We start from the raw sequence: 72,089 nt of genomic DNA, 5'->3' as shown, positions 1-72,089 counted from the left end.
ATGCAGAGTAAAATATTTCATTGGAGCATGAGGTCCAGTTACTGAGTTAATTAAAGAGTTTGCATGTTCGTCTTACTAACCAAAGACATGCTGTTAAGCTGGCAGTATCATGTACTGACTAAGGCACTGGACACTCCAAGATTGCTGATTCAGTCCCTCTTATTGACACGCTGTGTGACTATGAGCACATCACGTAGCTGTAGAAAATGCATGTAAATGCCTGTAAACATACCTTGACAGGGTGTTTGCTATAGAAAGGCACTATATAAAATCAAGGTTATGTGTTTGCTTAGGATGATTAACAAATCTAAACTTGTCCTATCTAGGTATAGTAAGTATGGTCTTCAGACCACCAGTTTTCTCTTCCCAAGTAGTTGCCTATCCTGGCTCTGACATTTTGGTTCCCCCTGACCTGGTATGTAAAATAAATGAATGAGGATTGTTAATTATAGTATTTAACAGATTATTCTTCTTTCATTCATTTTCCAAATCAGCTTATTCCAGTTGCTGGTCCTGGTTGCATTAGGTGTGAAGAAGGAGCCAAGCAATGGACAGGATACCAGGGCACACTCACACACTCATTTGTGAGCCAGTTTAAAGACATCAGTTAACTCATACTCAAGTGTTTGGTATGATGACATAAGACTGAGTACTCTGAGAGCAGAAAACAAAATGGTGGAGTTAAAAGAAACTCCATACAGACAATGACTAGGCAGGGATTTGAACTCAGCACTTTTGGAGCTGTGCAGTGATACCACATAGGAATATCCTGAACACTTCAGGTACATTTTGTGGTTTAACTGTATGTAATGAGTCTTTTATATTATCATCATGATGTTTGTGTTCCCTCTTTATATCAGGAGAATGAAGTCCCTGGGAACAAAAAAACATGGGATGAATGTGCAAACTTCACACATTCAGTGATCAAGCCACCGCTCTTCTGTGAGTTGGCAACACAAACTGTTGCTTAATGGTGCCACTCCAGAACAGATACTAAAGTATTAAAATCTTTTAGAGTAAGTATCATGATATTTGCCCAGTGGCTGTTCCCTTAGGAAGTAACTTGAACCATTGCAATACGTAAGGAAAGTTTAATTGTTAAGTGACAGACATCTGACCAGAATAAAAAATGTAGATTTCTAGTAAAAAAATGAAGTTTTGAGGTAAGTTAGTTCTACTCAAGGCACAGGAGAGTGACGACATGTATCAATGAATTTCATTCTACTCTACTCACTTGGCATGATGATAGTGCGTCTATAAGCCCGTGTTAATCAGAATAAGTGGCGACCTGCATTTACACATGGGATATACAAAGACAACAAAGGTCATTTTGATACAGAGATCTTCATCGATGTAAAGCCACCAACCAGCAGAAGAAAGAAATGAATAAGGTTTGGTAGCAATTGGGAGGAGATATTCAACTTGGAATGAATTTTGGAGAGAAACGGGTTGTTATTCCTTAAAGCAGCACCATGCTTTTTCTTGAGCAACAACATTTACAGATCGCAGATTTCCACGCCTATTAGTTTTGCTTTGAATAATATTAGTCCAGCAAAGAAAGACAAAGCTGGCCGACTGGGGCCATTCTCTGGTGCACCTGTGTATCCAAACCAAACAGACATCATAATGGAACTGATTGAAAAGACAAGAACAACAAAGACAAGATTAGGGAAAACCATCTCCATTTCTTTAAACGTTCTGCTCACTCTGGTTTTGGGTTTCGTGTATTTCATTTAAGGCAAACTGAAACTTTATCACCTGTATGAAAGACAAAAGATAACAGAAAACAACTGTGAAGAGTGCACTAGCACTCCTAGAAATGATCACACATTACTTCTACAATCAGGATTTCCTTTATAAAGTATGCTAAAATAATCACATTCATATAAAAGACTGGAGGCTTTCAATCTGACAACCATATTTGATTATTGAAAACAACAACTGATCACTTTTGAGGGACAACATAACAACAAAATGGAAAATAATAAAATACTAAAAGAAGTAACAAAAACATCCCCTCATCATCAAACTCTGCATTTTTGGTTTCTTTAATATTTTTAAAGTAAGCATTGCGTTTTTGTGTGCTTTTAATATTCAAAGATCAGGGTATAACACAAAACTAAAACTCTACCTAGCCCAAATGTGGCATCAATTAAAATAAAAGAACATCCATTTACTGAACCCACTTAAACCAGGTCGGGGGCGCAGGTTTCAGAATCAGTCATGGCAGCACTGAGCACAAGGCAGGACCCAACAGGAAGGAGCGTCTGTGCATCAAAAGGGGTACATTCGGGTTTGCCAGCCTGTTTAGCTTCCATGTCTTTGAGAGGGAAATTGGAACAGCAGGAGGAGAATGTGAATATTCAACACACACATTGCTGCTTCAGAGGCTTGCGACATGTAAGTCAGCAGCACTAAGTACTGCACCACTTTGCTGCTTGTTGATGATTTGAAAAAGGCCATAATTTTTAGAATTCCTTACTTGGTGCAGGTTGAGCATAATAACATGCAAGTGGACTAAGCCAGCAACCATATCTCTGCATTTCAGAACAGGTAATGCACTTGAAGCTAAGCATGTTAGGCCTGGCCGGTACTTGTATGGGAGACCATCTAGAAAAAGCATTGGTTGCTGCTGGAAGTGATGTTGGTGAGGCCAGCAGGGGACGCTTACTTTATGGTCTGTACGTGAATCTCAATGTCTCAGTGCAGTGACAGGGACAGTGGGCTGTACAAATGACACAGTCCATCCAAAAGTCCTGACTCTCTCTATTCATAAAAGATCCCTGGGCATCTTTCAAAAGAGTCCTGGCTAAATTGCTCGCCATGGCCTGGTCATTCTGCCCCCCTAATTATCCCCAGTCTCTAACTTGCTGACCACCCCTCTCACCACTCCACCACCTAATAGCTAATGTGTGGTAACCTTGTCCAGGTGGATGCTACATATTGATGGTGGTTGAAGTGGTTCCCCACTACCTCAGTAAAGTGCTTTGGTTAGGTTTTAAAAGTACTATACAAATGTCATTAATTCATTCTTAAATGTTGGAACATTGGTAATTTAAGTCCCAGAAACAAGTTTCTGTTCTGTTTTGATTATCATATTGGTGACAACCACGGGCGCCATCTGAATCCATTTATTCCCAGACTGAATAAATTGTACTGCATATCACTCAACTCTTCTATGATTAGCAGTCAAGGCAGATTTAACACAAAACCAGAAGAAACAAGTGGAGAAATTTTTTAGCAGTTTTACATTTAAATATATTATTTACTGAGGTGATGATTGCATCCAAACTCCTTTACAAATCATCTACAGACCGTGTTTGTGTAATGGTTATGGCCCTCGACTTTAAACCCCAAGGTGGCCAGTTCAGTTCCTTCCTTTGCCACATTGAAATTCACTTAATCTGAATGTGCTGTAAATGTAGGAAATGCAAGTAAACCAATATAATGTATCTTGACTTTACAATTTACCTTGGATAAAGATGTCAGCCAGTTATGTACAGTATATATATATATATATATAGATTTAAGTGACTGTGTCATACTTCACGGTTCAGAGACTTAGTTTACAGTACAAGCTGACTCTCACTCACCTGGGAACTTTGCTTACACAGTAGACATTTAGTCTAAGCTGGCGTCGGATCAAATGACACTGACACCACAATAGTCTTTTGAGGTTCTGTTCCACTCGTTTGAGAAGAGCACTCAATGCAGATGGCAACCGATTGCACATAAAATGCCTGCGGATGTGAAGATACAGCCAGTGTAAATATGCCTGTAGTGAGCTCGCTTCTAAATCTCTTTACAAAAGCAGCTAAAAGAATTACACTTAAAAGTAATCAGATGGTGGTTTGATAATAAGCAAAAAGTAAACACAAAGAGTGAATAAAAACAGTTCTTAAAAAGGGCTTATGCAGATAAAAGCAAACATACTCAGAGTCCAGCAGCCTACACAGATTATTAAAATGAAGTGCATTTTTGAATACAGTACAGAAGAGGTGCTTCTACTGGTGGGATGAAACTGGAGGAGAGCATTTTGCCAATGGTTCCTAATTAAACGTGTTCTGGCAGAACAATGCAGTAGATCCTTAGATACAGACTTCCTGTGGAGATGGTATAGTATAGCTTAATGTCTTTGTTTGACAATTAGCAAAAAGATAATGCGGTCCTTTCTGTGCTGATTAGAACCTGCAGGGTCGGATGGGCACTAGGAGGCTACATTACAGTACTGAAAAACAGTATTCTATGTGCCTTTAGCTGACATTTTGAGCAAAGCAATAGTTTTTTTTGTTCTTTATATTTAATATATTTATATATATCCAACGGGTGGATACATTGATGAGGGCCAGTGGAATGCTGAGCCAGGACTATCACTTCAAGAGTGGCCATTCAATTTAACAAGACGTCAGGCTCAGTTATGGGACACATTCTCAACCTGCTAGTGGAGATAGTGGAGGAGGAGAGAATGGAGATGAAACTGAGTGTCATTATGAACAATGCTGTACATCACCTCTCTGACACACAAACACTGAGGACTTTCATCCAATGAATTATGATTATGAAGACAATACAGGACATTTGATTGGTCAGATCTTGTCTGCTTTAATACTGATGTGACAGGTGATTAAATATTATGGATTAATGTAGCTATTGTCACAAAGCACTGTGTGCGACAATGAGGGCTATGCATTAATTATTTTGGTTAGTGCAGTGAGAAATTATTCACATCTTAAATATGATACAATTTAGTTTTTTTGTTTTTTTTTAAGTAAAGATAGAGTTGTGACACCTTTCTTTGTATTCAGTCTGATCAATGGGACTGTCCTAGGAAATGTGAGTCATATACTCAGCACTGCTTAAAGGTGGCCATCTCTCTATAAAACCTGCTTATTAAGCTCTGCTGCTACTTTTTATTTTTTCAGTCCTAAAAAGCCATACTTAAATATGGAAATCTTCTATATTAATACTTTTAATAAAAATTATGAAATTTAATTTTTGTTCATTTCTTAAAATGTTTTGTCAATTGTTTGATAAACAAAATGCCATTTATTGTATCATCTTAACCCAGGGCTGTCTTAACATATGGGTACAATGGACACTGGCCAGGGGTGCCAGGAGCATAGGGGCCCACGATGTTTCTGATGCTTATGTATGTTTCTGCTTACCTATCAAAACAGGGGCCCCAGTGTATTACTTTGCCTGGGAGCCTATGATGCTGTTAAGACGGCCTTACTTTGACCAAAGTTTTTATGTCACTAAGGTTATGAACCCGATAAGCCAAGTGTTAAAATTGGAAAGAGGCACAACATGCTAAGAAGCAAAAGGAGATCTCTGTTTAAATTTTATAATGTAATACCAGGGAATGGCAGGTACCAATAGGGGACAAGCAAGAACATAATCAGAAGACATGTGAAAATTTCAAATGTTGTTGTTGTCCGCATATTGATTTGGCAAAATTTTACACCAGATGCCCTTCTTGATGTAACCTTCCCCATTTATCTGGGCTTAGGACCGGCACGAAGAAACACACTGGTTTGTGCATCCCCTGTGGCTGGGTTACATGTGTTACACGTGAAAATTTCAAGTATCAGGAAACTAGGGTGTTGTACCGTGTTAGCCATTATGAATGTAGAGAAAAGCCAAGCAAAATGACACCTTTTATTGGCTAACTAAAAAGATTACATTATGCAAGCTTTTGTGGCAAGTCAGGCCCCTTCTTCAGGCAAGTATCAGGAAAAAAATTCAAAGAAAGCCAGTTGACCAAAGCGGAAGCACTAAGGCAAGGAAGTAATCGAAAACATAAAAAGTCCTAAATCAAAAGTCCTAGACTAGCTTTGTTTTCTTTACCCCCAACTCTCACTACTGTATTTTTTTATGATCTTAGACAAGTTCGAGCGCTAGGATACTGAGTGCTACTACTGCCATCCTAAACAGGCTCCACACAATTGATCAAGTCACATATTACATCAAGGCCCGATCACATGGTTAACAGCAAACATTGTTGTTACCATAAACCATGGGTGCATCACAAAACGGTGATGGCAATGGCAAAAAAAAACTTCAAACTGGTGCTGTCAAGACACCATTGTCATTTGTTAAAATAAACAAATAATGAGAAATGCAATAATAAAACTCTCAAAAAGTGCAATAAACAATTCCAGGGAAGCCACAACACACATCCATGACAACAAGCTCATGAGAAATATTCAACATGGTTGAACTGCACGTAGTTCCGTTGTAAGAATATAAATCACCATTTCTCTTCAGAAGAATGCACTATAAGTCAGAAGTTCAACGTCATGCAGGAGAAGTTCAGCAGTTCCAGGGTTGTCTCTTTTAATGCTGTATTTACTTATGTTTTCAGTGCATTTCACATTTTGAGCAGTTAAGAAGGCCTGAACACATATAAAAATGAAAGACAAAACTTCTTTGTTCTTTTATGTAGCTACTTTCTAAAGCGGGGTGCCAAAATAGTCAGTACTGTAGTGCCAGGAATCCAGATTTGTAGGTTTCAATTCTGTTCTCGGTTGTAGTCTATGTGGAGCTGGCACACTGTCACCATATCTGCATGGACTTTCCTCCCATATCCTCAAAGACACGCATGCTGGCTTAATTGGCAATTTCAAATGGGTCCAGTGTAAGTGTTGGTGTGTACATGAGTGGGCTCTGACATCTTGTTCAGGGTAGGTTCTTCCTGACTTGCATCTAACGCTACCAGAATAGGCATTCTCCCATTTGACCCTCAATTGTATTAAGTGGGTTTAACGACTGTTATTTCATTGAACTTTTTACAGCCAATGCCATTTCAAAGCAGTTTGCATATGCAGTGATTCTTACAGTTTTAGTACAGCTCATAGTCACAGATCATTCAAAAATGTCCAATTCCTTAGCTACAAGGCAACTACAGGGATTGAAATCTGTGTTTACCTGTTAGCACTGTGTTCTTGTAAGCCTTTGTCTAAATGAGTTAACATCAGACATATTCACAGGCTTATGGACAATCAGTTCCTGAGACACATGAGCCTTTCACCCTGCAGAGTCTGTAACCTCAAGTATGAGATTAACTGAAAATGATTGTGCTGTTGATCATTGAACTGGGAAACTATGGGAAAACAAAGTGTGCAAATTAACTCTTTTCTTGTCTTAATTTCACAGATATGGGAAACAAAATGAGCAAACAACTTATTTACATTAATGTCACTCACACGTTCATTGTTTGCAGGGGATGAAAATGTAAACAAAACAAATTGAATGGAACTGGCTTAAATCATGTCCTGTATTTAATTATAAGGCTTCTAGTGATAAGTGAAACTGCTGAGTTTCGTTTCACGTATAGTTTTGCAATAGTAGGGTGTTAAACCGTGTTAGCCATTATGAATGCAATGAGAAGTCAATCAAAATGACACCTTTTATTGGCTAACTAAAAAGATTACAATATGCAAATTTTTGAGGTGGCCAAGGGGCCTGAGCTGCCTCGAAAGCTTGCATATTGTAATCTTTTTAGATTATCAATAAAAGGTGTCATTTTGCTTGACTTCTCATATAGTTTTGCGAAATTGTCCCTCAAATTAGTTCTGCCTGTGTTTTTAGCCACTGTGTTTTGGGATTTTTTAGGGATTGTAATAGTTTTTTGGGGTGGAAAGCTAGGAATATTGTTCTCTAATTGCTGTTCCACAGCCAAAACCTCCAGTTTCCTTCATCAGCTGCCTCCCCGATCTCCCTGGGCTCCATCATCTGCCTTGTGCACTGCCTGCATCACACCACTCGTCTGTTGTCAGAGGTTCACTTTCCCCAACACCGTACACTGATCCTGTCCACGATATTTCTAGAGATGCACCCAAGTCCAAGCAGTGGAGAAGTACCCCAAAGTGCTTACTTTAGCGTTAGGAGCGTTAGGATTAGGGCTTGGGTTAGGTTTAGGGTTAGTACTCTGTAGTAGTGCTCCATTCTCTACCCTACACCAGGATAAATGGATACTGACATTTATATGGCACAAATTCTGCCGGTCACAGTTAAATTTTATTAACAAAGGGAAAATCTGAGTTTAAATGAAAATTAAATTTTGTGCAAATTGTTACTTTATTAGTAACTAGACAAAGAGCCCATTTCGACAACGTAAGATGAAACGGGCACGAGTGGAATAGTAATAAGTATAAGCACCACAAACCTGATATAGGTGTATTGAATAAATACGTAATTGAATCAGAATGCGTAATTAGGCCTCGAGCTGTAGTCGAAATCGCCTTTCAGGCCTCTAGAGCTTTAATCGAAGTCGCCTTTCTCTTTGAATTTTCGCGGCCATAAATCCGCTGCCTGCCGCAATGTCGATCTTGTAAGGCTTTTCGGGCAGCTGCGCAGAAGGCGACTGCGCATCCGGCTTCGGATGGACGTGAGTGAGTGAGTGAGTGAGGAGGCTGGCACATTATGTATTAAGATAGCTACAAAGTATTTTCTAGATCATTTTAATCAATCCATTCATTTTTATTTTATACGAGTCATTTCATAACAAACACTCCAATTACTAAGTGTGTTATGACATTAGAATCAACCTCACAGAGGGGAACATGGTTCTGTTGTGTGGCAGCATCATGGATCTTGGTTCAATTCAAAGTCAGGGTACCTTTATAAGTTTTTTGCATATCTGCATCTGCTTTTTCAAGAGGCATGAAGAAAAAAATGATGATGAGTAGGCAAGAGTTGTTTTGACTAAGTTAGTGAGTAAAGTGAGTATCGGTTAGCATGCCCTGTTCTAAATTAGCCATTTCTCCTAGGATATATTCCCACTCCCTGTAACCTACAGTATAAACAAAAGACATTGAAAATTGATACAAAGATGAATCAGAGGAACTAAGCAGTGCACAAATGTTGAAAGGTAAATCCAATGATAATGTAGAACCACAATACAAAGTATGGCCCATACACTGAAATCTAAAGAGAACACTGAATATGAATCTCAGCTTTGATGTGGATGGATTTCAGATATTCTTATGATACCCTCTGGGTCAATTGAAAGAGATTTACAAACAAAACTTACCATCCTCCCAACTTGCTTAACCCAGTTTAGAGTTGCAGAGAATTGAGGATATACCAGCAGCATTTGGAAAACAGAAACCAGTCCTGGACAAAATAATATGATACTAATAATCTCTCTATTATAATAAAACAATCCTGGGACGAGACGTGACTTTTTCAGAGAGATACTTTCAAGTCCTGCAAGACGAGACTTTGTGCCAAGAGATTTAACCACGCCCGGGGCTGGAAATAAAAGACAAAGAGTAGATGACAAAGTAGAATGTCATAAAGAATTCAAAAACATTGGCTTGATACACATGCAGAGCAGGTTAGAGATAATGAAAGTGCTAAAATTCGAAAGTGTCAAAAAACTGATAGTAAAGATCACATTAGCGGAAATTATTACTCGGTGACATAACAGAACAGCAAAAAGAGATTGAATATATTGTTCTGATTTAAACTTTAAGTTGGGGACTTGTAGATTGTCTAATTCGTGTTGCCATCAGGGAAAAGTAGTGTTTCTTCCCAATAAAGATGCGTGTCCACGAGAATTAAAAGATTTGTTGTTTGGTGAAAGTGAAATCCACATACGCAAAAGGCATAGATGCGAAGTGGCTGGCACGTAGCGCAGGCCAGGGGGGTTGGCGAGCAAAGCGAGCAGGGGGCAAAGCCCCCTAGTATTAATTAAAATATCTTTTGATGTTGTGTGTTAGGTAACACCACAAATTAGACATTAGTAGAAGTATTATGTTGATATCTAAATAACTGGGGATTCCCCTAAGATCTATCTATTATTATTAGCAGTTGTAGTAATATTATTTTAAGTAGGAATATAAAAAATGGTTTTCAGAATCAACTGCAACTTTAAAAACATATGAACAGATGTGGACAGAAAGTGAGTATGACAAATCAGAATGAGCCTTCATCTAGAGTTGAGCAGCCAATGAATAGGAGTGCCCATGGAATTCCAGAATGAAAGTATCTCCAGTGTCTCACATTAGAACCTCACTGACAAGAACAGGTCATTCAGCCAACAAGCTCATCCAGCCTATTCACCTGGATGGTCCATGTTTAGGTTGGAAGGGCCCTGAAGAACTGCTTTCCACCACACTACTTGGTATTTTATTACATAGCAAGCACCATGTGGAGTTTGAATGTAGAGCTTTACATGTGAATAGATGGCACTTGGCACTTGAAACTTGGACAGGATGTGAAGGCAGCTGAGGCCGTTGAGTGTTTGTATTGCTGATACTTTTGATATGTGCTAGTAGTTCTTTAGGAAAATAATAGTAAAATATCTAACATAAAAGACAGCATATACTGTACTAGGGGGGCTCCGCCCCCTGCTCGCTTCGCTCGCCAACCCCTGGTGTTGGGAATGACAAAGAGCGTGATGTATGAATGAGATATAGAATAGTGTGACGGTGTAGATGATGCAAATAGAAAGCAAACAATAAAGTGTGTGGCACAGTGTAAAGGTTTATTGGAAAATTTCTTTGTACACGCCGTTTAAGTGTAAAAGGTAATTCCAGGTCAGAACTTGTAAGGTCAATGAAGATGGTCATTATCGTGATCAGAGTCAACTTTGTCAGAGCTTAGAAAGAGTTGTGTCTCTCCAGGAAGTAATGGAATGACTTGGGTATTTATGTTTTCCACATTAATATTTTTTGGACATAATATAGTGCGTTGTGTTAAAAGGGGCATTTGGTCTAATGAGATTGCTGTTCCAAATGTCTCTGTAACTAAGTCGTCGCAGATAAAGGCTTGAGGAATTGTAATAATATGTGGCTGAAGTCCATCTGTATTGGTGAGTGTACCATCTCTCAGTTGTAATAAGCAATTGTTATGATCTGGTTCTGGACATCGTATCTTTTTTACTAACTGTATCTTTTGAAAGCAATGCCAATTGTCTGCGTATTTTAAGGTGCACTGAACAATAGCTGAGTGCATGGCATCTGGAAGAATAGCTAATCACTGTTTAAAATCTCCTCCTAATAAAAGTACCTTTCCTCCAAATCGAATATTATTATTCATAAACGTTTGTAGAAGTTTATGAATGGTGTTGAGTAAGTGACTTCATGCCATTGTACATTCATCAATAAACAACATTTTTTGAAGACGGATGTCACGTGCAGTGCCACCGTTAATGTTCATAGTGGATACCGATTTGTAGGATCTAATGCAGTTGATAAAGATTTCACTTTCAGGTACATCGTCAGTTAGAATCTTCTGTAGATATTCAGTATATGAATGTAAAGAAGGCAGTCTAATTTGACCCTTTTGACAACAACGTCTAAATGTATTACTTGTATTGCCAGTTGTTTCTTCAGGGAAGTGAACTGAATGACAATGATTGCAAATGACATTCATTAATCCGAATGAATTTTCCCGGTGTATGTTTTGCTTGTGCCGTTTGAGAGGCGCGTTGTTGCATATGTAGTATTTGGGACGTGTTGTTTTGGAGCTGTAATCGATTTGCCTGTGCTGTGTGAGACGCCCGTTGTAGCCTTCCTTGCCATTAACGTATGTCTGAGACGGGAGGTGTTTCGTTTTGAATCCGTGCCTGTTGCGATGCAGCACTTTGATTGATAGTTTGCGTCATGTGGATCCAGGATGTAGATTTGTGCATATTTGCGTTGTTGATTTGTTTCAGGGTGCACTGTTCCAATGCGATGCAGTATTTGTGCACATATGGGAAAGCAGTATGGGCCATTGCCTTCTGGTGGCCTGATATTTACTAAAAGCAAATGAACTATTGTAGGATCTAACGCAGTTCATAAAGTTTTTACTTTTAGGTACATCGTTAGTTAGAAGCTTTAGTTGAGCTTTGCGTTTTTGGAGTCGAGACATTTTTTCTTTTAGAAATATGGATAAGTAATAAGAAGTATTGCACTCACTGTTAATATGGAGACTTTTCTGCGGTTGAACGGTTAATAGTGCCTTATTGTAATGAGATCCACCTATGCTGCATAGCCGTCTATTTTGTTGTTTCTTTCGTGTTCGTGTGTTTGTTCCTGTTATCCTTTCCTTTTCGTTTTGTACCCGTGACCGTGTATTCATGACTTGTTTCTTTCTCAGCATCCGAAATATGGATAAGTAATAAGGAGGGTCGCAGTCACTGTTAATATGTTTCCTTTTCTGCAGTTGAACGGTTAATAGTGCTTTATTGTAAGGAGATCCACCAATGCTGACACCTATGCTGTCTAGTGTGAAGGTGCTGACGTTCACTTTAGAATATGTGGCTTTGGGTATGACTTCTTATGGATGTGGGTGGGGGGGGGGGGGGATTGTTGGGGATTGTTGTTGCGCGAGCGTCTTCTTTCTTTTTGTGTTCCTGTGTCTTGTTGAATCCCCCTCTTTGTGTGTGTCCCGTCCCTCGCTTGTAGGGTCTGTGGGGTGGTTTTGTGTTCTTTTTTTTGTGTTCCATGGGCTTGTTGAATCCCCCTCTTGGTGTGTGTCCCCGTCCGGTGCCTGTAGGGGGGGGGGGTGCCTTGCTGTTGTGCGCGAGCCTCTTTTTTTTTTTTTTTTTTTTTTTTCGGGTCTAGTTTCGTGTGCAATGTGTTTCGTGCTTTTCCTGCGTTTGTCTTTGCGCCTCTTTTCTCCTTTTTGTTTGTGCTCACTCCTTTTTTCTGTGGTCTTGTCCGCCACTCGCGGCCCCTCATCCGCCTTTGTCGCCCTCTTTTCTCCGCCTTTCTCCGACTCTCGCGGACTCTTTTTGCGCCTGCGCCTCTCGCGGCCCCTCATCCGCCTCTCTCGCCCTCTTTTGTCCGCCTTTCTCGGCTCCTCAGCCGACTCTCGTGGACTCTTTTTGCGCCTGCGCAGTACGTCTTTTTGCAGCTACGGCCCATGGCCGGATGTGCCTGCGTCCATCATCCGGTTTAGCATTCTCGGTTAGTAATATGGATATTATTTGACTTATGTTTGTGGTACATTATGAAAGGGATATGGTGGTGCCACTGCATCATAGGCCTCAGTTTATGCCAGTGTGCTTGAATGTTCTTCCTGTGTTCTGATTCCTCCCCTCCTGATAAACTCCAAAGATATCCTGTTAGGTCTATTTGGGAACACTACAACAACAACAACCCTAAATGACAAGAGCTTGGTAAGGGTGTGTCTTCAAAAGAAAAAATAGGTTATCTTAATCCAGAAAAATAATAAAATGCAGAGATAATGACATTTGGGTGTTTTTCTTTCATCGGGGTGTCCAAAAATAAATGAATAAATAAATCAGGTATGCTATGTAAGTGGAGAAGAAGGAAGACGAAGGGACAAGAGTGACAGGCCAGAATAGGCTAGAAAGACAGCAATTGTTTGAAAATAAAAACAGAGATTTAAAGGTTACTTTGTCATTCCACATTGGATGAATATATGATGACATATATGATGAGATGGGTGGCTTGGTAGATAGGAGGTTATAAACCATACATCCATAATCTAACATTAATTGTAAATAAATGAAAAATTGAGAATAAAAATGAACACAAGTGTAGCTATCCTCCCTCACTAGCTGGCTGCTCGCATGTAAAGAGAAGTGCTTAAAAAACCAAGCAAATTAGCAACATGTACAGGGTACCTGAATGGACCTCACAGTGCCACTGACTTCTTCTGGTTTATTCCAGACCACCTCTGACTGCCCTCCAAGCTCCAGGCGTGAGTTTTACTGTAACCAGTGACACCTGGAAGACTGTTTAATTTTTAGCAGCAATAAGCAAGTCACTTAAAGAACACCTTCGTGTTAGTGATAATGTAAAGGCAAACCTTAGCTGGTTACTGTGAAAGTATCCTAAAAATGCTCGCCTAATAATATAAAGTAGCTAGTAACCGATGACACAAATCTGATATTTAAAAAAAAAGAGGTTTAGTGTTCACTCATACTGTAGGTCACTGATTGATACCGTCCTGTACTAACTAATCGAGAATAATGATGCAAGTCCTGAAACTAGGCATCTGTCATCTGACCCTGATTTTCTAATATGGGGTCACTGGGTGCCCTCAGTGGAATTAATTTTCACTTACGTTCTTACGTTCTTCACTTATGGCCTAATACTCTTCTTTTTCTCTGGGACTGAATGCCATGCTGTTAATACAGGTGGTCTTGTGACATAAACTTACAGAGTTTAATGGCTACTGTATTGTGCCCAGTTTCTTGTTTTTCCCTTCTTCTATATACAGTAATTGTTCTTGTACAGTCTTAGTCAAAGGTTTTTAGAATGACACAAGTATTGGTTTTCACACAGTTTGCTGCTTTTGTGTTTTTTAGATCTTTTTGTCAGATGTTTCTATGGTATACTGAAGTATAATTACAAGCATTTCATAAGTTTCAAAGGCTTTTATTGACAATTACATTACGGTTTCTGCAAAGAGTCAATATTTGCAGTGTTGGCCCTTCTTTTTTCAAGACCTCTGCAATTCACCCTGGTATGCTGTTCAATCAACTTCTGGGCCAAATCCTGACTGATGGCAGCCCATTCTGTACAATCAATGTGGGTTTTTGCTTGTCCACCCACCTCTTGAGGATTGACCACAAGTTGTCAATGGGATTAAGGTCTGGGGAGTTACCTTGCCATGGACCCAAAATTTCAATGTTTTATTCCCCGAGACACTTAGTTATCACTTTTGCCTTATGGCACGGTGCTCCATCATGCTGGAAAAGGCATTGTCACCAAATTGTTCCTTGGATGTTGTGAGAAGTTGCTCTCGGAGGATGTTTGGTACCATTCTTTATTCATGGCGGTGTTCTTGGGCAAAAATTGTCAGTGAGCCCCACTCCCTTGGCTGAGAAGCAACCCCACACATGAATGGTCCTCAGGATGGGTTACTGTTGGCATGACACAGGAAATGATGGTAGCTCTCACCTTTCTTCTCCAGACAATCTTTTTCTGGATGGCCCCAAACAACTGGAAATGGGGATTCATCAGAGTAAATGACTTTATCCCAGTCCTCAACAGTCCAATCCCTGTACCTTATGCAGAATATCAGTCTGTCCCTGATGTTTTTCTTGGAGAGAAGTGGTTTCTTTGCTGCACTTCTTGACATTAGGACATCCTCCATAAGTCTTTGCCTCACTGTGCATGCAGATTCACTCACACCTGCCTGCTGCCATTCCTGAGCAAGCTCTGCTCTGGTGGTGCCCCCCGATCCCGCAGCTGAATCAAGTCTAGGAGATGGTCCTGGCGCTTGCTGGGACTTTCTTGGGCACCTTGAAGCCTTCTTCACAACAATTGAATCTCTCTCCTTGATGTTCTTGATGATCCGATAAATGGTTGATTTAGGTGCAATCTTACTGGCCTTACACATATCCTTGCCTGTGAAGCCCTTTTAGTGCAAAGCAATGATGGTCCTTTTGTGGCAGGGCTGAAATGCAGTGGAAATGTTTTTTTTTGGGATTAAGTTCATTTTCATGGCAAAGAGGGACTTTGCAATTAATTGCAATTTATCTGATCACTCTTCATAACATTCTGGAGTATATGTAAATTTCCATCATTAAAACTAAGACAACAAACTTTGTGAAAATTAATATTATGTGTCATTCTCAAACATTTGGGCACAGCTGTATTGCATGATCTCATATTTTACCCTGTTACTTTACTGTTACTGTGGTGGTGTGCCCTTCTGAAGGGTGCTATGTAAAAAAAAAACATCTGTTTAACCTTCTGAATAATTCACTCTAAAACAAGAGTGAAAAACAAGAGCCTGTGGCACAAGCAAGAAGAAGAGAGCAACAGTGCAGACAAATTAAGGTAATGTTTTCCTTGACTTCTAAATGGAAGTCAAGCCTGCTGTTGGCAGAGCTCTCTGACCTCATCCTCTTGTAACACAGAGAGTGTGTACTGTATATTCCTCCTTGATAGTAGACATTACCGTATATAGTACCAGACAGAAATATGCTGAACCAAAGCTAACACAGCAGAAAATCACGGGGGCTGCCTTGGAGACTCGGCTCTAAGTGCAACATCAGACTGCGACGTTCTTTATTTTAAATAGGGGTGCCTCGATGATCAAGTAGTTTAGTGTCCTACCAGTAGCAGGTGAGTGAATGAGCATGAACCTGTGTGAGATGATGGAAGAAGCCAGCAGAGCCCACATACTGTAGATGGGTCCAGAAGGTGCCATAGTCAGCAGACTGGGAAACGACATGCTGGCGGTGTTGCGACAGAGGAGAGAGAGCAATCACCATGAGAGAATGTGAAGGCGGGCAAGGTGAGGCAAGCCACAATTTGTCCTGGTGCCTAGGTGTGTATTTGGGCTTTTGGAGGTGTCCCTCATGGCCGCTAACAGCAGGGTTTTCGAAAGCATGCTATTGTTAAGAAATTGCTTGAGTTCTGTGTAACAATAAGCGTGCCTGATCACACCAGGACTTGAGCTGCTCATTCTGGGTGGTGTCTCTGTCTCTTCATCTTGGTGCCTGATACATTATGAATGCATTACATATATAGTATATACAAGGAAAAAAATATATAAGTGTAATATATTTATACACAAATAATAATACATATGTAAACTGTATATATAGTCCTAAAAATAAATATATTTATATATTATTGCGCAGAAGTGGCTGAGGGCTAGGATTTGAAGATGTTTCATGCCCAGAAGCAGGTTAGGCCAGGAGTTTAAAACACAGTTTGTGGTGATGGTACATCTGGAGTGGCCATGCTTGAGAGAGAAAGAGGGGAGCTTAGAAATGGAGGGCACTGTGTGGTACCTTCAATTGAAGAAGGGCAAATCACCCCACCAGGCTGACAGGCTTTCAATAGCTGTAATAATCAGACCGGCCCAGTCAGAAAACAGGGTTTGTTTTTAACTATTTATTGTTCCTTGTGCTCTCTGTTTTGTGTAGCCCTTTCCAGAATATTTTTGTTAATATAGGTGCGGTTTTGCCTCTGTTCTGTTTGCCTGTGTATAGAGTGCTGCCATGAGGACCCCCTCCTATCACAAAACATGAAAGCCAGACTAAGCCGAATCCTTGGTAAGAAATTATTAAAAATAATGCTTGGAAAGTTATGAATGAGTGAATGAGATATGAAACCCTTTAACCATCTGAATGTCCAATATTTGCTTACGCACGAATCAGCTAATGTCATGACATTCAGAATATTATGCCTAAAAATAGAATTATGAAACCAGTACCTTACTGATTTGAAATGGAGCGTTATGACGTTTTTATCTGGTAAAATCCAGAGCTGAAAAATGTGAGGAGTGAAAGTACAGAATTAGGAAATATTTCACAGTGGTTTTATTTACACAATTATTTCTGTGCTTTTTTTAACACCAGTTTCTATATTGCAATAAAGGTGACAAAGGATTTTGATTGTTCTTCTGTTTGCATTTCTTCTCCTGTTACTTGGAAAAAGGGCCATCACCTCACTGCTCTGGAGTCCTTAGTTCAATCCTGGCCTGTAGGCGTTCTCCCTGCGAGCAGGCGTTCATCCATGAGGTTCTTTGGCTTGGCTAAAGTGTCCCCTTATGAGTGAGGGTGGATGTGTCTGAGAGAGAAGCCCAGCAACGACCTGCTACTACACCCTGGAGACGTCACCTCTTATGTCCAGTGATGTGAACGGTTGTAAAACGAACAGATTCTACTGTTCCGAATTTAACTGATTAATAGAATAATAATTATGTGAATTGGCTAATGTAGACAACTTAGGTTAAGGTAAAATAATTGGCTTCTTAATTCTTACAGTAGTAAGATTACATTTTTATGTTTTGCCAACACTGTATTTACCTTTTTAAACTTTAATGATATGGGTAGGATGGTGCAATGCTAGTTAGCGTTACTGCATTATAGCTCCAGTGTTTAAATAATGTCAATATGGAATTTAAACATTTTTCACCAGTTTCTCTCCCAAATATGTGCAGATTTTGTTCGTAACTCTTGATTGGTTGTCCTCTAATGCACTGATGCCATCCTCAGGATTTGTTTCTGCCATGTGTCTGATGCTGTTGGAACAAACAGCCATTAAAGTACCCACCTCACAGCCCAACAGCTGAAATCTCGGCCTATTTCTTAATTTACATATTATTTCCTGGATACTCCAGGGTGTGCTTTATGGATGTAGCCTCAGCTACTAGTCTTTTCCGATTAATAATACATCACGTCCAGTCAAAAAGAAACTTGACAAACACAGAGACTTGTAATCAACAGAATGTTGAAAGAATGGGTGGGAGGACTCGCTGAGTATTTGTGTGCAGTTAATAAACAGACCCGAATGGCTGCCTACTTCCTTGATGATAAGGGGAGGTACCACGTTTGACTTAGAATTTGAAAATAACATCATTCAACCCTTTCTCTACATAGCAAAGATCTGTTTAAATTAATTTGCTTAGGGAAATATTGAAACTGTTCAGAGTTGCTGGAGCCAGAACCTACCTGGGTGCCCGTCAAGATCCAACCAGGACAGGGTGCCAGTTCAAGTTGGATTTTGTTTACCCGTGTGTAGAGGGTGCTGATGCACACATACATACTTACACTGGGGCAATTTATAGAGTCGCCAGTTAACCAAAACTGCTTGTCTTTGGTTGAATTGAAATACTCAGGTCTAGGGAACAACCCACAGAGCTACAAGGGGACATTCAAACTCCACGCAAACTAATATAAGTGCTGGAGAAGGAAACTGGGACTAACCACTCTAAATTAAAAAAAAATGAGGCATTTATGCTAGAAATATAAAAGTAACCACAGAAGACCCAGAAAATAAACATGCTGTTGTCCGTTCTTTATCAATATCTTAACATTCTATAGGAGCTCAATGCTACGGCTGGGGGTATATATTTGATAAATGAACGGGGACTTTTTGGAAAGATACTTGGTTGTGAACAAATACATTATTAACACAGCCATAAGGTCTTACCTTTACTCCTCTATTCATGTTCATACATATAATTCTTGCATTGCATTAAACAAACCAAAGTGTCAGCAAATGGTCATATTCCAGGTAAAGCACCTCACAAGAAATGTTCGTGTTGTTTGATGAAAACCAAGACTGTAGCTGTTTGTCATCTATTTATCACTCCATGCTTTATTTGTTCCTCTTGTTGCCATTACTGGGTCACAGGAATTGGGGCTCACGCGACAGAAGTGAAACCTGAAAATACGCCAGCCCATTGTAGAGCACACACCTAACACACCCACATTCACACTCACACATAGTGAGATTGTTCGACAGAGTTGCCAATCAGCCTACCAGCAGAGCTTTGATGAGTGGGAAGACACCAGAGAATCCACACCAAAACCTACACCGAGAAAGAGGGACATGCAAAGTTCATCCAAAGAGGAATCAATTGTGGAACTGTACTATAGGATTTGACAGTGCAACTCTATGTGCTGCGTTAATGGCCTCCATTTATGGGTGTCAACCTTGAGCAGCCCATCACGCTCATGTATATTTGCTCATACTTGGCAAAATCTCTTAAAAAAACATGTCAGCTTGTTATTTATAAATTGTATTCCCTCAATAATGAAAAAAATGTCCCCAGAAGCACTTGGCCAATTTCATTAAAAGTAACATACTGGTGCTGAATGGTCCACGAACGCTTTATGCAATTTCTCAATGGTAAGCATATGGTGTAGAGCATATTGAATCTGGCATCCCAGAACATCCCACATATGCTCTTTTAGATACAATGAAGGGTGCAGATCATTTTTAAACACTCCAGTGAAAAGATTTGATGAAAACAGCGCATTCCCACAACACAGCTCATCAATCATTATCGACGTAACCTCTGCAAAATATCATGAAGTCTTGATTTGATGAAGAACCTCAAATTACTACTATACTTCTTGGTAATTTATATCCATACATCTATAGTTCTCAATATGAAGAAAAAGCTTTTAAAGTTTCGACAAAATGTTCTATTAACCAGAATCAGATGTGTCTGTGTGTGGCTCAACATTGCCATGTGAGGTAAACCATCATATGGTGGGTGACAGCATCTATAACTGCTTCTCACAAACAGAAGATAAGGCCTGAAAAGAAGACACACTAGGGGCCATGCTGTTCAAGAATGTTGTCCAGAATGCATTGTTTTCCATGTGATCTCTATGTACTGTATATCACATACAGATCTTAATGTCATCAACCTAACTGGGAAAGTAAGAGAAGAAGTGGGACTCACGTTTACAGAAATTAAAGCCATCCAGGCTGCTTGAGTGTGACTTTAATTATTATTATTAGAATTATTACAAGGTTCATATACTCATGCTTCATTTATCAGAACATTTTTAATTTTACCAGAAGTTGTAAAAAGTATAAAGCTTTTATGTATACTTCCTCATCTTTACTTTTCATCTGATAATATAATGTACTTTTTACTTAAGTCTAGGGTGTTGTAGAGTATTTTGATTTGAACAGGCTGAATGTGTAAGTGGGATTCTGGTACCATCTTCAAACTCTCTTGATAAAACTGGCAGATTTGCTGCTGTTGGCAGTTTTTTGGTGACCCTCTAATATGCTACTGTGTGACTGAGTAAGTCACTAAGCCTGTCTGTACTTTGCTAGGAGAAAAATGAAAACAGTTGTAGCATATTTGTAAAATGACTTGGAATGACTTACTTTACTTACTCCACCTGTGGTTCTAGGCACACAGAGCAGCATCTGGCACATGGCAGGAACAGATCCAAGACATGGCACAAGTGCGTTAGAGGGGACACTCACTTGGGACCAAGCGTGAGGTCATAATCATAATCAACATAACCTGCACATCTCTGGGAGTGAAACTGTTCTCAAATGGCTTCCATCACCTGTGGCTCTTTGTGCTTCTTCCCAAGTGATACCAATGCTTTTGAATATTATACATCGTGTATTAGGTGGCTGGCTTCTTTTCCTCTTCTCTTAATAACAGCAATAAAAATGATTTTTTAAATAGCACCTTTACCATATTCAAAGCTCTTTAGGTCATATCCATCATTTTACTGTTTTGACAGGCTGCTGCTCCAAACGGTGTTCACTTGGCACTACATACAAAGTAAGGAATCAGCCACCTCAGACAAAAAAAGTCCTTGTTTTCTTTAGAAATCACTTATTTCCAAAATAATGAGCCTTCGCAAGTTAGAAGATAACATTCCAGTGGCTTCTCACATGTAATAAGTGTTCCAATTTCCGAGGCTTTCATGAATTTCTGAAACACTTTCTTTCACTCATCTGGGGATGCTACTCAGAAGTTGTTGCCGCAATTTAAAAAAAAAAAAGAAAAGTTAGCTGCCAATCTGACTTGGGGTGTGGGTGGTGTTGTACTGGTCAATGCTACACACACCTGGGTTTTGACTGTGTGAGAGAGGTCTGCATGTTGCCCGTGTGCCTTATTGGGTTTTCTTCTCACATCGCCAAAGATGGACATGTTAGGTTAATTGATGGCTCTCAGTTTGTTTCATTTGGGTGTCTAGAGAGGGCCCTGCAGTGGACTGGCCTCTAGTACAGAATCATTACTGCTTTGAACCCAGTGCCGCTGGGAAAGGCTTTGGACCACCATGACCCCAAATGAAATTACATGGATTTGAGAATGTTAACATTACATTATTTCACCTGAATCCAATGCTGGAGAACTGCTTTCTGAAGTTATTACTTCTCATGAACTTGCGCTCATTTCAACTGCTGTGTAAGACACGTTGTGCTGCTTCAGTGCTTAGTGGTCCTCACACCTACAGGAGCCTGAGTTCAAATCCCTCTTTACTCTATAGCCTTATACTGTGGGCACCATCTCAGCACCAAGACCTCCTGCGACTTCCCCACATCTTGGAAAATCCTATTTGTGCCATGTTAACTGTGATCACTACTTCTTACTTACTGTCCTTTTCAGGAGAATTCTTGCCGTATTCTTTTCCAAGAGCCACTAAGAACACAGAAGAGGTCACTTCCTTACCTCACAATCTAAAATGGATTAAGGGAGGTGTGTAAACGACCTTATCAACACATCGTCTGCTGGACAAGAAAGTTAATTTTTAAACTTCAGAAACTGTATCTTAAGGAGACACCCCCTTGCTTGGATTTAAATCATCCCATCAAAGCTCCCGCTGCAGGTATTTAAGGCTGCCAGTAGCCTCTCATTCTGAGTTATGTGCGAGGGAGTCGGCGGCGTTGAACACAAAGAGACTTTTGTTTGGCACTCCCTGACTTTCAGCAGCTACCTGATGGATGCCGAGTACTTCAATTGTCAGTAGAGACTTCTTTAGACAGTTTCTTCTTTGTCCATAACCAATTGCTTTTTGTAGATTTTTTCTCAGAAACCATTTTTTTTTTAAATTTTGTTACTTTATATCAGAGCTGAAAGGACATCAAGGACCCTACTGCCAGTCCCGCCTGGTAACGTGCACAACAGTCAGGGTAATCTGGCATTCTTAACCTTGGTTCCAAAAGAACTGCTGGTGCTCTGAACAAGACTGTTTTTCGTCTGAGCTCCTGCACTCTGACAGCCTCTGACTGCACTTTTGGATTTTGAGCCACTTCACAAGCCACACCAGCGTCAAAGTATCTTCATTTTTTACTCCACCCTCAGCTCTGCAACTTGAAAACATGCAGAGCGACATGAAGGTGTATTCCGAAGTAGGGAAATTTGTGGTATGGGACTATGTGGTGTTCGCTGCCATGCTGGTCATTTCTGCAGTCATTGGCATATACTACGCAATAGCTGATGGAGGACAGAACACCTCAAAAGACTTTTTGATGGGCGGTAGAAAGATGACAGCTGTCCCAGTAGCCTTGTCACTGACTGCCAGTTTTATGTCGGCAGTCACTGTCCTGGGGACTCCTGCTGAAATTTATAGAAATGGTGCCATGTTTAGCATCTTTGGTTTCACTTATGTTTTTGTGGTGATCATCAGTTCAGAGATTTTTGTTCCAGTGTTTTACAGACTTGGCATTACCAGCACCTATGAGGTAAGCAGGAGTCAGAACACAGATTGTTTTAAAATGGCAAGTACAGGTGTACAAGTCTCAAGGCATCTAGAAAAGGTTTTGTATTAACAATGGGTTTTTTTGGGCATGTAAAAATGTATTATATACAGTATAGTATATTGGAATAAGCTCCTAATTAAAAATAAAATACAGAAAACTAATTGGGAAAATAATTAGTTGTGGAATCTAACAGGCAAATACATGGCTGAAGCAGCCCTAGTTTCAGAAAGATTGATAGATAAGTAGATTAAAGGAACTATATACAGTAATCGGTATGACTTTAACATAGATAGATAGATAGATAGATAGATAGATAGATAGATAGATAGATAGATAGATAGATAGATAGATAGATAGATAAAATGCACGTGCTTGAATGTATTAAACTGAGCACAAATGATTAACCATACTGTACACATATAACCTGAGCACTCATAAGTAACTATACTGTACATCTATCTATCTATCTATCTATCTATCTATCTATCTATCTATCTATCTATCTATCTATCTATCTATCTATCTATCAAATGTGCAGTTCCATGCCTATTGTTCTTGCAGCCATCTATCTATATTTATGTATTTTTTTATTTGGGTTCCCTGACCCTAAATTGAATTAACTGAGTTCATTTGGATAGATAGCTGGACATGCAGTCATCTGATCATTCCCATGTCATAGCACAAATTCTGTTGAATACTTTCTTTAAAAAAAGTTGTTTTATGTTTTTGTAAAGAAAACTATGTAGTTATACCTATTTCAACCAACATTTTTTTTTACTGGATAGCACTGCTTTCTTACAGCTTCTAGTTACACACCCCAGCTTGGTCACTTCTCAGTATGGATCATGCATGTTTTACTCATGTGAAAGTTCCTGCTCTGGGTACTCCGGTTTTCCACACACATCCCCAAAATTATACTTGAAATTGTTTGGCCTCGTTTGAGAGAGTGCGGGTGTACACTCTTAAAAATACTGGCTCTTTAATGGCACTATATGGTTCTTTAATACGTTGTGTGGTTCCTCATAGAACCATTGCTTGACAAAGCACCATTTCATTCTGGGAATGGCCCTTTACATATCAAGTTGGTTCTTTGTGCTTTGAAAAACTTCCTAATATGTAGAAAAAAATGGAAATCCTTAATGTATGGTAGGCTACCTGGCATGACACTAATAAATTAAGAAAATCTGAACTTAGCCTGTGTTAAGAGTCTGTTCTAAATTATGACCCACTGGTTATTTACTGCATGGAGTCTGTTACACATCCAAATAAATAAAGGTTCTTTCTGTAACCTTCATGTGGATGAGTCTTTGGGGAACCAAAAATGGCTCCCCTATGGCTTTGCTCTGAAGAACCACTCTAGGGTCTTTATCTTTAGGAGTGTATGTAAGCTCTATTATGGACTTGTGCTCCATCACACCTTTCTTTCTAGATTGTGCTCACTTCTGTCTTTCTAAACCCAAGAGTGACCATGCCAGATCTGCTGCCATGGACTGAAAGTCTGCACAGAATGCATTATTTTATACTGTGAAACACCAAGCCAAACCAATGGTAAAAATAAATACTGTTTATGCAATCACTGATATATACCTCTCCTCTTATTTAATGTTATTCTGCTTTGTTTTCAGTATTTAGAATTGCGTTTCAATAAAGCAGTACGACTTTGTGGGACCATCTTGTTTATCATTCAGACGGTAAGCTTGTTAATAAAAAATGTAATTTATTCATTTAATTAGCTGTCTTATAGTGAAAACAGATATGAACAGATAAAGCACAGTCTGTATTATTAGAAAAGGAGGCCATCGAAGAATTTGGTAATTTAAAAATGTCTGATCAGTGTTTATAGTAAACTTTAAAAGAAAACATTAACATATTTTTGGATGAATACATTTAGGTTTAACCACGGCCCTCCATGGGTGAAGTGTTTAGGAAAATGAGATGAGATTTACGGACGTTTGTAGATATAAGGCAAAACATTGAAGGTCAATAAGAATAATCACTCTGTAAGAACAGTAAATGTAAAAAGCAAAATAAATAAAGCAGAAGAATTTCTGAAAAAGCATAACTGACTTTACATCTGTACATGCTTAGGATTAAGTTGATTTGAGCATTTTTGCATACAACATATTAAATGTTTAAGAAGTTTATATAATTCACACAGCACTGGCTGATAAAGTGTGACAGTTTACTTTGGATCTTCAAGCTCCTAACATCCTGTTGATGACGAGAAGGTCCACCTTTGTTGAATTATAAGGACTGTGACTGAAAAGTTTAGCATACCATGTCTATGGGTTTATTTGTTTCTTCATTGCTTTTAAATGTCTTTTTCAGATTTTATACACTGGGATTGTTATCTACGCTCCAGCTCTTGCTTTAAATCAAGGTTAGTATTCCTTTAATAAGCATCCTCGTTGTTTGTCTTTAAAAGGTGTTTTCCCTAAAATGGGAATGTGATCGATTCTGTTTAAGTATAAGCTGTCAAAAGTCACAGAAATGAGGCCATGGGTTTAAATGTGAAAATTCAAAATATCATTGGCCCTCTTTGCTGTGTTTTAAAAGGTGGTTCAAGCAGATACACGTTTTTGGATTTCAAGTAGCTTTAATCACTTACTTGAAATAACTTAAGGAAATAAGCTTTTTATTCTCACCTGTTGCTCCAAGCTGTAAAGCTTGACTGCCCTAAGTAAGTAAACGTCACTTAAGCTAGCAGAAAAGGACGCTGCCTTTACCTTAATTTCACGGTAGGCTGCAATGTCTTCAGTTTTGTACATGTGGGTTGCATAATTGCATTTTGAATAAAGTGCTAGAAGTAGTAACTGCAGGAGTAAAGGAATAGGAACGGGGCCAGGATGGCCAATTATTAATGTACAGGATGTTCTGGACTCCATTAGACAGCACATGAGAGGCCATTTAGAGTACACATTGTCCTCTTCAAGGTATCATGGTACCCAACCTGCTAAGAGTTTCCTAACTCTTTAAATGTGTACAGGGGAACCTGGGGCCAGTTGGACAAACTTCTAAGAGGGGTTGCATCTGGAGTTCCACAGGGCAAACTTGAACCCAGAAGTAATCAAGAATTTACCTTAGAAACAGTTTTGGCACAGGGCTTTAAAGCTCCATTTGATCAAAGCTGTTGATCTTGGAGGAAGCGGGGTGAGTGGCACATGGCTTTGACTGGCAGGTGGAAAAAAGGCCAATGAGAAATGTGAGAAGGTCCAGAGGGTGATATAGAAGGGCTTATTGGATTTAAACTGAGAGTTAGGCATGCTGCCAGATAGACAGGAGTGCAAAGCCAATCTCGAGTTAGGGCCAGCTGAATGAACCTGGTTTTGTTTGGTCTGGTTACCTGTTGCTTTCCCCCTTCGTGGGTTTGATACTTTCCACGTTGTTGTTTACTATTAAGAAAACACCTTTTATATAGTCTTCCCTGGTGCTAGTTCTGTATGGGAATGGTTCAAGTGTGCTCCTTTATTGGTAGCAAATAGGTATACAAGATTGACAAAACAGTGCTTTAGTAACTATTGGTATTAGTCCATTGTTTTCTGGTGTCAAAAGGTAGTTGGTTGCCTTACTATAACCTCTTTATTGACTGGGGTCATATTCATTTTTATGGCTGGCATGGTGGCATAGTGGAAGTGCTGCTGCCTTGCAGTAAGGACACCAGGGTTCGTGTTCTAGGTCCTCCCTGCATAGAGTTTGCATGTATTCCCCGTGTCTGCGTGGGTTTCCTTTGAGTGCTCCGGTTTCCTCACACCATACACAGATATGCAGATTAAGTGGATTGGCAATTCTAAATTGGTCCTAGTGTGTGTTTCGTGTGTGTGTGTGTGTGTGGATATTTGCCCAGTGATGGACTGGCACCCTTTCCAGGGCTCCAGGGTTTGGTCCTGCCTAGCACCCTATGCTGGCTGGGATAGGCTCCAGGACCCTGAACCCCTGCCATTACCTTGTTCAAGAATAAGTGTGTTAGATGATGACTGACTGACATTCATTTTTATGTTTTATGTTTAACAGTTACTGGCTTTGACCTCTGGGGGGCTGTAATTGCAACTGGGATCATCTGCACTTTCTACTGCACTATGGTAAGGACTTCTATTTATGTTTTCCTGTGTAGCCTCCTATGTGATACATTTCATATTTAAGGTCCACGCTTATTTGAGAAGCATTGCTGGGCCAGATGCCAATCCACTTCAGAGCACACACCCAACCTCCCTCACCTCTGAGGTCCTGCACAGTCAACCATGCATTTGTGGCCTCCAGTTGGCTCAAACTGCACTGACAACATAAAAAGGAAGCTAATTAATGACGGCAGTGGCTCAAGATTATAACTCTGGTTCCACACATTTTTGAGCCCCTGCAGTGTGATCTCCTGAAAGTTGAGGTGAAGAAAAGAACTAGAAAATAGACAGGAAGGGGCAGTTGGTGGTTATTAGGATGTGGTCTCACATTTTTTTCCACTTCTTTCTGGGTTATGCGTAAGAATATCTACAATGTTGTTTATTTACACTGTCACTTATCGTAATTATTATTTTTTTGTTTATTTTTCATCCATCCACCATTTTCTGACTTTCTGATCGAGTTAAGTTTTCTTTAAATTAAAGTTTGCCTCATTCATTCCTTCTGCGGATATCTTCGTTTTCCCTTAATATCCATAATCTGACTTCCCTTCCTCCAGTACATGTGCAGTTTACCATAGATTGTGAACTACAGAAGGTTCGGGTTTTATTTTAACATTGGGTGAGAAGTAGGTTTATGTGTAATCCAAGGACTGAACACTACTTTGATCCTTGTTTTAGACTTTTTCTGAATACGGTCCTTCTATCCTTTTACTGTCTGTGCTGCCAGTTTAAGATTGCAGTGGCTGGAGGCTATTCTGACAGGGTGAAACATCCGGCCATACTAGCATATAAAACAGATGCACAGAACAAGATGGCATCACTGACTAGTGGGATGTTTGTCACTTTTATTCCCAAATTTACCACATACAGTATGTAGTATGGAAACAAGAGTAACTGAATAGACTTAACAGCTTTATTCTTTTGCTCCAACAACTGAAAGACAATGTGCTCAAGAGGGCTGGCAATGCTACACTTTTTTAGTAAATTATGTGTAAAAAAATATTTTTCAGCTTTGTTACCCCTCACCTTTTCATAGCCTTAAAGGTTCCCAATTTTTTGTCAACTAGCGGTTAAAAAAAAAAAAATTTTATGATATTTATGAATGGGGGCATTTGCTATTTCAGGGAGGCTTGAAAGCTGTAGTGTGGACCGATGTCTTCCAAGTAGGAGTCATGGTGGCAGGATTTTCTTCAGTCATTATCCGAGCAGTTGTGGTTCAAGGAGGAGTGTCCACCATTTTAAACGACTCTTATCATGGAGGACGGCTGAACTTTTGGGAGTAAGTATCTTTTACTTTTACTAATACATTTGAATTGTCAGGGCCATCACATATTTGCTGCTACAATTTGTTAGTGCTGCTGCTGCCTCATAGATCTAGCATTCTGAATTGAATTCCTGTAGTTGGTTGTTGTCTGTCTCTATATTCTCCCCATGGGTGTGTGGGATTTTCTATAGCTTATCTGGTTTACCACTCACATCCCCAAATACTTGGATGGTGGCACCTGGCCAGAGTGTGGGTACACACTTTTGCTTTTGCTCTGTCCAGGGCTGTTTCTTGCCTAATCCTACTGGGATATGCTCAATAATACATGGATGTGTATTGGATTAAGAAAATTTGAGAATGTTACTTTAACAATATTACATTTTATTGTTTAATATTTTATTGTTATAAGTTAATGAAAACTAAGACAAAAGAAGTTAATTAGCAGCAAAAAACGGTCACTAATGAAGAAGAGGATTAGAATGAAAACCTGCAGCCACCTGTGTCATAGACAGTCAAAAGCAATGGGCATGCAATAAAAATTAGATAAATAAGACACCTGTTGCACATTCCATTAGTACAAGATCAGAATATACTGTTACAGTTGAAATGTTGGAAGATATGTGCTTTGCTCAGGGTCACACAGGGAAGGAGAGGCAAGAATTGAATAAGAAACTTTGGGGTTTAAAGGCCAATGCCTTAGCCACAATACCATAAAGCCACCATTTCATCATACTAGCACACTGAAGTAAATGCATTAATATACCCTAAACTCAATCAAAGATTCAGAAAGTACAGAGAAGGCTTTTAGAAAATTCACTCAAAATGGTCAGGTATAGAGGTGCTGACTTTAGCAGTACGGTATGTATGTTCAAATAAGTGCAACCGATCAAGCAACAAACTCTAGACTTTAGGTGAGGTCAATTACATTAAAAACAAAGTACAATATAAAAATGTATCTGTACATTAGGCTGAAATATAAATTTCAAAATGTTCTTGCTTTGTGCATTTAGCTTTGACGTCAATCCACTGAGAAGACATACATTTTGGACAATAATCTTTGGGGGTATCTGTACCTGGACTGGGATATATGGCGTCAACCAAGCACAGGTGCAGAGATATATTTCATGCAAAACCCTGCTTCATGCGAAAATGTAAGTAACATTTTTTAATTGCTTTTTCATCTTTATTCTACACTCTAATTCATAGGTACTGAAGCAGTTTATTAACAAAGTGCATACCTTTGTTCTGGTTGCTTTCCACATTCCTAAAACGTGCTTGTTAAGTACGCCGGTTACTCAAATTGGCCTGGTAATTGTGAGCATGGCTGTATGCGTGTGAGCATTTTCTGCAGTTGATTGACATCCCTCTTGATTTATTCTGTCTGCACCCAAAACTGCTTTCTGATGGTCCAGATTGCTATAATCCTGTGATGGGAAAGCAAGTTCAGAAATAGAACAGAGATGTACAACAGGCTATCCCATTGCAGAAGACATCAAATTAGTATTGCACAAATTCTATCTATCTATCTATCTATCTATCTATCTATCTATCTATCTATCTATCTATCTATCTATCTATCTATCTATCTATCTATCTATCTATCTATCTATCTCTCTCTCTCTCTCTCTCTCTCTCTCTCTCTCTCTCTCTCTCTCTCTCTCTCTCTCTCTCTCTCTCTCATACTCTCTCTCTGATTTCACCTCACTTGATTCAGTGCTGGTGACAGCAGTAATGCATGGATTTAGACAGACCATGCCGCCTAGTCCTCAGCAACAATCCATCTTCGGAATTCCTAGGTGCTCACAAGCTGGCTGAAAAAGGTAAACACTCCTTGGGGGATCCTGAAAAATGCTGAGCTCTTCTGCCAGTTGATCAAGCCAGTTAAACCTCCTGTGGGAATTACTCAGGGGCCACTCTTATCAGATGGTGAGACCACCTCAACTGGCTCTTCTTGATTCAGAGAAGGAGTGGTTCTACTCTAAATTCGCTGACATTGCTGAGCTCTTTACCACATCACAGAGAGTGACTCAAACGATTCTCTCATTTTTTTGGCCCCCCAACCCAGAGCTGTGACTGCAGCTGAGGATTAATGTCTGATGGCTAGTGCTTCAACTTTACTACCCGACTCTAATACAATATTTTTTGATTAGTTTAATGATTGCTTCTACTCTCATTTGTGAACTTTAGCATCTCTACCTGGGGTAGCACTTTTCTGGCAGTTAACTATGAGCTCTAGTCTCGAGGTGACATACCCTGCTCCTGTTCATACCAGAGGCCACAAACAGCGGAGGTACAAAACCTCAGGTCTCCAAGCTGGACACCATCCAAGCCTCAGTAGCCCCTTGACTCCCCACCCATGAAAATCACAAACTTAATGCTAACTTTGTAAATACAGATTAAATTACAAGGACCAAACACCACACATGCAGAAGGTGGCTCAGACACCCACAGTCTTGTAACATGCTCAGTGGTAAGGATTCAGAACTGCAGGGTTGGATGAGAGGCAGAAAACACTGGTGGCAGCATTTTGGCATCTCTGTCAGCACGCCTTTTCAAAGTCGCATGAATGAGGAACATTTGATAATGTGTTATCGAAATAGCACACTCCTCTGTGCGCACTTGTGAAAGTCTGTTCAGGGGTATGAGACTCAGGATGATAGCCAAACCTTAGATTAAGGTAGGTTTATAGGGTCATTATTGTCACGTGTACAGAGAACAGTGAAATTCTTACTTGCTAATCAACATGCACCACGTTGCCACTGTCAGGCTTTAGGATTAGTGACTATAACAACCTTATCGTAAAACCTCTGTGGACCAAAATGTAGTCAACCCTTGCTCTGCAAAAGCAGATCAGTTCTTTAGAAATAATAATGCTTAATATTTGTCCACTTGTAAAATAATATTTTCAAAATAAGCCTACACATTTAAATAGTGGGATACAAACTATGAAATAAACAAGAATTCTTCATGAAACGTAAATTGTCCAAGTGGCAGAGAATCCTAGTGGAATAAAATTCTAGTTGCATTTAAAAAATCAAGATTAATGGATGTTTTAAAGATGCAATTACTCAAAAGATGAAACTGCATTCTTACTCCTGGAAATTGTGGGGGCTGGGGTGAGAGTTTCGATTGAATATTGTAACGCAGAGTGGCAAACAGAACAGCACATTGGAACTGTAAGCGCAAGTGTAAGCTGAGAAAACTTACAATTACAAAAATGAAGTGCCAAGAGTAACAAACAGCAATATTATCTTGCAAATATTCCTGCCTGTGAAAAACAAACGAGCGACAAATACTCATCTCACAGTGGGGAGACAGCTGAATGTTCAAATAACAAGACAACATGAGGGAATTTACAGAGGTGACAGAGGAATGTGCAGGACTACCAGCAATGAGAATGATTCAAATGAGATAGGATGTTAATCAGTATACCTGTAATTGTTACATGATAGTGAATCTAGTCACAAACAGCTTCTGCTATTTCAGTAGTTTTTTGGGCCAGCCTACCTGACTGTCATCATCGATAAGCATTATCAGTGTTAATCAGTCCCAAACAAGCTGATAATGGGTACATACAGAACTTACTAGTTTGTTTTTTTTATCAGCCATTAAATGAATGACAACAATGTTCCTGTACTTAGAGAGTGAGTAAACATTTGTGAACTTTAAATAAGACCTCCATGATTCTCTCCATTCCATTTGAAGTTGGAAGTTCTAGTTGGAATTTTCAATTTAAACGCCCCCTTCAGTCAAATTATCAACTCAAAAAGTTGTGGCTGGTCTGTCAAGTCTGAATTTCAGATCGTGATGTTAAACCAAAATGGCAACGTGCACTGTGAACTTTGGTGAAAGCTGTAGTAGCACTTCTGTCTATGTGTGTCTCATTAAATTATCTGTACACACAGTACTGTCCAACTTCTACCTGTTGCATGCTGCTGCAGTGTTTGGATACACAAAATGGCGCATAATGTGTTGTTGTCAGCTGCTGTTTATTCCAATGGAGCAAGCACAAGAAAAGTTTTCCTGGAATGCGTTTTTCGAATGTTTTACTGGAATGCAGTTGACGCGGGTGTGATGTCATTCCCAGCTCCGACATTGACGTCTGAGGTAAAAGGAGCACAGCATTAGACCAATAATCATAATATTAGAACTAATCTCTAGTAGTGAGCAGTAATACAGACTACATGTCAGTACAACTATAGACAACAATGGACGATATTTTTATTCCCCTGAGATTAACATAAACCAACTGTATAATATGTTATTAAAAATAAAACATTCTTCCATCCACTTCTTTACCTGCTAATACGATTCACAATCAGAGAGGGCAAACTGCAGACAAGGTGCCAGTCCATTGCAGGACGCACACTTCTACACTCACTCACACAGTCATCTAACACACTCTACAATTTACAGTTCATTTCACCAGTGAATTCAATGAACAGCACTTCAGTGTGTGCACATGATGTCAATCGTGCCTGTAGGGTAACCAAATGCAACAGATTTCCCAGAATACTCCTGTATCATATTATCTAAAAAACAATCTACTGTGGTCGAGTGAGGTATGACATGAGATCCAAAATAAATGTTGGGGTGCCAACTGAGTCATCCCGTTTAATAATGGTGCCAGTAGGAACAAAAGTAGCTCTCAGTGGCACAAAGAACAACCTCTGTTAATCAGTCAGGTCTGAGGTAGAGCTCCATCCTGTGCCGAGTCAACGTCCAAATGAGATGCCACCTTCTGAGAGCAGCTCGAATTTATTTCCCTTTGACTGGAAGGGGCAGAATCTGCTGCTGTCACTGGGCATCTTCTTGGATCTGTTAGTGACAGCCTTTTCCCTCTCGTTCTGGGGTGGTATTGCTTACATCAGATGAGCTCAGAAGGTGACCCTCTGACACACACGTGTGACACTACATCTGTTCTGGATTTTAAATACCACTAGTGTCTTAGACCACATCATTTATTTTTGATTCTACTGCACTGGTTTACTTCTACAGAGCAGAATGCGCAGTGGTACCTACTTTTGCTTCACAAATTCACAGGAATGGTTTGAATACCCTGCCTGGCCACTGCCTGTGTGGAGCTTGCACATTCTCCCAATTTCTGTATGGGTTTTTGTTCAGGTGTTCTTGTTTTCCTCTCACATTCCAAAGACTTTAGCATTATGTCGACAGGAGTTTAAATCACCCGATGGAAGTGTGAGTATTTGTAAGTGAGAGTGTGCCCCATTCCCGCTTGGTTTGTGCCTTGTGTGTAGTTCTGCTGAGATGGACTTCATCCACTATGACCCTGAATTGGATAAATCATATTTGAAAACGGATCGAGTGGTGTAGCATGGCATTCTGTGAAACCCTGCAAATAGTTTCATACACTTTAATTCACTACACCCTTGTAACTAGACAGATGTATGTGTGATATTAGGTGTTTAATAAAAAGGGAAGTTTTTGGAGAATAAAGAGACTGAGTGAGAATGACCACATACTGTGGTGATAAAAAGAGATGGAGTGACAATATGAATGACAAGAGTAAGAAGCAGGCATTCCTAGTTGATGCCTTTGGAGGTGTCCTGTGCACTTTGAGTGGAATGAAATTCTGAAGTTATGTAGTACACAGATTCTCAGTTGACACACAACATCTGGTATCCTGTTTAGTTTAATTTTACCTTGTTTTGTAATGTATATACAAGTAAAATAAAAATAAAAAAAACAAAATCGACCATTTTAACTACACATAACACTTTAATATGTTTATTTTCTTCTATTCAGGTCCCTCTATGTGAACCTTATTGGACTCTGGGCAATCCTGGCCTGTGCAGTTTTCTCAGGACTGAGTTTGTACTCCATCTACAAGGACTGCGATCCCTGGACAGCGAATATTGTGTCAGCCCCAGACCAGGTACCCCCACGGACCATCATATTAACTTGTGTGAAGATCTGAGGAAGGCAGACAGTTAAGCTCCTTAGTATATTTGTGAAATGAATTAAGTGCACACTGTAAACAGAAAGCATTGTAGGAGAACAGGCTCTGTTTATTTGTTTGTGCTAGATAAATCCGAAAAGACAAACTAACAAAGTACTGTACACTTAACATTTTAAACTATTCTAGAATATAAAAATGAGACAAGACTATTCAGTCTACCAAAGTCACTTAGTGAGCTAATAGCGAAGCTATCCCAATATCTCATCCAGATACTTTTTAAAGGTTGTGAAAGTTTTTGCTTCTAATGTTTCTGAGCCCTGAAATCCATTAACGTCTGACTAGTGTCATTATGTCAATTCTGTTTTTATATAAAAAAATCTGTATTAGATTGTTACATTTTTATGGACAGATTAAAATGGCTGCAAGAACAATAGGCATGGAACTGCACATTTGATAGATAGATAGATAGATAGATAGATAGATAGATAGATAGATAGATAGATAGATAGATAGATAGATAGATAGATAGATAGATAGATGAAAGGGACTATATGATAGATAGATAGATAGATAGATAGATAGATAGATAGATAGATAGATAGATAGATAGATAGATAGATAGATAGATAGATAGATAGATAGATAGATAGATAGATAGATAGATAGATAGATAGATAGATAGATAGATAGATAGATAGATAGATGAAAGGCACTATAAGATAGATAGATAGATGAAAGGGACTATATGATAGATAGATAGATAGATAGATAGATAGATAGATAGATAGATAGATAGATAGATAGATAGATGAAACAGAACTGTTCAACATAGGAAGGGAGTGGGCTTTTATAGGGAGGTTGGCGGAAGTGATGTGGTAATTGGGGATGGGACCAGAAAGTGATGTGGTCCTTGGGGCCAGGACAGGAAGTGACATCTTCAGAGTTGAGGCAGAAGTGATCTTTGTTTTCAGGTGGAATTTCCTGTGTCTGGTCTGCGGGGACAAAACAAGAGGGTTTAGTGCACCCCACCACCCTCCAGCTGGGCATGGAATTCCTTTCTTTAGGTCCCTGTGGCTGGCTCTCATGCGCACGTGTGTGACAATAGATAGATAGATAGATAGATAGATAGATAGATAGATAGATAGATAGATAGATAGATAGATAGATAGATAGATAGATAGATAGATAGATAGAAATTACTTCATTATTCACTGAAAAAATATTCTCTTTCTCCAACAGGAACATAGGACATAAAGTAATAACACTAAACAATAAAATGCAAACTTTTACGTAAGTGTAAGTTCCAGAATTAATTACACAAATAAAAATCATGATAAAATAATATAAATAAATAATATCTCTGTCCCGATGTCACGTGTCTTGTTATAACTGGCTAGGATGAAGACAGGCACAATGATAGTTGCCATTAAAGAGTCTCACATATGGAGACACAAGAAGCTTCAGTAGTGCTGAAGTATTACGTCACTTCATTAACGAAAATGTCGATGAGGGGGCGGGGGGAGTGTGGGGTTTGATGGAGAGCTGAAGGCGTTTGACGGAGATAGGAGGGTGGATGGCGGAAAACGGACAGCGGAGAACTGAGAGCGGACGGAGGAGGGAGGAGAGAGGAGGGAGGAGGGGTGACTGGGGATTCCTCGCAGGGAGGAGGAATATTTTGTCGAAGGTAGTAGGAAGGATGGAGTTTTTTCGGAGGGAGGAGGATGTCCTAAAATGGACACTGTACAGTAGTGCCTCTTACCACAGTGTGGTGGAATAAGCTCGGGACCAAAGTTGCTGCGGAGCAATGTGCCATGGACAGGATCGGAATAGCATTAGTCATGATGGCCCATAATTTTGCCATCACCTTCTTTTGGGTCACTACCTCTAGCTGGGCTAGGGTCATTCCTGTAATGTAACTGCTTTTCTTGATGTTTTCAGGCATCTGACTTCTCCCGGGCTGATGTTACTCTGCAGACAGACAACAGCATAGAGCAGTACGCTAGCAGCTGTGGCCTAATGGAACACAGAATTAAGGGATCTAAGTTCTTTTGATATACTGTAGTTAATGCAACTGTAGTAGCAAGAAGCGCAGTTGAAACCTAAACCAATACTGAGGTACTTTTTGAAGAGATGGGTCTTCACGTGGTGCCTGAATGTCAATAGATTGGGAACACCTGTGATGAATATTAGAAATTAATTCCACAGAATAGATCTGAAGAATTCATACATTGTGTACGTCTTATGGGGTAGCTGGTAAATAGGCAGGACATAATGTAATGCAGACATCTTGGAAGGTCAAAAAGAGATACCAAAGACTGACATTTGTAAGAAGGAATTTGAACATCAGACTCTTGAGTTTTCCGCTTACTTATGAGTAAAAACATTCCAATAATAAAATTTTGATCACATGGTATTTAATGAGATTTTCTAAATTTCAGTAATTTTGGACTACAGTAATTGGAGAGAAAATAAAGTGTGGAAATGTGGCAATTCTAAAAAAAAAAAAAAAAAAAAAAACTAGAAATGCACTACTAACCAATGGGAAAAAAAGCAGCTGTTTAGAATCAGCACTCGGGCCATGCCATCTGCTAGAGGATGGCACAGGGCTGTCAATTCAGGAAGAGGGAGAAAAAAAGGTCACATATTTGGAGAAAGGGCTGTGTCATAAATTCAGATAAAATAATGAAAGGGTAAAAGAGAATGAGGCCTATCTGGCAGGATTGGGTGTAAAGCAGGAGCTAGCCGTGGGCATGGCGCCTGTCCATTTAGGTGGGCAGTGAGACACACACACACACACACACACACACACACACACACACACACTGGACCAATTTAGTGTGTTTGCGGAGGAAAACCAGAGCACCTTTAGACATGCAGAACCACAGGCAGACAGAAAACCAAGCCAGAAATTTGAATTTTGGTTCTTTAATGTTGTAAGTATTATAGAAAAATGACTTTTATTCATGTCCTTGTTTATATTTTGCATTTAGTTTAATTAACTTATTTGTTGATATTTTGTGTTTTGACCAGCAATTTAGTTTATGTCATAGATGACGCTAGATCTGTAGTTGCTGGCGTGTGGCATGTGCCGTTAAGAGATGCTATCTTATATCAGTGTAGAGGCTGTATGTGTTTCCCTTCTGAATTTTAAACTATCTAAAGTAGAAACTTTGTTCACTTGAAAATTCTCTACAGTTTATCAAGCAAAAACATTTTAGGAGGAAGGCTTTTAAACACCTTATGACTGTGTGTTTTCCTTGCTATTTTGGTTTCTGATGTTTAGCTGTCCTTGTAACGATAACAATCTGGTATATTGGTGTCTTTTCCATATCACTTAACTTTAAATAAAACGTACAGAAAGCTCCTGTTATTTATGGTTGCTAAAATGACAATGAAGTGGTGAGGCAGCAGTGCTGACCTTTGTTCCAATCCCACCCTGAAAATTTGAAATATTATGAATACAGGACTGTAATGAACGGTGCCTGACCTCTGTAATAACAAACAAATAACAAACTGAGTTGGAGCATAAAGTTACTTGGTAGCCATAATCTGTGAAAAACACAAAACAGGAGAAAAAATGAGATGTAACCACAACTTTCTTAGTGCGTGTCCCAGCTTTCTTTTTAATTATTAAACAAATATTTGGCTTGACTCAAATGCAGAATTCTTTTCAGTTATTTTCACAGCCAAGTCCGAAAGGCATGCTCCTTTTATAAAACAACTTTTCCAAACTTTGGTGCTCACAGCTAGTTTTTGTTGGAGCTGAGCACTTAATCACTGAACAATACCCAGTAATGTGTTAAAGTATCGTAGTGCCAACGTGTGGCATCAGACAAGTAAATAAGATTCCATTGTAATCTGTACACGTGACAGTACAGCAGCTACTACTACAAAGTGTGATTACCATGACACCATTAGAATGCAGCAGACATTAACCTCCGAGGAGGTGGCTGCAATAAATAAAGAAGTAGGAGATGCACCATACAACGTACATGGAGTGACGAGAACTTTCTGTTCTGCCCAGTGACTGTGCTAGGTTATCTTGTACCCTAGACCAATCTTATTAGTGTGCCAACCAACTGACAGATAACCCGTATGGCTGGGCCCCCCCCCCACTCATGATCTGCGCCCTCGGCGAATGCTTAATTCACCTTAATGGTGGCGTCGGCACTGGCACCATTTAACTTCAACAACTCCCACAGCAACTCCAGGGGGCGCACCACCACCCAAACACCCGACCCGACAGACACAGACACAAGCGCCATTAAATAAAAGGCTTTTATTTAGTGGGAACCATTTTCCACCCATTTCCCATTTGCACCAATTTCAGTCCTTCCTTCCTCCTCGACTCCTCCACTGAGAAGCTTCATCCCTCTTCCTTACGACTCTGGCTCGCCTCTGGCTCCTTGTATTGCTGCACCTAGGAGAATTCCAGGAGGCTCATTAGAGGGGTCTGGAATTCCACCCAGGTGTGGCGGAAGCCCAAAGTCGAGCTCTGCAGCTCCCACAGCTCCTCCTGGTGGCATCCACAGAACCCAACAGAGCTTGCTGACAATCAGTAATTACCAGACAGCCCTCTGGGCTGCCAAGTAGCAATTTGGGAGAGACCCTTCCAAAACCATCTCCCTCTGTCCTTCCTTTAAGGAGGCATAAAGATGCCAGCTGTCCCTCAAACATGTCAGCAAACAACACTTTGCTGCTGCTATATATTTTAGTATAATTAAAAAGAACAAAAAGGCCATTATTTTACTTTAGTGAGTTTTTTTGGCCTGAAGCCAAATTAAAAAAATGAATTGGGAAGTTCAGCTAAGTGAATTCCAATATCCTGCCATCTCTACAGTTACCTCTTAGTAGCAACTGCTAAATGATGAATATTCATCCATCCATTATCCAACCCGCTATATCCGAACTACAGGGTCACGGGGGTCTGATGGAGCCAATCCCAACCAACACAGGGCGCAAGGCAGGAAACAAACCCCGGGGCGCAGGGCGCCAGCCCACCGCAGGGCAAACACACACACAACCACACACCAAGCACACACCAGGGACAATTTAGAATCTCCAATGCACCTAACCTGCATGTCTTTGGACTGTGGGAGGAAACCGGAGTACACGGAGGGAACCCACGCAGACACGGGGAGAACATGCAAACTCCACGCAGGGAGGACCCGGGTCTCTTAACTGTGAGGCAGCAGTGCTGCCCACTGCGCCACCGTGCCGCCCCATGATGAATATTGCCATATTAGATATTGCATAAAATTCTAGGATTACATAGTACCTTGAACAGTGTTTGGCATCCTTATCAAATTATTAACTTTAGAAGTTAACAGAAATTTGGAGTTTTTATGCTCCCTTTTCTTTTGGCTGTTGCTTTCATAAGAAACAAGTAGGAAATGCAAACATTCAATTGAAGGCATAAGGGAAACAATTCAAAGAAAAGCAGAAACATGACGTTTGTGTGTTGTTTTGTCTTTAGCTCATGCCATACCTCGTGCTGGACATCCTCAGAGACTTCCCTGGTGTTCCTGGGCTCTTTGTGTCTTGTGCCTACAGTGGGACTCTAAGGTAGGAACTGTCAATTTCCATGGATGAGCAACTAGTTTACTCTGATCACTGTTTTATTTGAAGTGTAACAGACATCAATTTCTGTTGTTGGGGCTTAAATATCTCTGCAGTAAAAAGAGGACAACAATAGCAATAAAAAGAGTTGTTAGAAGGTACAATTTATGCTTTGATTTTCTGGAATAACTAGCCATGGTACCTGTGAAACAGAAGTAATAGAATAATTAAAAAATATGTGCTCTCTTGCCCTAAGTGTTCCTTCAGCACCTTTCCTCTGCGTTCACGTGTGTGAACATCTCTTCAGCAGTGCTTCCTGTCTTGAGCGTGTTCCCATAAAGCCTGCCTCCCAGACTCTCTCAGCATGCCTCATATGCCTTTACTCCTCCTCATGCATCTCACACTCACACTTCCTCATTCATTCCCTCACCAAAGCCAAACTGACCAATCAGATTGCTCAGGAGGACGGGACACACAGTGCTTAAGTGTTTTATTATACAGTAGATAGATTTTGGCAGAATTAGTCTGTGCAGCCTAGTTTTTGTATTCCCTTTGCTAGATTAGGACACAACTGTACATGACATTATTATTATTATTATTTCTGCAACCCTTAAATTGTTAGAATTAGGCTATGTTTTTGTGAGCTTCTGACCTTGCCACTTCAATGGATCTTTTATTGTAATCAATGCGCAGAAACGAAATTCTGTACTCAGGTCCTGGTAGTTAAACAACGCCCGATATAGCCCCATTAAATAAAAAAATACATAGTAAAAGTAGCCCCTTAACACCACAGACTTTGTGATAAAGGTATCACCAATAAATGATAAATAGAATGAAATAACATAAATACAGAAAGATAACTATGGTTAAAATAAATTCCCTGTAATTAGCAGCAAATAAAAAAGGCAGTAGCAACAGTTTAGTACATGAGAGTACTAAGAGAGTGATGTTGTATTCATTAGTCTAATTGCATCCAACAAGAAGCTGTTCCTCATCTTGGTAGTCCATAAGCTGCGCAATCTCCTACCCGATTGGAGGGGGCCAAACAGTCCATATGCAGGATGAGTGACATCTTCCATAATGAAGGAGGTGTAAATGTCATCGATGGTGGGTAGGCTGCTGCCGATGATCTGCTGTGCAGACTTAACCACCCTTTGCAGTGCTGTACCACACCGTAATACAGGAGGTGAGGGTGCTCGCTATCACACACTTGTAAAAGGTGGTCAGAATAGAGAGGCACAGACCAGCCTGCTTCAGCGTTCTCAAGAAGCAGCACACAGCACAGCAGTCAGTCAATGGACAGACATGGGGCATTATCTGAATAAGCTTAGATGGTGTTTTAATAGCGCGTTGATTTTCATACTCGTGCAACAGCCCATTTGAGTTTCCTTTTTTGTTTTTGTGGTGTTTATCAACATTTTCTGTTCTTTCTGGAATTGCCTTAATTCCTGCACTTTGACTTCTTGTCTGTTTTAATTTTACCCTTTTTGTATATGGTCACAGATGTTCCTGCTATTTTGGGTATGATCTGCTGCCTGCCTTTCCGATTTGCCTGTTCTATTATGGACTTGTTTACCTCATTATTTTTATTGATAATATTTTATTGTGGAAGGCTTTCAGGGTGACCCTATCCTAACTTTGCTATGTCCACTACCCAACTCTTCTTGTCTTATCCTTGCACTCATCTGGCCTGGAAGGAGACACAGCTCGCAGCCACAGTACACTTCCACCTAGGACTACGGCTTTGTTCTTCACCAGGAACTAACTGCTACTCTGCTTCACATTCCCTATAGGAGGACATTTCGTCTTTATTTATTTACTAGTCATTTAGCCCGTTACAATGACAGGCGCTAGAACAGTAGTGCATAAACATTAGTAAGAACAGTCTATATTAAATGGCAAGGGACTTTGACCTCATTCTTTTTGTTGGTCGTATTTTTCTTTCTTTCAGCCTTTCTTTTGTTGATGTTTACTTGCTGAGCTGACCGTTCTTAGTGGGCTGCCGCCATGTATTGTGTGTCTTTAATTTTCTGTGACAGTAATACTGTCTTGTACGTCCGCTGGCTTGTACATCCATAATATACCTTTAATTTTCTCTGGCGGTAATACAGGTGTGCGCGTCGGTAATATGCCTTTAATCTCCTCTGACAGTAATACTGGCTTGTATGTGGCTGTAATATGCGTCACTGTATTGTGTACCTTTAATTTCCTCTCGCAGTAATACTGGTTTGTTTTCCGTAAAACGCCTCTAAGTTTCTCTGACAGTAATATCGCGCGTCGCACCGTGCCCCGCGCATGCGCACTTCACCAGAAGACACACACACACGGACACCTGGACACACACAGGGATTTTATTAAAGAGGATACTCTAGGCGACTTCTCACGACTGTGACCTCTGTGTCAGGTGAGCGCCAGTTCATCTCACCCCACTGTCCCCTCCGCCACTTCTTCAGCAATAACCTGAAGATAATCAGAAGGATGTCCACACTAAAATTAGATAGCAGATCAGGGAGCGCTAACAGTAATAAAGGCATGTTAAGGTAATGAAAAATGATGTATTTATTTAAACAAGTCTATAATCTGTGAAACTAACCCAAAAGAGAGGGAGGAGGTGATATACAAAATGGCAGGTAAAGTGTATTCAGATCCTAAAACACAATCTGAAAACAAGCAAGAATTCGATAATAAAAAGGCCACTTCTTCTTTATCCAAGACACCAAGAGCCTCAGTAGCGGAAAACGCTTTGCCTTTGTCTCTTTCTGTCAAAGCTAACTTTGGACTGCTTTGGATTTTTGCAGTACCGTCTCGTCTAGCATTAATGCTCTTGCGGCTGTAACAGTGGAGGATTTGGTGAAACCTTATATCAACTTATCGGAGAAGAAATTGTCCTGGGCTTCAAAGGGCACAAGTAAGATTACAATACTTCTTATTTTAGTAGCCAGAATTATGCAATGAAAGAAAATGTAGTCATCTGCCAAAGTTGAATATAAGTAGAGTCTGGAATAGCTGTTTATATCACCAATGTGTCTTGTCTTCAGGTAGTAATTCACACTTGAAGGGTGGGCATCTCAGGATGTTATGGCTTTACTAAGAGGCACAATATACATATAGCCGTTCCTAGCAGTATAGTGATCATTTTTTCATTATTTACAGTTACTAAGGATCAAAAAAAGTTAACCCAAGAGAGAAGGGAAAGATTACGAAGAGCAGATGTCCACTCTGCCCATTCGGTGGCTGAGCTGAGAATTAGACCCAAGTCCCTGAAGCCCCCACATTAACCATTAAAAAGAATTTCCTGTTGCTTCTCCACGTGTACAGACTGCTGCTTCTGGACACTCCACACTTTTCCATCTCATCTCACACATCTTTCATTACTAACACTAATATGGAAGCTCACAGAGGGGAAGTTTTATATCATCTGAAAAGCTCAGCATTGTGCTAGCAATATAGCAACTGACACTTTGTGCTGAATAATAATGGCTCCTTGATTGGTTTTCTGTTCCTGCTGTTCACTTTCCTGTTCAATAACTGAAGGCAGTTTGCTTAAAGCTGAATCAGAAAACCCAAACAAGGCATTGCATTCAATCTGATCTATACTTATCAGTGACCTTTAAATATATGCTGCGTCACTCAGATTTATTCCAGCACGGCTGTGAGCCCAAGTTAAAAATGATTTTTTGCTTTGCAGGTATTCTGTATGGAGCTTTGTGTATTGGGATGGCTGCTTTAGCTTCTCTGATGGGGGGACTTTTACAGGTAGGAGAGCAAATGACAAATATCATGGTGTCACCTGGGTGTTAATTATATTTTAATGTGCAGAAAATCACACTATATAATTAGATTTGTTTAAAAGGTAAAGACATTACAATAATTATAACAACAAATTTTAATTTTGCATATTTAATTCAGCTCGTTTCATTTTTGTATAGCTTTCTTCACTGCAGAGCACTAAAAAAAGTTTACAGGTAAATTCACCTACACACTTAAAAATTACAAACTACTTAATGCATCCACATGAAGACACGCAGTGCAAGATTATGTTTTTCAACAGTATATAATTTCATATTATGAAACCAAGATTTATTTGGGATGTATCAGAGTTCCAGATCGGCAAGGCAATGTCAGGGTTGAAAAGGGGGCAAGCCAAGGAAGAAGGGCAATAGGACACACACCAGGAATAGCCAGTACTTTATTAGGTAGTGGAGATGTGGGAAGGTGACCACTAGATGGCCAAGTGCCCCCCAAATTTATTGGAAGCAATTTTTTTTCTGATTACTGTACTAACCAGTAGGTTGCGGAAGATGGCTTGAACATTATAAGTGTTCTTCAACCTCATGAAGGGGCCACACAAGGTGCATCTTTAAGATGAGATGCAGATCTCTGCTCTGACACGTGGGAGTTTCAAGGCCAGAAGGATGGCTGGCTATTTCAGTATGCAATGGTGCCCAGGAATTGGACCCACCAGGCCCCAGGACGTCCAGAGTGTGCCCCTGGAGGTGTGCAAAGCAAGGAAGCTAAGGATGGGGTTTAAAAGTCAGGCTCTGGCAGTAACAAGGGGGGGTCTGCAAAGGTTCAAACTGAATGGAAAGTAACGTAGGCAAAACATGAGATGACTGAGAGAATGAAGGACGGAGAGTTTCAGTGATTTGAAGCAAGTAGATCAGTCAATAGGGAGGCACAGAGAGGCAGCAGCGTTTTGTTGGCTGTCAGTTACGTTAGTACAAGGTGTTCTCCCTTTCTGTACCCTTTATTTATCTTTCTTTTGTGTTCATCACATATGACAAAGAGCTTTAGCATTTTGTTTTGACGGTGGTGGTACACAAAGCTGAAAAGCTTTATTGTATGTACAGTATATTATAAATTAAAGAAGGTATAGGATAGAATGAATAATAAAGTTAACTAAGCTTGTCTTTTCTTTTTTACAAAGCCCCAGAATAAAAGTATTAGAAAAACAGAACTTCACTTACTATAAAAAAGATGTACTCCTGTTACTTTTTAGTGAAGAGATAAACCCTGTGCTTCTATCTCTTTGCAGGCAGCACTGAGCATTATTGGAATGATCGGCGGACCTCTTTTGGGGCTGTTTGCTTTGGGGATTCTCTTTCCATGTGCCAACCCTACTGTAAGTGGGTCTTGTACTGTGTATTTCACTTCATTTAAATTCAAAATCAACATCAGGATGAGAAAGACCACCTCACATGTCTAGGGATCTGGATTTGGTCAGGGCCAGTTTTCTTTTATAGCCCAAAGCCAACATGTGGTGATTCAAGTGACGACTTCAAACTGGCTTTAATTTCTGTGATTCTGGGTGTGTGCCCTGAGGTGGCTGGCATCCCAACCAGGGTCCATTAGAAGACACGCTCATGTACACACCCATGGTCATGCTCATCCATTTTCAAGTAACCTAATCTGCACATGACTGGGATGTGCGAAGCAAAATCCAAAGAAACAAAAGAGGAACACGCACAAACTGAGAAATCCTGAATGAAAATACAGAATAGTTACGATTTGTTACTTTATGCTGCATGATTCACTAACCAACATAATTTGAAAAACTCACCATGACCAATGCATAAGACAAGACATTAACAAAGCTATTAAAAGAATTTTAAGTTAGTCAAATAAACAACAGTTGTTTTTATATAACTTATAGAAGAGTTTTTGAATTAAGCTGAAGATTTCATGTGACTGGCCTAACAATTTAGTTTATGAAAGACCAGCCACATTTCTGAGATTCATACTTTCTTAGGCATATGGCCTAAAGTCACAAAGCTTTGGAATTCTTCAAAAATTTCAGCCTCCAGTTTTCAACAGATCTTGACGTTTTAGGGTCCCCCGATACCGAAAACACCAATATCTCGATGATGGGTGTGTGTGTGTCTGTGTGTCACACTTTCCTGAGCTAAAACGGCTGGACAGAAAAATGGCAAACTCGAAACTTGAGCCTGTTATGAGATGATCGATGTGCTGATTAGTTTTTGAGCCAAATCGTGCAAGAGAAAGAGGCACTCTAGAGGAACCGTCAAATATTGTAATTCTACAATTAATTATGAATTCTTCTCGTCAGAGGCTATCGTAATAACCTTTTTTATGATCAGAAAGATCAGCATCAGAGCAGTAAATAATTACTGAAATGTTATAGAATAGTTTGGGCAACTTGGTTCCTGGAGTGCAAAGCCTACTGACGCTCACATATGAATTTCTGGTCATTGTTGTCATTATCAGGATTTAATTAATGCAGTAAACTTCAGAACAAAGGGTCAAAACATCAACAGAGTGTTAAGCATTTAAAACAATAGCAAAAATACAAATATTTCTTATAAATGTAAAAATCACACTGCCACTCTTTTCTGAATCCAGAATTAGAGAAGATTTAAAAAAAAAAAACACAGAAAGATCAGCCAGTTAAATGAGATCCGTTAGAGGTAACAAGACTTAATAACTGTGAAACTGCTTGGAATAAAAAGCTGAAGCCACTGTAGGCCCTAGGACTCAGTCTGAAAACCGCTGCCCTAACATGCATGTCTGTGGTGGGCAAAGATACCCGTACACAAACCCCCTGCTGGTATTTGAACCCAGGACACTGGAGCTGTGAGGCAGCAGCACTATCTACTGTAACACAATGCCACCCTCTTACGTACTTCATTCTTCTTATGTATAAACTTTATGTAAATGCATTAAATTGTGCTTTAATTTATTATAAGTATTAATGAACCTATAAAAGGTAGATTGAGAAAACAAATGTAAATTCCGAATTTGTATTCATTGTAAGATAGTTTGGAGACTTGCAATAACTTGCATTAAGACTAAAAAAAGGACATTTGTTATACTATTGATGGTGAACATGTTAAACATTAATGAAATGTTGTGAGACCCATAGGAATTCCCTTTGTTAGCACAAAGAGCAGCATGTAAGACAAGATTTGTGTTTTAGGGTGGATTGGTTGGACTTGCCGCAGGATTTGCAGTTTCCCTCTGGGTGGGCATTGGTTCTCAGATCTACCCAGTATCAGCTGCGCGAACACAACCTCTGCCTTTAAGCACAGCCGGCTGCAACTTCAGTGTCAGTGCAACAGAATCCAACTGGACAATGACAAGCACTGAAGCGTCGTCTCTGTTCACCACTGGTGCAGTGCAAACTGAAGACAGCACCGGGTAAGTGTCATCACGCAAATACTGTAGCCTTCAGAGGAAAATTCAGAAGTCAGCCATTTTGATGACTGAGCTTTTGGGCACTTCAGTCTATTCTTACTGAAGCCAAACTTTGCTATGCTTAACTCAGATGTACCAATACAGACAAAATATGATGTTGCACTTGAACAGTCTTACTTTAAGCTAAATATTGTGTAAAAAAACAAACATTCATAAGTAAAATGTAATGTTGTCAAAGTCCTCAAGAACAACCCTGTAAATTAAAGTGCAAGTTCAGAAAATTGATTTCCTGCACCTCCATTCTATAACATTTAAGCATCAGGAAAACAAATCACTTTTACAAATCACCCAAGCTTGAGTTTTTTCACAATGCCAAAGATTACATTTTTTGCTTGCAATTGTTTTTCTTTAGATTTTTTTAATCCCCTACCCTCTTGTATTTGTCTTTATCACATTAGCACTTTCTTTTCTGATTTATTTGTCTTCTTTTATTTCTTTTCAGCGACTCCCTGGTAGAGAACTGGTACTCTCTCTCTTACCTCTACTTCAGCACTATTGGCACTCTGGTTGTGGTTGCCGTTGGTGTCATTGTCAGCCTATTATCAGGTAATGTGTCTTTTTTTTCAGAAATCTGTATCTCTTTGTTCTTTGTCAAGAATTAACCGTGGGCTATATGATTAATGAGTGGCACCGGTAAGCTGGGTGAAATCTAACAGAAGCTCATGACACAAACACTTTTAATGTGGGAGTCTAATTGTGGTTATACTGCAGCCCCAACATACATCTTCAAAAAAATCTGACAGAATGAAGTGGGAAATTAAAGAAAAAAAATGGGGTTACATTATGGATGTGGTGTGAGAGGACATGCAGGTGGTGGGTGTAACAGAGCAAGATGTGGAGGACAGGAAGATATGAAAGAAGATGATCTGCTGTGGCAACCCCTAATGGGAGCAGCCAAAAGAAGAAGAAGAAGATGCTTAAAATTATACTCTGAGGTGCAGAAAAAGCAAATTAAAAGCAATATCATGTTTCAGCACTAGAGGGCACCAAAGAGGCACCGAAACTATGGAGCAACTAAATTCAATGGAGAGATGAACAAATGTAGAAACATGCATAGAACAAATAATTAGATAATAAAATAGACTACCTTTGTGGTGTAGATAACTAAAAGAAACTACCTTTGTGAGCCTACATACAGGTAAGTGGGTTTCAAAATCCCTGTCGTCCATACAGAGTGGCTCACTCACGTGCCTAATTATATATGCTGTACTACTCCCTCTTGCTATCCTAGCCTCACTTCCTTCTGCCATTTGAATTCCTATTAATTAATTTCTACCTTAAACGTGCTCTTAATGAGCCATTAGCAATGAGGTGGCTTTAAACTCCATCCTGGGGTCACCTGTAGCCAAGTCCAGGAATATCACTTCTAGAGTCGAAATAGCCCTACATTTTCCATTATAATTTAGTAGAGTGTGTGTGGTGTCCTTACCACCCTGAAGCCTCCAAGGCAGCTCCCATGTTTTCACATCTATTAGACAGACAACTTAGTTCTCAGGAGCTGTGTGCCCTCTAGTGGCCACATTCAGACATGCCTGCTCACTTCTCAGTCATCTCTGTCCAATAGTTTTTGGAGTATTGCAGGCATCAACCCAGGCCACTTCTCCATGACACTCATACTAGTGGTCCTATCTAGTGCCCATCCAGAGCACACAGCACACACATGTCAGCCTTTGTCCCCCCATACTGCAGAAGTTTTCCTGCTGCTGTGATTGTTTCATCTCTTCCTCTTTCTCACTCTCCCTCACTCCCTTCCTTTCTCTGTCCTAACCTTTGTCCCGTTTCATTCTGGTGGTGCCCAAGCTTCATTAACCCGTTGACAGGCAGGCAAAACTCATTTAAAATTAAGCATAATTAAACACTTTTGCATCAGTTTCTGGGGTACTGAGACAGATGTTGATATGGTGTCCTGTAAGCTCCCGCATTTGGCTTTACCTCATCTTTTATCCAGGACTCTGTACTTGTTGAACAGGTAGTGTCCTTTACCCCAATCTTTAACCAGTATAGTACCTTGAAAGGAGAGAAGAATTTAGTGTTCATTTGATAAAATGTTGAACTCTTTAGAATAGCATTGCTATTAAAATGTACATTTTTAATTGAGTCATTATTATATCATATTTTAATTTATTAGGTCACTTACATTTTTTCCATTACATCTATCTTTAAGGTGGGAGAAAGCAAAGCCTGGAGCCTGGTGTAACTCTGATGAAAGAAGATCTATCATGCTATAACTTATTCGTCCGTCTGAAAGCTAAGGTAAGTCACGTAGTTTGGATGGGAAATAAGCTGAAAACTGTCATAAGTGGACACAGTGGAGGACATTGTTGCTACTGTAGATTCAGTCTAATATTATAGAAGTTTTCACCCGATCAACTAGTTATCCATTCATTGGACGGACTCAGTCAGTTTTTAGAGAATTAATGAGTAATAACAATGCATTAACAAAATGAGATTATTTAAAGAAAAAAAAATTCAAAGTTTTACATTTTACTAAAAAAATTTCTCTTTATCTGATGCATTTTTTTACAATGGTTTGGATTAGAATGGAGTTAGAGTTAACATGTAAAGTTTTAATGCTTCATTTATTTCACACTCTTGGCACAACAGTGAAATGCACATTGTGAAATAAAACAATGTTTATTTTATATAGTGACTATATGGGATACATCTCCTCACATCTCATCTCATTTTCTTATCCGCTTTTCCTGGTGAGGGTTGTGGTGGCAGCAGGCCAAGCAGGTCAGCCCCATCTTCTCTATTTCAGCTACAAAGTGCAGCTCTTTCTGGGGAATTCACTGGTGTTCCCAAGCCGGCCGAGAAACGTAATCCCTCCAACGAGTCCTGGTTCTACTGCAGGGTCTCCAACCAGTGGGACATGCCCAGAACAGCTCCAGGGGGAGCTGCCGGGTGGGAGGCGCTCTTACGATATATGTCCAAACCACTTCAACTGGCTCTTCTGAAAGATCAGCAACTCTATTCTGAGACTCTTCTGAATCATTGAGCTTCTCACCCTATCATGGAGTGTCAGCCCAGCCACCCTGTGAAGAAGCCTCATATCTGCTGCTTGTACTAGCAGTCTCATCCTTTCAGTTATTACCCATAGCTCATGACTATAAGTGAGGACAGGGACGTAGATTGACCAAGAGCTTTGTCTTTAGATTCAGTTCCTGCTTCACCACCATAGGCTGGTAAAGCACCTGCAGGACAGCCGCCAATGCTTCAATCTGCTTGTTGATCTCACATTTCCTTTTCCCATCATTCATTAACATGATCCAAAGATACTTGAACTGATCCAACTTTTCATTTGTTCCCCTTCACCCAGAGAGAGCAATCCACTCTTTTTCAAGAGAGAACCATGACTTTGGACTTGGAGGTGCTGATCCTCTGGTCAGCCGCTTCACATTTGGCAGTGAATACAACATTATCTGCATAAAACATTAATGCTACATCTAGACATCCTCACATCCTCAGCTGCATCTTCATATCCTAGCCATGAAAACCATGAACAGGAATACAAGTATTTACATTAATATTGGCAGGTGGCATGACTTTTTAGAAGATTAGAACGTTAGAAAAATTGTGACGAGAACAAGATATTTAGCCCAACAAGCTCATCCATCCTATTTATTCAAAATAACCTCCAGTCGAGATTTCAAGGTCCCTAAAGTCCCACTCTCCACTATACTACTCAGTAGTTTATTCAGTGTGTCTCTGGTTCTAACACAAGTTTCCAGCTGTGTTCCTGTGTTCTTAAGCACACAAGTCCTAAAACATACTAAAAATGTCCTCGAGATGGGGGAGACCATCAAACCCAGGATAGATACAAAGGGCAAACACAGGATCTTTATAATTAAAAAAAATACTGTACAAACTGCTCTGTAAAAATCAAAGTCCCGAAGAGTACAAAAGGCAAAAACAGTTGCCTGAAACAGCAAGGTGAAATAGAGCAAACAAGTCCAATCCCACAATCCAATCAAAAAACAGAGCAAAGCTTCAAAAACACAAAGTTAAACAGAATCAAACAAAACTCACCAACACCAAAGAATCACAATGACCAAGAAATGACTCAACATTGTCTCAGCCAGAGGCGGTGTGGATGAGTGCAGAGTGTGCCATACAAAGGCCTGGTACCCATTCCGAGTCGTCTTCTCTCTATGTGGCAGGGATACACTGTGGCTCTCCTTTCAGCCTATACTGGACAAAGTGAATTCAGCATGTGAATGACCTGAATGGACAGTTGTATTTTTCTAAAAGTAGACCATTGTGCGACATGATTACATTATTGGTGCACACATTCTTGTACAGCCGTCTTAAGGGAAAAGGTAATTATAATTACAGAATTGCAGGGCAAAACTTCTTGAAGTGTTAAATTAACCAAATACTCGATACTTGGACCAAACACCAGTGTCTGATTAAAGACGTCTTTGTTCTTGTGCCATATTTTGGCAGTGAATTCCAATAGTTAGAATGTTACCTTTTTTGTGAAGCAGTTTTTTTTTATTTCAGCGCCCTTCTTTACCACCACTCCATTATTCCCAGGAATTCCCAGGACATTTCCCTGTTTTCCCAAAAGAAAAGCTTTCAGCATTGCATCTTATCTGTGCAAATAAATTCAGGCATTGTTGCTGATTCTTCACTTTACAATAGCTTGTGTTATTCATATTGTTACATTATACCCGAGCTGTTATTTCCTCACCTTAGTTTTCTGGTACACCGCTCAGCAACAATTAAAGAACATTCTTCACTGGAACTCGGCCTTTGACATTTGCATGTGGCACATCTAACACATTCATTAAGGGTGACAGAAATAGGCTACGGTTAACACTTGCAGCAAGTTACGGATGGATACTAATGGTAGTTTTAGCCTCTTTGTTCAAAGTGTTCACTGAACTATACAGTATGCCCAAGGTGGAAAATCAGAACACCAACAGCCACAGTTTTATTAAGGGTGTTTTCAGTCAGGCAATTTTATGTGCTCAGAAATTAAGTGGCCTTACATCCTCTACAAGAGTGACACTTCTAGTTGTTAATGATTCTAGGGTTTTCAACATCACTGATTCTAAATATATTTCACATTTTTAATCTTCATCGTTGTTTCGGGGTTTTATCATGGTCGCCACCATTTTGTGTTTTTTTTTGCATGGCTGTATTTATACTGTTGTTGACAGCAGTGTCCCTTTTCTGTTCAGTGGCTGTCATATGCTTGATGTATGTTGTCATCACAATGATCTTATTTAACATAGAATTGTGTTCAGTGAGAGTAAATTCTTTTCTGGGAGCCTTTCTTTGTGTTTCAATTTTTATTTAATGTTTTGGTCTTGGTATATGTGAACTCTGATCTTTCGAATGTTGACCACTGCTTGCATCAGGCCTTATTTTTCACTCCATCCCCTGGTTCTTTTTAAATAAATTTTGCCTTTTTGGTTTGCTTTCATTAGCTATGAGTGGTTTCTTCCAGTCAAGCTAGCTGACGTGCTAACATCTCGTTGGAAACAGAAAACAGCGTACCATATTGTGATAAACCAGCTTATCCCAGGTCTGAAACCAAAGAACCACTCAGTATCATAAACCAGTGCACTCAGGTCTGTGTTACAATCCCAGTCAGTAACATAAATTAATAGATTCAGGGAACAACTTTAAAACCTAATCCATAATCATTTTAACATATTGACAGGGGAGAGACTAGTTAATAAATAACAGGTCTGACTTAGTCAAGAGAAAGGAGCTATATCAATAGAATGTATTATCTACAGTAAAATGAAATGCTAAGGCCTATGTGTCTATTCCCACTAAGAAATCAGATTAGTCAGTTTGGCTTTGGTGATGCAATCGACAGAGAAAGTGCAAGTGTGAGACACATGAGGAGGAGTAAAGGCATAGAAGCCACACTGGGAGTTGCCTTCAAAGATGGGAACCATAAAAGCATATGGGAGGTGTGCAAGGCGACTCCAAATGACAGAATCTGACAAGCAGGTCTTATGAGATGCTGGTCATGAGCGGTTCAGACACAGGCAGATACGGAGCAATACGTAGGTATACGTAGGGCAAGAGATAGCAAATATTTTAAAATGTATTCTATTACCTGTCTTTGATTGGTAGCCTGGTTAGTTATTATTATTATTATTACTAAATCCAAATATCCCAGGTCTGTGTTAAGAGACCAAGTCAATGCAGAAAAAAATTATAATCCATGTCTATTATAGCTCCTTAATAAGGGAACCTTAAGTCATTGTACACAAGGTCTGACTTAGAAATCCAGTCAGTGCAGTAAGTCAGCCATTATAGCATCTTAACAAGGGAGTGGCATATGTCATTGTACCCCAGGTCTGGGATAGACACCCTGTCAGTACTGTAATCAAAGTAAGCTGCTAAATTAGGGGTCTACTCCACAGGTGTCGGACTCCGGTCCTCGAGGGCCGCAGTGGCTGCATGCTTTCATTCTAATCATCTTCGTCATTAGTGATCCGTTTTTACTGCCAATTAACTTCTTTTGCTTTAGTTTTAATTTACTTGACTCAGGCCCCTTAGTTGTCTCTTTTTCCTTAATTAGCAGCCAAACAATAATGAGACAAACAAGCCACCATATGACCAGCTCACCTGCGCCCATTACACAATATCTGAAAATAAAGAAAGGTGAAGGTCTCAGTAAGGTTGGTCTCTCAGGTCACCAAAACATTTTGACGATGTCCTTAGAAAAAACAGAAAAATCAACAAATTTGGAAATATCTGCTGTGGTAGAATAATAATAATAATTCATTACATTTATATAGCGCTTTTCTTAGTACTCATGAGAGCAGCAACAAGCCATTGAATTAAATAATGGGCTTAATTAACAGCAAGGATCAGCTTCTCATCAAGAGACTGTTTGGTGTGAAATTGGTTGGAGTTTGAAATCCCAGCTTAGCTGGTCATCTGTTGGCTCGTTTCATGTCTCATTTCTGTTTGGCTGCCATTTAATGAAGAAACAAATCAACTCAGAGGACTGAATCCTTAAAAACAGGGCCATTGAAATTAAGGGAAAACAAGTTAATTAGCAGTGAAAACTGGTCAGTGATTAGGAAAAGGGATAGAATGAAAACCTGTAGCCACTGCGGCCCTCCACGCTCAGAGTTCGACACCCATGGCTACTCTATAATCATTATAACACCTTAACAGGGGAGCTAAATCAAAGGTGTGAATTAGGGTCCCACTCAGTATCCGGGAACTGAGCTAGACACCTGCTACATAAGAATTATCAACGTAATGCCATAAACTAATATGCGGCATGTTTCAATTTGAGACCCTGTGATCAGTCTGTGATCACTTTCAGTTTCATTGCCTGGTTAAATAGTCTGACAAACCAAAACTCAAAAAAGCTCCAGCAGATTACGAAGTATGCAGCTAAAGTTATTGGGGCTGATGTAGATGATTTGACTAGTGTGTGTCAGAGGGCAATGCTAAAGAAACTGGAAATCATCTCAACTGATGACAGACATCCATTACATGTAGAACTAAACCTCAGTAAATCAGGAAGGATAGTTGCTTTGAAAACCCACACAAATCGCTCCAGAAACTCCTTTCTTCCTAGTGCCATATGACTTTTCAATAAGAAATATCGGAGATAATGTTTAAGGTTTTGATATATATCCTGTAACCTTTTTTTTGTTGTAAATATGTATTATCTAACTGCCTTACCTTAACCTTTCTTATTTCTATTTGTCTGTTTTATTTCATTCTGTCTGTTATTAGATGCAACTGAGAAGGCAAATGTCATGTTTTCTTGTGTAAACATGACTAAATAAAGAAACCTAAACCTAAAGCTAAACCTAAACCCAGTCCTCACAAGATCTATTCTTTAGGTCCTTATCAGCTGCAGGAATGAGCAGATCATTATTTAAGTGCATTTCATAGGGTTTCACAATAAAATGAATACCAATGCAAGAAGCATGGTGGCACAGTGGAATCTGCTGCTACCCTACAGATCCAGCATCCTGGTTTTGAACCTTGCGCCAGTCATTGTGGGTGTGGAGTTTGCATGTTCACCTCATGTCTGTTTGGGTTTTTCGGTTTAACTGCCTGTTCCAAACTGGTCCAGTGTGAGTGTGGGTGTGTATGAGCAGGCCCAACAATGGTCTGGCACTCTGTCCAGCTTATTGGTTAGATCAAAAATATAGAAACACTCCAATGGACACTGAAAACACAATTGTAAATCAAGCTTTTTTAAGAACAAACTAACTTTGAGAAAATAACTGAATGTTTTCATGGCTGTCAAAGATAATTGTGGTGCAGTGGCTGACACATTGGACTTGAAAAGTCCAAGGCTGCCAGCTCCGTCCCTGTGTCTGACCATAAACAGGTCACTTGACCTGTCCGTTCCCCAACTCATGTATATCAATTGCATGGTATTGTGACCTTGTAAACTATCTAGAATAAAGCCATCTACTGTATGTAATTATAACCTGCTAACATTTTGTCACCTTATTTTTCTTAGAATGATAAAGAGATAGAAGTGCTGGATTGGAAGTCCACCCCTGATACGGCTTCTGGAACCATTAACCCTGCCTTCAGTGATATCGAGCTGGACATGAAGGAAAATAAAGACAAAGCAAATGGAATTCCCATATAAGACTAATGATGACAGATGAATGCAGCTGCCTCATATTCATTTTTCTGGTGGAGATTTAACTCTGTTATATTTTTTTTACTTTTTGCTTAATGTGTGTAGTTGTGGTGAAAAGTGATGATCTTCATCTCAGGACGGATTACACATTTCCACATGTCAAGACATTTATTTTTCATATGGTCTTATTATTGCTCATGTTCTGCTGCAAAGAATGGCCAGCTGACGCCTAAAGGTCTCATCATCAGTTGTTATCAGCAACATGTCAGCCAATCTTCTCGATCAAAATTTAAACAGGAATTGACAGTTTTATGGAATGCATGGGTCTCTTTGGTGTCTCTCTTCAATGTGCACGAACTAAAGAAGACGAATGCATGAGTTATTTGGTAAAGCTCTGTGTCTTATGTGGAAAAGAAGAGTCACCAATGGCATCGGACATATGTTGGTGAACTCAGCTGTTGCCATGTAGTTTGGGACAATAGTTTTGCCTCCTGCTAATGACATCTTCTAACTTATTAATGGAGCCCACATTACACAATCTTCTACTAGCGACATCTCCTCTTCTTTACAAGCATGGATTGTGAAGGTGCCTATCGAGCACTTGTCTTAAGTCATCCCATTCACTTTATCCATTCTGCTGCTGGAGAGCTTTTGCCAACTCTGCATCTTTCAACAATGTGCAAAATACTGTTACTAATGATGAGCATGTGGCCAGACGAACTGTATTTAACGTAACAAAGAAAGGGGCTGCTGTTTTAGATTCAATGTAACCAATGTGCAAAAGAATGGGGGATGAACCAATGTAGGGTTAGAAATAATTACAAGAATATTCCAAGAAGGTGGACTCTCACTTGAAACTGCAAGCTGAGAATTTTTTTCCGTCTATCACATGCATCCATATTGGTGCTGACTTGCGGTGTCACCGCCGCCCCCATGCAGATTTAACAGCCATTTTAGGCAAATCGAGCCTGGTGTTTCTGATATGATGGTGAAATTGGCATGACATTTGGATGGAGACACTTGCTGAAATCATGCTGAATTTTTTGGGAAATGCAATATTTAGAGGTTGAGGATTCAACAATGACACCATGCCTTAAATTTCCCACATTACAATGTCTGCAGTGTAATTTACAAAGAGCAGTTATTACACTGAATTTTGTAAAGAAACACCGTTAGAAGCAGCTAAAAAATTCCATTAAACCAGGGAGGATATGGTTTTAGACTGAGAAATAGCAAGGTTCAGATTTCAGGTGCCGTTGGAGTTCCTCAACACCCAAATGGAACACTTCTGTGCCTAATGATGCTACTTTGTTTCCCAATGATAATTATTCTTGGTGAAATAAATCTGATGTTGCTGTATTAAAAGTTAACACTTGTACACCTCTTCAGCATGGAGGCACTCCTACCTCATGAATCCACTGGAACAGGTCTGATCTACAGTACTGTCACTGTGTGTGTGGAGTTTATATGTTCTTCTCATGTCTACCCGAGATTTGTTTTCCTCAGGTCATTCTCAATTTCCACACATGACCTAAAGATGTGGCTGTTAATGTGGCTTCTAAACTTAAGTGGGCCCGGTGCTGTCTGAGGCTGGTGACTGTCTTACCATTCACTTCAGTCCCACTTTTACGATAGGGTGTTGAGCTCTATAGGACCGCACTCTTTCTTCAAAGATGTCTATAAAGAAATGTTTTGTGTCATCAGATTAGAAGTTACATTTATGTTAATATTTTATTTTATTCTTATAAAGGCAGAAATGTTGGTGTGCAGCAATCACGTAAATGTTATGTTGTGCAGCAAGACTAAGTGATTGAAAAACATGAAATAGCGTTACTAAGAACTAGTTACAAGAGAAATACTGAAATGACATATGAACCTCTGGATTTTACTGTAAATAGACAAAGTATGCCAACATGTTTAATAATGTAGTTGCATTATTTTTATAATTTTCATGAAACATACAAAGTAAAATGGAAATTGGGAAATACAGTCCTTTTGTTGAATTGATTTGGTCTCTCAATTTTTTTCCCGTTTTTTAAATATTTCATGGGCTCCAAAGTATTCATTACAAAAAGAAGTGTTATAATAATCATAAATAAGTGGCTTAAATGTCTGTTCAATTAGAAATAGAATCAACCCCTATACAGTATATCACAGAAACAATAAAGAACTATAATCATAAACCACAATGAAACTGCAGAATTTTAGAATAACATTAATTACGTTTTCCCTAATTCTAAAAAAGCTTTGGACAGTTCCATATAAAGAAAATTTTATTTTTCTAGTCTTACATTATATGAGATATCATTTTCCCATTATTTTATGGGACAAAAACAAAATCAGTCAACACCCTAATAATGTGTTGTAGGAAATATTAATAAGATTAAAATATTAATCAGATTATCAGCAAAAAGTGTAAACTCAACTTAAATAACACCAAGCATCATTTGGAATGATTGTAAATCCGATACTGGCTGATAGACACAAAAAGATCTTTTCCCAAAAGGTTCTAAATTTAGGACAGTCCCAAAACACATGCCTAAGCGAGACCAGAGCTACCAGGCATCATTCAGTAATTAATGTGCAATTCTTGATACATCCGAGATCATTTTAATTTTGAGAGAGGTGTCCATTGCATGATTTTTAACTGCTTTAGTTGTCTCCAGCAGGGGTGCTTGCTACCTGGGATCGTGAACAGACTCGAGCCGTATACGCATCCCTTTAGTAACCAGATGAGAGAAATGTGATACAAAAACAGATATATTTAAGTTGCTTTAAAATGGACCTTCCATTCTCAGCATACAATGTAGTATAATCATTTATACATACATATCCAGGCTGAAGAGAAGCCATTGGAGCAGAACAATCATCATCCAGTTCTTCAGTAGGGAAGTCTACTGCAGTCCATGTAACAGATGGCGGGCAGCTCAAACCGGCCAGGACACCCTGGATATGGAAGGATGGGGAAAGACGGCTTTGTTAGAGCACTACCTCCCTCAAGATGCTAGATGGCAGCGCCCCTGCTTTACAGTGGTGCCCCGGATTGCCACAGGGCATCCTGGGACATGAAGTTCTGTATCTCAGCGCTGTTGGGTGCTGTGGGTGCCGCCAGGGGGTGCTGTGAATATACAAGAGAGAAGGTTTTCACCCAACCCGGAAGTGCAGGCAGGCCATGTGAGAGGAAGCCCAGAAGTACTTCTGTTTGCTCTGGGTTGTCTTCTTAGGCAAACTCTTTATGCCTTCTTTTTGCCTTGTACCCTTGTTTGTCATTCTATTTTGAACTTGAACCCTTTAATACTCAGCCTCAGTTCTGATAGTTTAATTTAACTGGTCACAATTTCTTCATACTTAACTCAATATACATGTTTCATACATCAAAAGGAAGGGCCGACATTTCTCCTTTAAAATATTTACATCTAGGAGAGACTGTTGATTTTTTAAAATAAATTAAAGCACAATAAGTTACAAAATTCAATCATAATTTTACCAAAAATATTCTTTGAATATTATTCTTATTAACATAAATGTTGGAATACACTTTCAAACACCATAAAAGTTATACACAATGTTAGCCAAAGAATGGTTTTGAGATATCCACAACTAACATGTCTGTTTTTATTGTTCTGAAATAGTAGAAAAATAAAAGAAAAAAGCCTTTTTTTTTTTTCAGGTTTTACTGTGTTCAAATTAATAGCTACATTATGAACATGCTTTACTGAAAGCTAAAGTACTAGATGTCCATATGAAGCTTTCAGAGTTTATATACCTGGGGAAGGAATTATGCTGTGAGAAGATATTACAGGACAATAAAGTTGGAAACTTAATTATGTGTACACAAAAATTCACTTTGAATGTTACTTTTCTTGTCATAAGTACTGAAATATACTTCCAAACACTGACTGGAAACAACGGGGTTAGGGGGATTAGCTATGAAATACTACTAACCATTTTGTAGAGTTTTACTGTTATGAAGCACTAAAAATGAAGATTTTCTTTCTCTGCCACTACTGTTTGCCAATAAATGCCCATGTAATGAATAAGCCATACTGAAAAACACATCTTCTGTAGTGTAAGTGGAGGCCAGACTTTGTTCTTTCAAACTGTGCATCTGGAGAAAGAATTATACTGTGAGCACAAATTATAGCACAAACAGTTGCAAAACGTCTTTACAAAACAACAAAAAAAAATCTATCCTAAATTATAACATCTTCATCACGATGATTTGTAATTTATCTTGTGGAGGTATCATTTCAGGAGTATTCAGGAGACAAAAATTATGTCTTAGGAAGAGAAAACAATGCATGGAAAACTTGACCAAGAGTGAAAAGACACATACATATGTATTTGCATTGTGAACTGGACGCTGTATAGTGCCAAACCTGGCACAGACTCAGACACAGGCACGTGTAAAAGCAAAGAGACTTTTATTTTTCTTCACCAGTGGGGCATGTCTTCCCTGTGAACCCCACAGGCATAACACAGTCCCAAAAGCACTTAATCCAAACAACACAACACTCCTGTTTGGCACCACCACTCCTCCTTAGCAACCTTGTCCTCTTCCTCCCGATTCTAGACCCTGAGTGGTGGTTGCCAGCCCTTTTTATAGCCCACCCGGAAGTGCTCCAAGTGCTTGATCACCTGTTTCTGATTGCACTTCCGGGTGGGGCTGTAGAGTTGTCCAGGCCGGCTCAGGGACCCATGCAGCACCCCCTGGTGGCCACCCCAGATCCCAACAGGGCTGTGGAGAACTCCATCTCCCATGGAACCCTGCGGGAAACTGAGGCACCATCGTCAGCCAGGGAGGCTGCCACCAAGTGTCCCAGGGGAGGTACTGAGGAGCCCATGGTTGCTTCCCCGCAACATATATTGAAGGGGCATTAACATTATTTTGAGCTTTGAATAATTTGGAACATATTCACAATTTAAAACAGTAAAAACACTGGAACGAAATACAGAATGTTACATAATATGAACAACTGATAGAAAGCACAAACTCACCTATAATATACACATCCCATTAGAGGGTCTTAGATGCAAAAGTTACACAAATCTCCGTGAGATCCATAACTTTCACTAACCTCTCTTATAATTTTTAAAGCTTCTCAGCTACATCATGTTTTTTTTTTCTTATCTTACAGATGTCATTCTTCTCAAAATGTTGCCACTTGAGTGTAAGGATGCTCCTTTGTCTGTCTGTCTCAGTGGAATTTTCCAAACAGAGTCTCACTCCCTCAGCTTCCACTTTTCTTTGAATATCTTGTGATAAGTTGGAGGTCCAAAGACAAGCTGTACCATATTTGAAAGGGAAGAACTTGGAACAATAATGGATGCAATTGGAGAAATAAGTGAGTCATTTTGATTTTCAAACTGACAATCCAATAGGTGACAAGAAAAGGTAGATCGTGAAGCTTTCATATTTAAATTGCCTGATCTCTGTGTCGCATGACATATTAAAGAGTGAGTGGCAGTATTTGCGAGTTCATGTTTGTTTACCAGAGAGCAGCCTGCCCGTCTAATGGACCATGTCCAAAGTCATATGATCGCAAATGTGGGGTGAGGGCTCCTGACTCTGACTCTGAAAAACAATGCTGAGGTGTACACACGTGCAATGCACTGTTTTGATGGCAACCTACAAAAATTTTAAGTAGAGTGCTTTGTAAGCAAATTATCTGTAGTGCTTTTTTAAAAAAAGATATCAGTGTACCCAGATGATTAAGAATAATGGGGATGGTATCAGGAAAATACTTTTTTTTTATTTATATGGATTTCGTGTTCAATGTGTCTCCAAGCCAGAGGCTTTACAATTTGTATCCCATGTGGTGGATTTTTGGGATATTTTGGGGCATTTAAAAGTATATTTTAAACATTAAGAGCAATGGCTCCATTCTAGGCCTTTGCCTGTCTGTGGTTGTCGGGGCCTGTTGTCTGGAGTAAGGCCATATCTGGGCAAGCTAGTGAAGGTCCTGGGCTGTTTTTGGAACTTTTTGAAAGCCTTAAATCATTTTGTCTTACACATGTCTCCAACTCTAAAACCAGAGAGTGTTGCAAAGTAGTGCTAATCATGAAGTGAATATCTTAACAGTAAAATTATAAATAAATCATTAAAAAGTGAAAAAATATTACCACATTCTTAGAACTGAAGCTGTGAAAAAGAGAACCACTGCAGAAGAGCTGAAATGTGAAGCTCTGATCCTAAGTCAGGTTCATGCACCAGACTACTGGTTGTTAGGTATAGCTCTGTATTTATGGTGCATTTTTATTTGTTAATTTTCAATCATTACTTTTCCAATCTGAATGTTATTATTGCAATGTTTGTAAATGTATATTGCTCTTTGAAACCTGCCTCCATGCCATGTGTTTTGTGGATGAAGCTGCAGGAGGCGAGGTCACCCTATCATCACCACTTGTGAGTCCTCTCTCTGGCTATTTAAAGTGACAGCAGAGAAGGTTCAAATTAGCAGATCACTGCACATGTACTTGGAGTTGTGAGGTTGCTATTTTTCTTTGGATTTTCTGTTTGTTGATGACTTCTTGTTCCTGTTTTAAGGATTCTGTTTACCAAATTGTGTATTGGGAATCGTTTGCTATAGGATTGCCTTTTAGACAACTAGTTTTTGTCTCTTTTTGCTCTTTTGAGCATTTCTGACTTATTTTCTATTTTTTGTCAAATAAACTACTTGTTTCTAAATATTCTTTGCTTGCTCTTCTTGTATGGCCTTTTTGCTATATTTTGGGACATTTCTAAATATTTTGCCAGCTCTTCTTGTTTGTGGCCTGTTAAGTTGAATCTTGCAGATAGAAGTGAGGAATAGGCTGGACTGGGTGAGCCTTTTCTGAGCTGTCCCAGTCCCAAAAGCACTTCCATAAATGACAAAAATATCCACTAGAGGGGGAAATTGTGTCAAAAACCCTGGCTACACACAAAAGGGCCTCGTAGAATCTCTGTAAAATAAAAGATTTATTCTTCACAAAACATGTTTTCCAATCACAATGAGGCTCTGTGGAGCACAAAGGTAAAATGGAATTGTCTGTAACAAGAAGGTAATCCAAATTAAGCAAATCCCAACACAGGTTCCAAATGCAAGGTCAAAACACAGCACAGTAGTGTTGAAAAAAATCCAAAAAATCACAAAGCACACTGAAATAACAAAACACATTCACCAGTGTTAAGTGCATATGAATTGAAACAGCAAGAACTGCGGGAGATCCTCTGAATTTACAGGGGATAGGGCAGTTTTTGGTGGTGATCACCAGGTGGTCCAACCATCTTGGGGACCACCCAAAAACACATGGAACATAACACAGGCAAAGAAAATAAGGCAGATACTTAAGAAAAGTAACTTTAACATAAATAAATTGCACAACAAAGAACAAAAAGGACATAAAACTGTAGTTTGTACCCCAACCAGAGGAGAAACCATGGGTAAGATATAACAGATACTACTGGAATAATTGTCCACAACATTATGATTAATTTCTTGCAAAAATGATAAAGGGAACTGTAAGAGCTATTTTCTTAGTTCTATATGATTCATGAATATTTTACTAGATGACAACGCATAATCTATGGGAGGTTCCTATAACCCCTGTAAATAGAATTGAATTGGTATATTCTTGCCATTTCTAACAGCTTTGAGCAAACATTATTCTTCAGTTAGTGACAGCCTTGCCATGAGTAAGGTGTGGAATGCATAAGGTTTTAAACCGTGCCTGGGCTCATGCCTACGTGCAACCAGCCTATGGGCTATTTGAGTGTGTGAACTAAATATGTAAGAAAACAGCACTTAATTTATGTGCTGTGCCGTACGTTTAAAGAGTACCAAAGAAGAAGCTATGAATCTTTAAGTATATAAGAAGTTAAGAATCTTTAAGTAAAGAAGAAGAAGTAAAGAACTTTTAAGTACAGAAATAACTAAAGTTTCTCAAGAAAAGATAAGTTTAGAGAAGATACACTTATCCTTTTTTTTTGCCTTTTATTCTACGTGTGTAACTATTTTTTTTTATTTTTGTGTGGATTATTTGCCTTTAACTTTCACTAAATAATTTTAAAACAAACTTTTGGACTGAGAGATTTCTTTTGACGCGCGTTTTACCCGTGCTTGATCTTGCCTTGTGCTTCGGTGGCTACAGGAACTAACACCCCTCACTCACAATGGAATAAAAGCACCGCCCTCCCAACTTAAAGGTCCATTCCATGTATTATTCTGCCCTTTTGGCAAAGTGAACTTTTAGAGAGAATGATGGACAGAGAAGCCCACAAGTAAGCGTGATGCTGAATGCTGGTTGGGCAAATTTGAAGCTTTGTCTCCTTTCAACCTAAAATAGGTGAACAACCAAAATCAATAAAAAAAATACTGCAATGAGCCAAGGACATTTAGTGGAAGGAAGAAGCCACACACCGTTTAATTGGTTAAAAACCCTGTCGGGATCTTTACTGAAACCAACAGATAAACTCTGCCAATGTTATGGCCAGATAAAGGCTTACTTGCCTGATAGTTTGACTTGATATATTTAAAAGTCCTTAAAACAGTTTAAGACAGTTTTTCACATCCCAAATAACAGATTAGGTTCAAAATAAAAAATAGGTGACTTTAAATGAGAAGTGTGACATAGAGCAATGACTTGTGGTTTGAAATCCACTGGTCTTGAATTCACAACCGGAGAAGCTTTTTCTCCAGAAATTTCAGACAATTCAGCTTTATGACACAGTACCAGTACAATTTAGGATAATCACTTCAAACTTTGGGAGACGCTCTGGGGGGTAGCTGATGGGGGCTCAGACCCAACCATTCAGAAGGCTGGCCCGCCCAAATCATGAGACATTGTTCTGATATGGCAGTCACTGTTGAGTGAATACTGAAAGGCTATAGGAGAACAGTTTTGAAAAGTACTGTAATGTTACACTATTGGTGTTATTTTCTGCCCACCCCTGGTTAATGCATCCTTGTTTGGTAGTTTGCTTTCAATGCTATGAACTACTGTAAAAAATATATTGTAGATAACATAAATAATTAGTGTACTTCAATACATTACAGTTTAGATACAATTTTGTAATTGTTGTTACTTTAAACAATTATCATCATCGCTTAATTGATTCCTTTTCCCTGGTACAGTGTAAATCTATTATTTTGGGTTGGACAGAGAGGGCTTCAGGGAGAAGCTGACGACACTGCTATCGTGGGCTGCATCAGGAGTGGGCAGGAGGAGGAGTATAGGGACCTAATCAATGAGTTTGTTAAATGGTGCGACTCAAACCATCTACACCTGAACACCAGCAAAAAGGAGCTGGTGGTGGATTTTAGGAGGCCCAGACCCCTCATGGACCCCGTGATCATCAGAGGTGACTGTGTGCAGAGGGTGCAGACCTATAAATACCTGGGAGTGCAGCTGGATGATAAATTAGACTGGACTGCCAATACTGATGCACTGTGCAAGAAAGGACAGAGCCGGTTATACTTCCTTAGAAGGCTGGCGTCCTTCAACATCTGTATCTTGCTCAGGGCTGGTTTCTATTCAGCACCCTGTGGTTGACATCTTGTGACCCTGAATTGGACATGAATCTGAAAATGTCATTATCTGCAAAACTATCCACTTACTGTACAAGAATACAACCAGATATTAACTCTTGTTTTGGAACAGCCAGGAACTGACCTTGTGCCAGCTTTGGGCTCACTTACGTAGGTTCCAAATGGGTCTCCAATAAGCGGCATTTGAATGGCTGCCAGATCTGAGCTGTGTGTTTGGCCCTCACTTGTCATTTTTATCAGTGCTTTGTGTAGAGCCTAATAAGACTAAAACAAAGCTTTGGTTCAAATGATGGACATCCACAGAGAAAAACATTTGCTGGGAAAAAAACACAGAGCACGAGGCTTATAAGCAGAAGTGCTCACTCTGCCAGATCCATTGTAGTTCTTCCTTGAAGTTCAAATTACATTCGGTTTCACTTCACAGAACATTGGCCATTGAACTTACTGATGACTCTGGCAGATGAAAAACAGCCTGGCGCTGTGCTGCTTCCTCTGGTTCAACTGTTATTGTGTAACTGAGGTCAGGGCTGGATGAAGTTAATTTTATCATTTTATTTGCCTTCTACCACAAGGACAATCGCTTTCTTGTTTGTGCTTGCTCTCAGTAATGTAAATAACACTAAATAAAAGGTAATATTAAACTGTGTTGTTAGTAACATAAGGCATAGAAAAAGTCTGCAGATCATTAATGACAAAATAAAAACACACACTATAAAGGTGACAGTTTATGTGTGCTGTTTTTATATTTGACTCCTGCTACACAATTCTCCATCCATGATGTGCCTGAATTCTTATGACATTCTTGTAATAGGAAGGCCCACAAAGCAGACAAACAACTCTTTTTATTAAAACCACAAACAACTGAAGAAAGCAAAGGACATTGGGACAACTGTGGCTTTCCACTCCACTTCAATGGTGAACACACACATGCATGTCACTGAAAAGCTTAAAGAGTCTTTATATACGTGAAACTTGGAGGGTAAACACAAATAAACTTCCACAGGAGAAATATCAAATCATTTCTAATTGCATTTATTATTTAATTACTGAATTTATAAAGATCAAAATAAACCAAATTGCTACAGCCCAACGTGTTACCAAAATCTTACTCAAAAATATTTGTTTTCAAAAAAATGTTTTCAGAAATATCCACAACCTCGGACGCCATTATTTACGCATTGCCAATTTAATTATTGCTGCCATAATGTTGTTACGTGGTTTAACTTCTGGCTGTGTGTGCCCAGCACTCCCCTGTTAATGACACAACAGAGATCCCAAACTGGTGGTGTTCATGTGCAATGGTGCAGGCGGGCTCCACACTATCGGGTCCTTCCAGGAGCCTCTTGAACCCGCTAACGCTGATAACGTAATGTAACATAAATGAGGACACTCACACAACAATGGGGTAGGGTGCAAAGGTGAAATAATTCTTTTATTACAACCAGTTAAAAAACAAAATGGTGTCCAAAGTGCAGTGCAGTCTTCAGTAAATAAATAAGCCAATAAAAACGGTGACTGTCTGTGAGTTAAAAAAATCAGAATTAAAAACAAGAGTAAAGCCAACAGCTATTGGGTCCTTCCTGATGTGTCAAATGAGCCCAGCGCAGCACCTTCTTTGTTTCTCCGACTCTCCCATTGCTCGCTCAGCTGGCGGAGACACTAGCAGCTGCGGTCCTCACCACCGACTCAGTCTTTAGCTGCCTCCAAGCTGTGCTGGTCACACCGCTTGGGCATTGGTTGTTCTCCTGTCTACCTTCTTGCTCCTCTGGTGAACCTCGGATCCCTGGGGTAGGATTCCCTCTCCATCACACCCACTCTTCGAGAAATAGTCAGCAGGGATGATCCACACCTAGAGCGCTGCTCCTTCGCATGGCCATCAACCGTGCAGCCTATCATACACAAGCCAGCTGGGTCGTCCTGCCTTTCCTCCCGATGCTCTTCTCACAGATTCTCTGCTCTTTCTTCATTTTCTTTCTGTCTGATGTTTCTGTTTAGTTCTCTTTTTCTGTTGTCCTTTTTCGTTTTCTCTGTTGCCTAACTGGGTACAGGTGCAAGGTGACGCTCCCTTCATGGCATCATTGAGTTGTCTGACTGAGGCGCCTATCTCCGCACATGCATGTGGCACGGTGAGCCATTTCCCCAATTAACCATGGAGTGAAATGCACTTGCGCACACCCGCACCTGATTGGAGCCTCCTCAGGGCACGATTATTTATTTAAAATTAGCCCCCTATTGTTAAGCCACAGACCTGCTATTCCACACCATGAAAACAAAATGGTAGCAGGGAGGCAATAAAAAAAATAATAAAAAGTTGCAACCTTTAGAAAATAACAGTGAAACGGAAAATAAATACATCAGCAACATGCAAAACCTCAAAATATCATAACATGATGTCTAATAGCTAAGTTATGGATTTCTTAGTGGCACCATATAATTGCAAAGGTGGGATTGTAAAGCAATTCAGTGAATTGCAGGATGAATAAATGGGTTACATTTGATGAGATAAAGCCAGCTGAAAACTGAAGCTACAAGTCTGGGAAACAAAAAACACAACAACACACAAAAACACAACACAACAAGAAAAATGACAAATGCAGTTCAGAGAAGTAAAGGGCAGCTTTGCTAACACAGGCCTGTAGAGCACCAGTGCACCAGGCTAATATTACAAATCATACTGGAGTAAACGGATTAAAATGTACAATATGCTTATCGTTGAGGAAACAGGTAAAAGATGAATGGGAAATGGCCTATTTATATTATTTGACAAACAGTTAACCTCTTCTTCTTTGCTCACATGTCTTCCCTAGCAGGCACACCACAGTCGACATGAAGATTTAAATCAGCGGTGTCATTATCAGTGTGCAGTCCGCTTATTCTCGTGCCCACTGAGTTTCTGTTTCTTTGGACTATTTGGCCTCTTTCCATGCCCCACTGATGTACACAACTTTAAATGTCTTGTTTTGACCTCTTCTGTTTGTCCTTCTTGGACTTTTCAGTGATGCTGCCTATGTAGACTCAACAATGGAGCAAGTAGGAAAGGAATGGATGGGAAAGGCACTTAAATAACTTGGCCTTCACATCAAGTATAAGGTTCAGATGCTTCTTGTATGTAAACCTTGTGTTTTAAGTCACACTTACTGTACGAGGGTTCAGATCCAAATCAACGTACAGATGCTTTCACCTATAGTACCAAAATAACAGATGCAGGATATTTAAAAAATGTCAATTACTACTGGTAAAATTCAGATGCATATTTTTCATTTATTGCATCACAATATACAAGCAATAAACATGTTCATGTTCATGAACATTTTAAATTTAATGAAAATGTAACATTCTCTTAAATATTTGGCTATTTACAGTTAAGCAATATGTCAATTCATAAATTTGTTTCCAAAGGTCTGAAATAAAAAAGGGACGTATTTTCTTTGTAAACAGGAGTTTTGTTGGATAATGTCAGAGGATATAGTATGATGATGCTGACAGGCTAATAAAAGTTTCCAAGTTTTCCTTTTCCAGGTTATTTACATTCAGTCTCTTGAGACACAGTATGCAAAACTGCAAAGGAAGAAAATGCAACGTCCCAGAAAAGTAGCAAACTGTTGTAAAATGGCCAGTAATGCAACGTTTCCTCAGACTGATGTACACCATTGGTTCCTTTTTTTTTTTTTTACATAAGAACATGCTTGCAGTGTTAGAAACAAATACCAGCCGATTGCAAACGTGTTCGTTGTATATCATTTTATAAATGTGCTGCTTGGCTTGCCTTGTGTAACATCTCCTGTCATGCACTGAGGTTGCATTTGCTCATTCTCCAAAAGCGAATGGGCTTCTGAGCAGGAAATATGTAAACAGAGGACCAAAAAGTTGACCTATGATGTAAGCAGAGAGATAAGACAACAGTTAAGAGAGTGGAGTAAGACGGTGTGCCCGCTGTGGTCAGAAGGAGCCCTTTCAATGAAAGTGTACCCCGCTGTCTGGAGGTAATCCCCCCAGCAGACTGAATAAACAAACCCTTAATGTAGCTGGTTTAACTTGAGTCAGATTAGCTAAGTAAAATTGCACTGATATCATGCTTTTGTATATTTCACAGAACGCCACTAATAATGCAGTCTTAGACTCTAAGAGAATTTTAAAAATGTTTACAAACAGAATGCAAAATAATGTATTGCATATCTAAGCAACAGTTTATCAGAGTAGTTGGTTTATTAGCTGCTGGTAACTTTTAGTCTTACAACACTGGTTGTTCTTTCTCTACACATAACACATTCTTTCAACATTTAAATCCTGGAACAGAAGGATGTTAAAACATTGGTATTTGCATTGCAAAATTTACTTAATACAAATCCTAATTTCCAAGCATGTAACACTGTCAATTCCAAAGCCTCAGTGTGATACGCTTATATCATCATTTTCATCTTGTTGTGCTCAGTCACTGCCATTTTCTACACACTTGGCCAATCCCATTCGTATTCTTTTGCAACTTGTAAACAGCTGTTTCCAACATGGCTTAAAGCTTACTCCAGATGTGCATTACATAATGGACAGAACACAATATGCAAAGTAAAAACACGCATTCAGCATGGAAATGTATTGCCATCCCATGTTTAATCATTCTTTTATTTAACGGCTTGGTTAATGTACTGTAACAGCTGCTAAACAGCTGTTAACAATGAGAGGTGTCAGTGATAAAATGAATCCCAGACAGAAAATTGGAAAAATGATGGATGGCATATGGTATATAATGAACTGAAGACAATGGCTCAGAACAAGGAAGAATGGCATAATTTGAGAATGGAACCTGGTAGTCGGCAGAGTGCCAGACTCCTGCTTACTTCTCTGTTTTGAACCTACTTGTCATTGATAGTCCCTTAAGAAGTAAGCAGTAGGACCCTTGTTACAGCTTTAGGAAATGAAAAAGCACACTGTCTCTCTGTTTGCTGATATGGTCAAATAGAATCACTATATACTGAGCCTAACTGCGTACGCTCTGGGGAGATGAAATGTTGACAACAGTTCTCATCTCATTACTGGCTTATCAAAACACTTAATTCAGTAGATGCCTCACCTTGGGTAATTAGACTTACGGCCACTCATTGTGGTGAGTTTTTCCATTCTTCTTTCTTTCATTCCTTTCTTTCTGAAGACGTTCTAGCTCAGCTTCATACATCATTTCCTGGATGAGATATTTCTCTCTTCGCATTCTGTCCCTTAAGTCTTTTGGTAGATCAGGTATCAAATAGGAAATTAGGTTTTTTATAGTAAACACCATGTGCTGCAAAATAAAATCAAAACTTTATTACAAAGCGTGAAAGAGTATTTTCTACGGTGAAATACAGTTGCATTTGGTAATGGATTTTGATACTGTCATATCTGTAAAAAAATTGAAAATAGCTTATTATAATTGTTTTTCAATTCAGGGTAATATTCTGGATGGTTTGCTTCAATATTCCTAGGCATATCAGACAGCAAGCATTGGACCAATAGAATTTAGTACATTTATAGAACATACTGCGTGAAAGTTCAGCCCATTTTACTTCTTGATTGTTGAACTACCAAAAATGAATCCATGTGAGATCATCACCAGGAGGGAAAGACTGGCATTTCAAGTTGAGCTTCACTGTAGTGAACACCAGGCACAGGATGACATGATAACTGCAATTCTCAAAGTTTACCTTGTAATCAACAAGATATAATTTAATTTATTATGTTTGTATGGTTAGATATTTGCATTATCTATATTTCAGAAGAAAGTGAAAAATTTTCATAAAGACAACTAAGAAGCAGAAAGGAATATCTTAATATTTAAAAATATTTTATTGTACCCATGGATTAGTGAACATAGAAAATTTAAATGATTACTCCTTCTTTCCTTTTTGTTGAGGCTCAGAGGCTTGTTTTATATATTTTTGTTTCAGTTTTGAGTTGTTGAGATACGTTCATGTTACTCTTGTTTATTGTCTGCTTTGTTCCCCCAGGGGCCAGGCCACCTGACAATCACTTGGAGGGTCCTCCACAATTTTTAGTTTTGAATGTGCTTGGGAATTTTTGGTGAGCTGCTTTGTTTCTACTGTGTTTACTATGACATATTGGATTTTCAGCTTGTTTGCTCCGTCTTTTGATCACTCTTTGGATTCCAGTATTTGGTCTTTGTTTGCATTGGATTGCCTTATTGTTTTAGGCAACTTCATATTGTATTTTTGTGCTCCAAGAAGCTTCATTCTTGTTGAAGGGCATTTTTGTAAGAATAAACCTTTTATTTTATAAAGATTCTACATAGCCCTTTTTGCATCTAGCCAGGGTTTTTGATAGGATTTCCCCCTCTAATGGGCATTTTTGGAAGTGCCTTCAGGATTGCCTGTCATAGCATATGAAACCTGACTTTAATGGGAACTATGAATTATGGGTTACCTGGGATTAACAGGATTTCTAAAGTCAGGACTTCAAATCAAGCACCATAAGGCACAAAGGTGGTCTCATCAATCAAAACCCCCCAGAAAAGTAAATTGTTGCTGAGTACTGCCTACAATGGTAGACTAGTACATAGAATAAAGAAACATCATTAAAACAAATAGAATAACCGGCACATCAAAGACATAGAAAGGTTTTGTGAACTCCAATTCATAAGTACAACTAATGCATTAATCCAAACCCGGTCTAATTAAACAAGTTCAATAAGACACACAACCTGCCTTCTGAGTAAGAGACTGGCTACAATGAAGACTTGCACCCACCGGACTGAGTTGTGGAGTGAGGTTATATACACTTCTGTGTGTCTGTATGATTTGGGCCAGTTTGTTAGTTTTTTGTGTTTCCAGTAATTTTTTTCTTGTGCTTCATTGTGCTTCAACTTCTGGAAATATTAACGTGTGAGGTCTTTGTATTTATAATGTAGTAAAACAAGTAAACATTATTTTATTGTTTAATTTTTATAGCATCATGTCACCATATTGGTACCTTCTGCATTTTTTAAAATGTGTTTCTAGGATGCTGGGCTG

At 39.4% G+C, this 72,089-nt stretch overlaps 2 protein-coding genes across 4 annotated transcripts in view; one reads left to right on the top strand and one right to left on the bottom strand.

Moving 5' to 3' along the window:
• The first annotated feature begins 22,082 nt into the window (after positions 1-22,082).
• Positions 22,083-55,615, top strand: LOC114660826 (sodium-coupled monocarboxylate transporter 1-like). The gene is made up of 15 exons (XM_028813791.2): positions 22,083-22,880; positions 24,524-24,589; positions 25,227-25,278; positions 26,910-26,977; positions 28,138-28,292; positions 29,288-29,428; positions 34,044-34,173; positions 39,674-39,762; positions 42,555-42,664; positions 43,445-43,512; positions 44,792-44,878; positions 46,691-46,911; positions 47,411-47,514; positions 49,133-49,221; positions 55,436-55,615. The coding sequence occupies exons 1-15, from the start codon at positions 22,518-22,520 to the stop codon at positions 55,568-55,570; spliced, it is 1,878 nt and encodes a 625-aa protein (XP_028669624.2). The 5' UTR covers positions 22,083-22,517; the 3' UTR covers positions 55,571-55,615.
• A 12,717-nt stretch (positions 55,616-68,332) lies between these two features.
• The window catches only part of LOC114662745 (anoctamin-4), a 391,274-nt gene continuing 387,517 nt past the window's right edge, over positions 68,333-72,089 (bottom strand). For all 3 annotated transcript variants that reach the window (XM_028816398.2, XM_051928521.1, XM_051928523.1), the window contains 2 exons: positions 70,160-70,366; positions 68,333-68,963 (listed from right to left, as the gene is read on the bottom strand). In XM_028816398.2, coding sequence (XP_028672231.1) covers positions 70,175-70,366 — 192 coding nt within the window. In that variant the 3' untranslated portion in view covers positions 68,333-68,963; positions 70,160-70,174. The remainder of the gene's footprint in view (positions 68,964-70,159; positions 70,367-72,089) is intronic.

Source organism: Erpetoichthys calabaricus, chromosome 1 (genome assembly GCF_900747795.2).
Source record: "Erpetoichthys calabaricus chromosome 1, fErpCal1.3, whole genome shotgun sequence".
Taxonomy (NCBI): Eukaryota; Metazoa; Chordata; class Cladistia; order Polypteriformes; family Polypteridae; genus Erpetoichthys; species Erpetoichthys calabaricus.
The sequence above is the reverse complement of the archived record's forward strand: the minus strand, read 5'-3'. Positions and strand labels throughout refer to the sequence as shown.

Coding starts and splice junctions, on each gene's coding strand:
- LOC114660826 (XM_028813791.2), top strand. CDS start 22,518: ATGCAGAGCGACATGAAGGTGTATTCCGAAGTAGGGAAATTTGTGGTA. Junction 28,293..29,287: donor GGACGGCTGAACTTTTGGGA/GTAAGTATCTTT, acceptor TTGTGCATTTAG/CTTTGACGTCAATCCACTGA. Junction 46,912..47,410: donor CAAACTGAAGACAGCACCGG/GTAAGTGTCATC, acceptor ATTTCTTTTCAG/CGACTCCCTGGTAGAGAACT.